The sequence below is a fragment of the Rhipicephalus sanguineus genome, chromosome 10 (assembly GCF_013339695.2).
Source record: "Rhipicephalus sanguineus isolate Rsan-2018 chromosome 10, BIME_Rsan_1.4, whole genome shotgun sequence".
NCBI classification, from domain to species: domain Eukaryota; kingdom Metazoa; phylum Arthropoda; class Arachnida; order Ixodida; family Ixodidae; genus Rhipicephalus; species Rhipicephalus sanguineus.
This window is the reverse complement of record NC_051185.1, coordinates 31,939,877-32,011,965: the sequence shown is the minus strand read 5'-3', so window position 1 is coordinate 32,011,965 and position 72,089 is coordinate 31,939,877. Positions and strand designations below refer to the sequence as shown.

The window sequence follows — 72,089 nt, the reverse complement described above, 5'->3', positions numbered from 1 at the left end:
GTAATCGACTACGACAAAGCGAGGCTTATGCTTACCCTAATGGCATCGAAGACAGCCGCTTCGTCATCTGTAAGGGTTACCGTGGGCTGTGGCAACAGATAATGAAACACCCACAACACATACAGTTTCGACTTGGTTGAAGCAGATTTCAAGCATACGTGATGACATTAAAGTACCCTATAAGATAGCCGCATTCTGGGAATGTACTTAGATAAGGAGTCTCAAATATTTAGATGTAGATGTCACGCTCGCTAAAGGAAGGAAGGAAGGAAGGAAGAAAGAAGGCAGGGAGGTTAACCAGGCACATGGCCGGTTGGCTACCCTACGCTTGGAGAATGGGAAAGGGAAGTATAAAGATGAGAGAGAGAGAAGGGGGAAGGAAAGATGGAAAATATCAGTAAATGCCTGACGCGTATGTAGCGGTAGCACTCTACAACAGTCAAAGGCGTTCACTTAGGCCCGTAGTCCTCCAAAAGCACAAAGATGCTTCAACTGCGCCGTGAGCCGACGAGCGATGGAGACGGTGCTCCAGCAGCAAAACGTAAGGCTCTAGATATCAAGTTTTTAATTAGGGTTAATATAGTATAGCTGTTGAGTTTACTTAGTTTCCAGTTTCTAATTTTTAATGTGTTGGAAAGAAGTTTGTTTCGTAACGCGATTGCTGCCGTATTCGTTATATTAAATTTTACCCTGATTTCTAGAACAAGTGCCAGACATCAACAACAGATAGTCATCGGCTAGAAGTGTTATTTGAAACAAGTTTCAGTTCTATCATTGATCAGGGAGATTTGCAAAGACCAAGGCAAGCAATATTTTTTTACATATGTTGCTGCCAAGCACCAAACAACTTACGACGCTTTAAAAGACCATACCTTTTTCTCTAGAAGAGCGCGAACCATCTGAGAATGTTAAGCAATGTGAACTGGGTCTAGGGAACATTCACATCACAAAGACAATACACGAGCTTAGTAGTGGTTCTGTCTAAGAAATGAGCACCTTTGCATGGTCCGCCGCATCTCTGAAGCATTGCTTAATCTGCAAAAGAATGAAGATAAAAAGTATTATTCATAAGACCACACTGGCATCAGTACTTGCATGCGAGGGGCATGCGCAGGCAGCTTACAAAAAAAAAAAAAACATCCGCTTGGCATACTATGATTTATTTGTCTCGAGACGAGAACACATTTACCCAAGAGAAGTAATTTAAACTTCCTGGGCTTCATCGTGGACACTGTGAGGCTATAAATCTGGAAACGCGCATAGCGAAAGCTAAAGCGTACAGCAGCCCATTTTTTAAACATGAACGCGTGAGCGTCGACCGCTGAGTCGATGAGCGCCGGATGACGGCGTGCAATGGCGAAGTGAACGAGAATACCGGTACGCCCAGTTAACAGTCCAGTGCAGCTTTCGTCTGCCAGACTGTTACGCGAAACGGACATAACGCCACCTGCTTTTTTGTGCTGTTTTTCGCTTGCAGTGCCAGATATATTTTTTGCTTCTGGAATGGGATGCTTGAACCACAGAAAAAAGTAAGTACTAAATACGCACGTAGTATAATCATCGGGTCTACATCACATCCCATCCGTCTCACGCGCGACCACTTGGCCTTTTGTTTAAAGTGTGGTGGCAGCGTTCAGAAACAGAAAAAGGTTGGCGATAACGGTGCTCGAAATAAGCGAAGATGGTGTCCGGTTCCCGGAACAGCCTAGCAGAAGACAGCTGCGCAGGACTGCTTATCGCGAGCAGGCGCGTATTCTCGTTCATTTCGCCGCTGTGGTCTTTTATGCGGTACTTATCTACTCGGTGGTCAACGCTCGCGCGTTCAGAATAAAAAAGTAGGAGGCTGTGGAACGATTACATTGCTATCAGCGTTAGATCACGTAGGAGCAACTTGGACGTTGATGTCGTGAAGGTAAGGACCACGCAACGAGAGATGGAACACACAAATTTATGTAATTATAAGTGACTAAAAGAGGGAGGTGCTAATTGAAAATAAAGCACATGTATAGAATGCATATCTCAGAATAATTGGAAGCAATGGAGGCGGGCCGAATCCGTATACATTATGCAGGTAACCGGTGGTTTCCTGAAGTTGTGGCAGAGGTGCCGACTAATGGGAAGCCACGCCAAAGGCGGTACAAATTTGGATGGTAACAATAAAATCAAGGAAGCATTCAGGCTTTAGGCTGTTTTCAGCCAACCCATGAGAGGGCTATTTATAGATCTCTAGTAGTGGGTGTTTTCCTTCGGTGTGCATAAATTATCTGGGGGATAAAGATATTAATGACTATACTCCCACTCATGGTGATACATTGGAAATAATGCATGATGAATGCTTTTTTTATTAACCTCTATAATATGTTTGCACTCATGTTTGCATAGAAGTAAGGTTACACTGTACGAGGGCTTTCCTTGAATGGTTTTTTAGTTCAGTTACAGATTACGAAGGTCAACAAGGCTTCGATAAAAGCAATGTTTCAGCATTTAATGCCAAATTCATGAAATACGTGGCGAACAAAGCCTTACAATATCCTGATAAAACATTTATAGCGTCAACCATTCTAAGTCATCGATTAAACCAATTTTTAACAAATATTCAGTCACGGTTGAATGCCCAATAATCAAGTTGTCATTGAGGAAACGAAACTTTTTAAACTTACAGCGGCATCCCTTTCGGCAGCGTCGGCGATTCCAGACTTCGTGGCGGCGCATTCAGTTCCTTCAGAGGCTATTTGCACAAACATCTGAAATGGCCAAATTGAAAAACGAGCGTTAGTTTGCAAGCTTTTTTTCTTTTATGCCACATTCATCGAGAAAAAAAAAAGTTGTCGTAGCTACTAGCCATCCGTTACTAACTGCCTGCCTGTCACATATGATACTGTGTTTTTCGAAGCACTTTGTAAGAGCTACGAACGGTGCTCGCGCACCAGTTCGAAATCCTTTTGCCTTTGAAAACACCCGTCTGTGTTTAGAAATAAATAAGGACGACTTAGATAACTGAGTACGCTACTACGGAAGAGCCGTAAGTTGCCCCTATATGTAGAGGAAGCTTGTTGAACGCTTGTAACTAAAAAGCGCTTGTTTAAAAAAATACCTAAGCCAGTTCAATCTCAAGTGAAAGCTGTATGAACTACACAGCATTCATTCGCCGGTGTTCCTCCTGTGTTTATATTGTGTTTGTCTGCTCTTTTCTGCTCTTTTGTGTTTTTTTTGTGTGATTATGGGATGGGATATTTTGTACCATTTCCTGTTCTTTTCTCGTGCTTATCTGATTTGTCTTGTGATTATTTTCTGTTCTATAGTCTCCTTTTTACTGTTTTTTCTTTGTTTGGTGCTCCGAGCACGGTGCGTCTAACTCCCGGCGCTGACGATTCCCCTCCGCTTCTCGCTTCCGTAGATCTGTGTCGAACTCCCGATGTTGGCGTTCCCATGTCGCCTTGCTGGCTTGGACAGACGAATTAGGCGATGCTGGCGTTCCCACGCAGGCGCGCCCACGCGTTCCAAACATGCAGCCTGCTCGACTTATATGTATGAATCGTGGCGCCTACGCGAGACGGCGTGACGCCTACGCGAGAAATGGGATGACTACAGGGCGAACCGTTAAACTGCTCCTAAGTTAAAAACGCGAGTCCATTTACTCTACTCAAGAACAGCAGTGAGCTGTCCATAATACTGACTACGCCAAGAGGTGCACGTAGTAAGGACTTGGGCGCGATTGTGGTTAGAGAATGATCTAAAAGGTTTATAGCACTGTCAGTGCTGGGCAGTATCGAAGATACATGTATCTTCGATACTATCTCAGATACTCTATGGGTATCTTGTATCTGTATCGCGATACGTCTCGCAAAACTAGTGTCTGTATCTGTATTTCCGATACATTGAAGAATCTATCGTGTATCTTAAGATACAAGATACTGCAATCGCACCAACACCGTGCGAAGCAACAAACGTTGGCTGATCTCCGCTTCTCAAGCTGATACTGCTGCCACTAAGTCGCCAAAATAAAACTAAAGGCAGTGACATTATTTTATCTTTCCGCAAGAGTTTTCCAGCGAGCATAGGCGATAAGCTCTGAGCGTCCCTATATATTGGTTGAGCAGAGTTACGAGGCGACGCTCACGTCGTCTCGACAGACAAGCGCGCGAACGTCTGCGCCCAGCCGAATTTTTGTTTAATCGTTTATTTTTTTTTAAGTTTTGTCAATTCTACGACACTTAGCACTTAGCCACTCTCTTGTGCCGCGTACTACGATGCGTGCGGCGTCTTTCGCACCCATGTTGATGCCGCTGTAAAGTTATTATTGAAGTTCCGCTTGTGTGGTGCTTCGTTACGAAGTCTAGAGAATGGAAGAATGGCGGTTTGCTTTGCCTCTCGTGGCTTTCACACATCGGCGATTTGAAGGATCTTGTGAATGTAAGTTTTCATTACACGCAGTGAGATTGAGTTATATGCAAATAAGATTCTAACAGCTATAGCACCAACGGTACCGATGCTGGATTTAACAAAACAAGCAATCACCTAACAGACGATATCTGGTCGTATTTCTGCCTTTCTTTTATTCAAAGAGTTTTTAAAATCATAATTTGATTGTCAGCAGAAGTTCTTTCATAGCTGTCCTTGTTTTCCACCCCATATCTTACCTATGTCTCTACATTGTTTTCTTTTCTGCCGGTCTGCTTACTGCAATATGCCTTTAACGGGCTGCCAATGTAAGCTCTCTGCTTTATTCCTAGTTTTAACTGTCTGCGTCATTTCTGCTGCTGTTATTCTTCAAGTGGATTGTAAGTTTACATACCTGTATTCCACTTGAATTTACTGTTATGTAAAGGTGATGTTGAGAACAAATATATAATAATCCGGACGTGCCTGGTGTATGCAATAACCTAAATTCTGCTTACTACTAAGTAAAATCGCGAAATTGAGTTTGAATTATAATAACGTAAATTATTAGGCGCCATCTCAAATACTTTCGCAAAGATATTCGAGAAACACTGTTGGACCAAATGCTACGTTTTTCTCATGAGCATCCCAAAGAGTCGTTTTACGCCATTTTCCATAGGCACTGAATTTAGTTGTTACCCGCCGCGGTGGTCTAGTGCTTAAGGCGCTTGACTGCTGGCCCGAAGGTCTCGGTAGCCGGATTTCGATGGAGAGAAAATGGTAGAAGCCCGTGTGCCTATATGTAGGTTTTAGAACCCCAGGTGGACAAAATCTCCGGAGCCCTCCATACAGCGTCTTTCATAATCATATTCTGGTTTTTCGACGCAAAACGTAACAATTATTATTAGCTCTTGGGGGCGCTTCCTGTATCGTGTTTCCATACTTATTCGCTGTGTTTGATACGGACCCGGTTTTCTATTTTACTTAGATATGTTTTCGTTGTTTAGGCTTCCCCGAATTCTCTTACTGTTGCTATTCACCAGTTAATCGGATCTTTAAGTGGCAATAATGCGAATAGCGTTGGTGTCTAGCAGCGCTTTGCGCAACTCTACAATACGTCTGAATCGTTTCTGGGCTGCACATGTTCTTGGTGATGTACACCTTTCCGGTGATCCGTTACTGCGAGAACCGTAATATGTTTACCGTCAAGGTAGAACTCCACATCGGTAATTGCGCCATCGTGCGGAGGCTTCTTATTGAAGTTCATATGGTTAGCTGACAACCCGCTTGCTGGTCAGCAAGAGCAGCAGCGACTAGCTCCGATCAATTACAAAAGCTACAAGCAAGAACAGCTATCAGCGAAACGTATAAACAGCTGTCAGGTTAACCAGCTAAAATAACGCGAATAAGTTGTTTCGGTGTGAAATAGATTTAGCTTGAACAAGAAGTACACAAATTTTGAGATACTAATAGTTTTCATTCAAATGAAACACAATTGGTCGCAGTTATTAAAATTTTCAAGCGAACATTTATGTGTATAGGCGTTTAATGCTGCATTATATAGATATATATTAACAAGTTTGAGAATGTATCGAAGTATCTTAAGATACAATTAGAATGTATCGTATCGCATAGAATCAGTGTTGCAGTATCTTGTATCTGTATCTAAAATACTTCTTGCCTAAGTATCTTGTATCGTATCGCGATACAATTTCAAAGTATATTTGCCCAGCCCTGAGCACTGTGCACTACCATGGGAGCGCTTCATACTGTCCCAGCTAGTGAATAAAGATAGTATTCCCTAAGAATGTATTGTTAGCTTTGAAAAACTTACAGGATCCCTTGCGCATTCACCTACGGTGACTAGACGGTGAAAGCCATGTTCTTTTCCTTCTCATTCGATGTATTAGGGAGTCTACATGACCGGCCCGTCATGTAGGCTCCCTGGATGTCTTGGCCCTGCCCCGCCACCTCCCGAAAGCTTTGTGCACCAAGCGTGGTTTCGCACTGGATCGGAGGCACCTCACCCGGTTTTCCACTGCCTCCGTGATCGGCCCACCTTTGACCAAGCTACGTTGTCATGTGATGATAACAGTGTAGGCTTATGCCATAGGAGCGAAGGAACGAGACGGCTGAACCAGAATCGATGCCAGCAGGAAACACGAGCCGCGGCTTCACGTGTCACTGCCAAGCGCCGTCTTTATTGCCTTCTCTTGAGAGCACGCGTCCTCCGGTTTGGTTCGCCACCCAAAGGAGGGCGCTACAACGGCATCATGGCGCGTTGCGTCACATCAGAATTTGTGACGTCATGATGACGTCGTAAGGTGATGTCATCACGTGATGATGATGTCTTGCATCACTCGTCCCCGATTCCGCAGGACGCGAGACGCCGGCGGTGAAATTTCACGTTTGATGAGGCATCTAAGGCTTTCGCCTTAAAAATGTTCGACGATTTAGACTTCCTTGAACTGCGCGAGAAGACGGAGACACAAGTAAGAAAACATTCAGTACAACTCGAGCGCAGTTTTCTTTTTTTCGATCTTTTCAATCTCGCGTGTGCCGACAAAATTACTATCATTGCTGTATAAGAGTGTAGCGCAAGATAGCGGCCAAACGCACATCGTAATCACGTGGCACCAATCTCGCTGGGCTTTGTGCATGTGAAAAAGCAATGAAAAACCAAACCATCTTTCGCTAAAGGGGATAATGAGGTGATGCGAAGCAGCGTTTCGGCATGTAGAGCCCGCGTTTCAGAGGGAAAGTGGAGAGGGGGAAAGGGGAGAGGGGGTGAGAGGGGAAAGGGGGAGTAGAGAAGTGGAGAGGGTGGGGGAAAGGGGAGCGGAATTGGAAAGTGGAGCGGGGGAGAGGGGAGTGGATAGGGCTTGCGCATGCGCAGTAAGGGTGGTCGCGCCGCACACCACAACCGGATTGAACTCCGCTATAAGGTGCTTTTCACATCTAAAAACAAGCAATAAAAAATTACGCCATCTCCCGCTAAATGGGACCATGAGGCGATGCGAAGCCGGAGCACTTGCACGATCGAAAGTGGAGAGAGGTAAATGGGAGAGGGGAGTTGAGAGGGGAAAGGGGGAGTAGGGAAGTGGAGAGGGTGGGGGAAAGGGGAGGGGAATTGGAAAGTGGAGCGGGGGAGAGGGGAGTGGATAGGGCTCGCGCATGCGCAGTAAGGGTGGTCACGCCGCACACCACCACCGGATTGAACTCCGCTATAAGGTGCTTTTCACATCTAAAAACAAGCAATAAAAATTACGCCATCTCCCGCTAAATGGGACCATGAGGCGATGCGAAGCCGGAGCACTTGCACGATCGCGTTCCGTTGGATTTCGTTGGACATGCCACCGACCTCGTGTCGTGGAACGCGAAGAGGAACGCTACGCACGTCCTGTCTTCCCTCTAACCTTGCCGTTAATTCTCACAGGGCGAGCGGGGAACGCGGTCGTCAGGCGCGCGAGGGGGGAGCGTAAGAGAGGAGAGAGAGGGGGAGGGGACGCGCGTGCACTGGCATTCATCGCGGTGTTGCGCAGGAGAGGGGCGATGTGAGAGAGGCGATGCGAAGCAGTGTTTCGGCATGTCGAGCCCTCGTTTCAGAGGGGGAGTGGAGAGGGTGAGGGGATGGGGAGAGGGGAAGTAGAGAGGCGTAGGGGAGAGGGGAGAGGGGTAGGAGGTGTGTGGAGAGGAGGTATGTGGAGAGGGTTTGCGCATGCGCAGTAAGGGTGGTCACGCCGCACACCACCACCGGTTTCAGCTCCGCTAAAAGATGCTTCGCGTCTAAAAGGCGGTTGGTACTGAATGTTTTCTTGTGTCTTCATCTTCTCGCGCAGTTTAAGAAAGTTTATCGCAATGAGCCAACTAGCCTGCCAGGACGTATTACTGACGATTTAGAGTACTGTGTACCCTACGAGAGAAAGCACGACTCACAACTACCCATAGCACGATTCATAGCACGATTCACAACTAGCCATACGAAGCAGCAGCCATTACCAACTTACCCCGATTGCTTCTGTAAAGCTCCAGCGCTAGTTAAAGATTATGTGAATGTGAGATGTATTAACCCGTACAATTACTAAACCTTTCGCTTCAAGTTATAACCTTTTTACTAGCTTTTCTTTCAAATGGTGAATAGCTCCCACTATCAGAGTAAGGCGTGAATATGTGAGCAACTCTGCATACGCAAAATGACAGTAAGAAAAGCCAATAATTCAGCGTCACGGCGCTGCTTATATTTTGCAGCGCCGTTATATTTTGCAGTCATCGGAACGCGCAGTACTGATGAATGACGCTAATCGTTTAAGTTGAAAGGCTTACATGCCTCATCAAAGGTAAACACTGACCATCAGTGGCATCGGCGTCCCGCATCGGCAGCCACACGAGTGATGCAAAAAATAATAATCACGTGATGAAGTCCCCATATGACGTCACCATGACGTCGCAGATCGCCAAAATTTGTGGCGTCACATGACGAAGAAATCACATGAAATTGTCACTTGGTCAAAGGTAGGCCGATCATGGAGGCCGTGCAAAACCAAGTGAACTGCAGGAAGCTTTCGGAGGTGGTGGGGGGGAACTGATAAGAAAATGGAGGTGGCCTTCACCTTCGAGTCGTATTAGGCGATTGCATAAGGGATCCTGTGAGTTTTATTCACGTCTTCTAAGGTACACGGATTTAGCTTAGCTGCGCCTACATGTTATGTAAGGACATGGGTCGGCAAAAAAATTGGAGCTCACTCGGACTCACTCAAACAATATATTTTGCTCTGAGGGCTCACTCGAACTCAAAATCACCAAAAGTTTCCTCAACCGGACTCACTCGGTCTCAGACTCATTAAACGTTTTCTCAAGCGAACTCACTCGGACTCAAACTCACCAACATATTCCTCAACCGGACTCACTGAGAGTCAGACTCACAGCTCGACCTGCGCCTGACTGAGCCTGAGTGAGTCGACTCATGAGTCCGTTAGCGTAAAATTACCTTTTTTTATCATGGTGTCAATGCTCTTTAACGCCAATATCTCCCATAATCGGTGCTCTACGATACGCCTTTTGACCTCGTACATTCAAATACAAGTTATCAGTGGTTTCCATCCAGTAAGAACATTTTTATTAAATATTCGACTCACACGAGATATTTTATTAAGAACTTCCCCGTGAAAGAGTTTGCGGAAGGAGATCACTGCACCTCCTCCTCCCAACTCACGCATCTGCTCAATAAGTACGGAGGTGGCGCATGAACGCTAGTGCGTTGAGAGATGTGTGAATAGACTTGAGTATAAGCGTAAGTCGATATAAGGCTGATAGTAATGTTGAAGATGAGTGGGTAGGGCCATAGGTCAGCAATAAAAGGTGCAGCTCACTCACTCACTCAAGAAATATATTTTGTGCGTAGGGCTCACTCGGACTCAGGTTCACGAATATTTTCCTCGACCTGGCTCACTCGGACTCGTACTCCCCAAAATTTTCTTCAGCCGGACTCACTCGGACTAAAACTCACCAAAATATTGCTCAACCGCACTCACCCAGACTCAGACTCACGGCCCGATCTGAGCCTGAGTGAGTCTGAGTGAGTTTGCCGACATATGTATAAGGTATATACTTTTATGCAGGAAACAACGCCATAAGAGGAGTCGGAACGACGAACGCAGAGCAGTGTTCCTTGCCCCATCTGATAGCGCTGTTTCCTGCACGTAATCATGCGTGCGAAGCACGTAATCATGCGTGCACGTAATCATGTGTAATTGCGTGTGAAGAATGCACGACACTCGGTTTACAAACCTGTTGCATGAGCGCTCTAAGTACAAGTTTTCCTTCAACACGGTCAAAATGTGTCTGGCGCGTTCGCACGCATTATGGACACGAGACGTACGCGAAATCCTTCTGGCGCTGTAAGAGGTGTATACAAGCAGCAAAGAACGTGAATGACATCTCGCGCGCAAATGGCGAAATTAGTGATGTCACCTTTTTCAGTACTGCTAGCCCGTCCTCAAGATAATCCAGTCCGCAGCTCTGAACAATCCTTGCCTCCACAAGGATCCTATTTGCAGCCCGTTCCTTGATGTTCTGTTCCATGAGCTTCCACACATCCTCCGCTGCACAACAGAGGGTAAGAAGCGATTACGTCATCAGCAGAAATGCTGTTTAAGAGGTGTCACAAGTTTTAATGAAAGAGGAGACATCTTGATGTTTTATTTACGACCATGAATAATAATAATAATAATAATAATAATAATAATAATAATAATAATAATAATAATAATAATAATAATAATAATAATAATAATAATAATAATGCTTATAACTTCTTTATTTCCATCAGCGATGGAGGAGACTGCGGGTAAAAGTTGCTTGAAACACAAGCAACTTGACAGAGGCCCGCAGCCACCTCTACAATGCAGGCAGCGATAGTATACATTCAAAAAAAGAAAAAAAAATCATACAGAACACACATTCAAAATGCAAATATATCCAAACAATTTATACAATTTCATACAAAAAACAGCCACATCATTAAGAAAAAATGAAGGAAGCAATACTTTACTCTTATTTATTATGCGAGAATGGGTTGATGAAGTGTTCGCGCAGTGTTCGTGCAGAAGTTATCTGCAATTCAATGTGTAATTTATGAAATGAATCTAAAAGGATTGGTAGCGTGTATGATATTCTCTGCATAGAATAATTTGCCCACGCAGTGACCACCATCCACTGTTCTATGTAACGAGTGCCATATGAATGAGTGTTTTTAGCAAGATTAGATAAGTCATAAGCGAGTATGTTCAGAAGAACCAGGAATTTGCCAATGGCAGCTCGAACAAACGCCTTCACAGAGAGAGAGATAACAACATATTACGTGCCATAACCGCCATGTGATTATGAGAGAGGCCCTATAGTCGAGACCTCCGGTTAATTTGAACAATCTGGTGCTCTTTAACGTGCACTGACGTCGCTCAGTACACGGGCCTCTAGCATTTCGACTCCATCAAAATGCGACCGCCGGGGCCGGGGCCGAACCCGTAACTGAACCCGTCAGCAGCCGAGCACTGTAAACACTGTACCGCTGAGACGGACTCAGAGCGAGAAATTGGCAAGAGAAAGGCAGGGAGCTTAACGAGCTTCCATCCAATTTGCTACCCTACACGAAGGGAGAAGTAACAAGAGGAAAAGAAAAGAGCAAGGAAGAATAGAAAAGAGAGGACCGCTAATACGCGTGCACTTTCCTCGCACATACCCACAAGCCCCCAAACTTCGATCTGTTGGAGAATACGATTCGACTGCGGTTGTCTTATATAAAGTAGTCTGTAAGCCGTGATGTCAATAAATTCTTGCAAGTCCTGGCTCCAAGGTACAAGGTCCAATTACATTTTACTGTAAGTGCTATGACGTTATTCTTATTGCGTGTAGTATTCGAAATCCCTGCGAGCACGGCTAGCATGAAGGAAAAGTTGTAAAGATATTGTTAGCGATAAAACTGAACGATACCTGTTATGTCCTTTCCAAGTCATAAATGTCACGTTGTTACATTTCAGTGAATATGTTCGTGTGTTGCTTTTAGGCAGCGCCATCGTCATGACCTTGTAGTGCAGTTTCAGACACTCTCCTTCTCTTTCATTCTTTCGCACCCCGTTCCCCTTCCACACTACAGTGTAGCCTACGGGCGATATACCCTCGTTAACCTTTGTATTTCCTCTACCTTTTTCTCTTTCTCTGGTTTCATTGCTCCTACTCTTGCTTCAGAGACCCCTGACGAAGGCTACACCAGGGCGGAAACATTGGACATAGTGACATTGTTTCGCGTACGTTCGTATACCTTCGTATGAGTACTGTAAATGTGCCTGGTCGCGCTTCCTCGGTGGCTCATCGGTTACGGTGCTCGGCTGTTGAAGGCAATGACGAGTGTTTGATCCTGGTCACGGCCGTCGCATTTCGATGGTGATGAAATGCTAGAAGCCCGAGTACTGCTCGTTGTCAGTGCACACTCTAAGGAAAAAAAAAAAGAGTACGCTTTACTCGTTTCGGTGACTCCTGATTGCCACGCACTTCACTGTCTTTAAAAAGAAGCGTTCACTCTCTTATGGGTTCCAGACACTGCAATGAGAGTGTAATAATCTCCGAAGGGCGTTTACGGGTCTCTTTAAACAGAGATTTATCTAGGGCTCATTTCTTTTGTTAGACGGAATGCTATGAAAACAGCAGCGTCATATACGCGGGAAGTCGGGACGCACAAAAAAGAGCCAAGGGACTCTTTCTTTTTAGAGTGTACGTTAAACAACCCCGGAACAGATCCTTGACCAAGGCCGAACCATGGCCGAAACGTCAGGGATAAATTCATCGTACTATGCATCATATGGCTACGTATGGCCTGTATCGTATGGGTACGTGTATATCATACATCAGTACCGAAACTTACCCTCATCAGCAACCGTGACGCTGATAAATCCGAGAAGAAGACACGAAGCGAAACAGCCCTGCATTGTAACTGTCGATATTGCACTGTCTTGAAAAAAAAAAAATAATTGTCTGCTTGAGGCGAATGCAGGACGCGTGCGTATGCTAAGTGAGGGTTGGCTGATATTGTACGACTTTATATATCCCTGCGGAGACAGCCAGACTTTCGGAAGGAGGATGCTACTGCCCTTGCACTGTGAAGAGGCAAATTGTCCAACTTGTTCCGCCAGTTCTAAATATCGAAGCAGCAACACCTTGTGAAATGGAACTGCACGAAACGGAAAAAACAAACGATGCAGAAACGCGGCGGACGCCATCTTTGAAACGTCAAGTACAGCAGCAGCGAGGCTGATTCTCAGTGGCAACTGAAGGCATGCAGTGACTTTCCTCGAATACGTCCATCCCGAAGGACGTGCTCCTGCTTAACTAGTTCCGGGCTGTAAACGAAAGGTGCTAGTATATAGGTGGCACGTATACGACGAAGCTGCAATTAACTAGCAGGCCCCAAGGTAATGGCGGTAGCACTTCCTTTAACAGCAATAGAACCGTAGGGATGCGACGCCTACAAGACCTGTCGCGATTGACAAGCACAATGAAGAATGTTTGAGCACAGATTCTGTGTGGATTCGTGGCAAAAGTGTTTTTCGCCTCATGTGGCGTCACACCTCTGATATCTTTTTTGTCTGTTTTTTTTTCATAGTCTAGTCTCTATTCCCTCGCCTGCGTGCTTGTTTCCTAGGTTCTTTTCTTTTTGCCTGCTTGACTGTTGTGATAAAGTTAGGGTTCATTCCAACTTGGGACTAGCACCGGTCGCGCGACCTAGTTATTCTCAAAGCGACTGGTCGCAAACGGTCGAAAATTGTCACTTTGTTCGCATAGCGAATGCTTCGGCTCAATCGCTCGCTGCTCGATTTTTCCGTCCGACGACTGCAGTCGCAAACCTCTGAACCAATAGAATGGGCAGGAACAGGACGTCAGCTTATTTTATCGGCGAATGGCACTGCGAACAGACGTAAATTCTGTGTGACGACAGGTACAGGCCGCACGCAGGCGTGAACATCGGTCGCGTAGAGTCGCGTCTTGTTCGCCAGTCGCAAATGGTCGAGCGAGCAGCGCTGGTGGCAGCTGTGAATGAGCCTTTATAAACGTTGCTAACTTTCACCAGCAGGTTTTACAGCGAAAGCCGTTACGAGATCACAGCAAGGGCCGTTTTTGGCGCCGCAGTTGTCCGCTGCCGCCGCCGGTGTCCGTAACCACTATCGCACAAAATTAGAAAAAAAAAGAACTAAATAAGAAAAAATATCCGGGATGGAACGAGGTTCGAAATTGAGCCCTCTGCGTGGGAGCCCAGTATTCTGCCTCATAGCCATGCCGGTGCTTGAAACTGCTTTCCAAAAAGACCCTATACAGGCTTCATGTTGGGAAGGAACCACATTAACATATGTAATGTAATGTGGCAGAAGAGTGAAATAACAACCACACATCACACAACGCAAATTATCTAACTAGGCGTCACACAATGCGAATTGCGCAACCGGTTGTTGAATGCTTCCAACCCATTACATAGGGCTCTGTCAAAATTCTTCATCGTCATCAGCCACAGCGTCAACAAAGTGCACATAATGCCTCACAAGTGTTTAGCGGGTAGCACGGTTCTCCGCAGAATGACAAAAAATTGCATAGCGGCTGCTTCCGTACTTCACAAAAATTATGATTATTTATAGCGTAGTGCATTCCTCGCAAGCGCACTTCTATTGCTTGCCAAGGAAGCGCATAAGGCTCCCATGATCCATTTGCTCAGGGTCTCAGTAAAGCTAATTCCCTCTTTCTCTCTTTCTCACGTTAACGTATGTCATCAAGCGTGGTTGGAGAGTTAAATAACGACCGGCGTCACAAATTGCGAATTACGTAACTAGTGGTTCGTTTAAAGCTTCCAACCCATTACAAATGGCTCAGCCATAATTCTTTATCGTCATCAACCGTCGCATCAACAAAGTGCACATAATGCCTCACAGATGGTACGTCGCTTCTCCGCAGAATGACGAATAATGTCGTGGTGGATGCTTCCCAACTTCATAAAAATTATTTGTGGCGTAGTGGGTACGATGCTAGTGTACTTGTATTAGTAACCACAAGAACGTTTATAACAGGCTCTACAAATGCCGCTCTTCCAGCTTTCGCTGCGACTGTGCTGCGCTTTCCGCGCAGGCCTGGCGTTCTTTTTTTTTGATAGGTTTCATTTGATGTGTAAATAGACGCGATGACACAAAAGAAAAAAATAACTATACGGAATACAATGTCAAAGACGGTGCGGTAGACAAGAACGAAAAATAAAAAAATAACGACGTCAAGAAATAGCGTTATTTATTTCCTCTGAATATCCTCGCTGCTTTCAGTTCATGGTGTTATTCTAGAAGGAAAATAACCCATATAAGTACACGTACACCGCAACCAGTATTACTTCATAAACTTTTATTGCTCTGTTTGCGCATGAATGCCTAAACGGAACTCAACCAACTTGCCTGGGCGTAGCACTTATTCTTGCTCTTATACGCAGAGGGTTTGACATTAACCCTTTTCCAGTCCTTCATGGCAAAGTTGAGGCCACTATGAAGGCACAAAGATAGGTTATTTTCTTTTTCGTCGTGTAAGCAGCGTATACATGGCTGCGTCTCGGCCGCGCGAGAGCGAAGCCATCAAGAGCGCTTGGCCTCGCTACGTTACGTTAGTTTTGAAGGACGTCCCTAACGTGGTATAAGTAGTGTATGAAAGAAACATGCTTGCGTGACCACGACACAAACTGCGTGCGATGGCGCAGGCAACCGGCAGTGGCGTTGTTTGTGAAAGTGTTTGAGCCTAGAGCGAAGGTCATTCGCGTCAAGGACTTTATTTGTTTTTCAAAATTTTTTGCGCCATCTTTACACCTGCTATATGAGACATGGAGAGAGAGAAAGTGACAGATGTGTGTTTATAATGGGCGTAGTCTGTGTGCGTATGTTTAGCTGTGCGTACCGCACAAAAACACGACCAAATAAATAGCAAAGATTGAACTGGGTGAGGGATGGGAGGGTTCACAACAGTTTGAATATTGTTTGAAAATAGAGAAAGAGAGAGAGCGATAAATAGAGGTACGACGGAATAAGCAACTGAGGTTTTCCTCGAATGCCACATTGCACAAATTTTTAAATAAACATGTTGCGGTTAAAGAAGTTCAATGCTTTCGTGAAATCCAGGAAGACACAAAGGACCAACCTCTGAGTTTCAAACTCTTCAACACTCCCAGAAAAATAAAAGAGTTCATGTGACTCCTTTTGGGGAGTTCTGACTTTCCACTATACGACTCCCCTTAAAGAGACACGTTAACTCTCTTGTGGTTCACACGACTCTCCGAAGGGAGTATAATGACCTCCAAAGAGAGTTTACGTGCCTCTTTAAAGAGAGTCATATACGCGTCAAGTCAGACCTCTCCGAAAGGAGTCAAAGGAGGATGAAGTATTGTTTCTTTTTGCGTGAGCAGCGCCATTTCAGTAGACATATTTTCTGAAGCCGTACTTGAATCAAGTCAGAGAATGCTATAACGAGGAGTATACGAAATTAAACTCGTTGCAGTGCTCGTTCTTGTTCGAGACTTTTTCAAAAGACTGGTCGAATGAAAATTAGACGGTAATTTGCAAGATAATTTTTATTACCTCTCTTGTAGATTGCTGTAAGTTTAGCACATTGCATCTTACGAGGAAATAACAGTTCTATGTTTGTACTGCCCTCCTTTCTTCTTTAATGTCTCAACTGAGGAGAAACACTAAAGAAGGAAGGAAGCAACAGGCAAAATAGGTAGGTAAGGTAGGAATGTTAACCAGTCTAGAATCTAGAATAACTGGTAATACCCTGCCTACCCATACGCCAATACCCTGCCTACCAATACCCTGCCTACCCATGCCCTGCCAGAGGCATACGCGAGTTTGAAAATTAGTCAGAGAGAGAGAGAGAAAGAAGGAGGGAGAGGGGGAGCACACACACACACACTTATTCACACTCCTCACAGTCACAATATCGCTATTCATCTACAACTGCCGGTAGAAGTACGTTGTCTCAAAAAATTGCTAAACCATTATAGACTAATAATTTGTCATTTGAGAACACTGTTATCGTTAACGAATCTTTTAGACAAAAACAAACTCGTTGGGGAGAAGTAAATGTGCGAATGATGTCCTCAACTCAGGAGAGAAAGTGGTCATCTCATATCCACTAACACGAGTACAAGCACAAAAGCGTGCTCATCGAAGCGGCATTCGCGTAGAGGAAATAGTTCACCACGTCCACGCCAGGTCGCGGGAGCGTGACCGGCTGTCATACATCTTTTTCCTGATGAAGCTCCCTTTTGAATAATTCGCAGTGTTGTTCTACACGTGTTTATACGAACCAAACATCATGCCACTTTGGTGGGGCCAAGCCCGAAGGCCGCTCTCGCCAAGCGTCTCGCGTCCCGCCTTTTGTCTTATCGTCTAATCCAATGCGCATCGCAAATGACGCGCGATGGACAACTGTTCTTTTGTCTTGTACCTCTGGTGACTCTTCAGTACGATTCCAGTGAAGTGGAACATGCGGAGACCCGCTTAAAAACAGCCGTGCTTGGCCCCGCCTAACGCTTTAGGTTTCATCCTTGCTACATACGAGGGTCGACTATGGATTTCAGGCTTCTCGCCGCGTCCATTCTGCTCTTTGCGGCCAGCATAGGATACGCACAAGGTAACTAATATCCGTAGCGTTCACTGCAGTCTCAACAGAGAGGGCGTATTTTGGGCGTCTTTCTGTCGCACACCACCAATAATCGTCATCTCGCGTGTCTTTTCTTGCGCTGTAGTTTTCGGTCACGATAACTTTCGATCACGAACGGCGTGCACGATATCGGCGTCACGTAGGATTATTGATAGGAAATTAGCGAGTGCACTCTTTTTGGGGAAGGAAAAAACGCAAGCATGCCAGATTATTAATATTGCGTGCAGAAAAAACGCCCCAAATTCGCCCGTTTTCTTTGAATGTACTTATATTTTTGTACAGCTGCAATAACCGTAGTTTATATGTTGGGTCTACCTTTTCTTGCGTTATGGCTGCGCTGCCAGTACTTGCAGGTCACGAAATGTGTGCTCGCTAGAGACGGGACATAGTATTCTTCATGGGAAAATGGAGAGCGTCTATTTAAAAAAAAATTAGATAAAAAAGAAAAACGCAAGCAAACCAAACGACGATTATTGTCGTATGACAGTAAGACACTCAGTAGGGTGTAATTGATTTGGGAGTGTTTCCCTAATGACCAATGACCTATGCATATGAAACTGCGTACTATGTAAATTCACAATCTTCCCACGATATCCCAGCCAGTATTGAATTAGAAATGAATTGAACATAAACATTTTAAGCTTACGTTGTGGAATTCAACAACGCTGTGGACACGACTGAAATTAACTCAGGCCAACAAGATTATCATTCTGCATTTTATAGACATTATACTCCTCATCAGAGAGTAGTTAAATAAAGATATAGTGCACTGTTCTTCATGTTTCACTTTTTTTTTTGATAAAGTGGACTGGCTCATGGCGAAAGAAAGTTCTTTAATACACTAATAATCTGCAAGAACTTCGAGAAAACTACTAATGTGCATTCGATAACAAGGATTAGCTCATCAGAGATCACGCCGATTATAAGAGTGCCGCATTTACGAAATGACTGTTTTCAGCATTAGGGGTCTTGCTGTACGATTACGTAAAGATGTGTTGTTATGTATATCTAGCACATGCTTAATTTACCGTCGTGAGTAATGCTAAAGGAAATACTGAATTTCATTTGCAGGAACTGCTAATTGTCAAGAACGAATTCTGCGTGCAACACTAAGGATTAAGCCATAGCTGGCCTTTTCTGCCTTTATGTGGCTTGTAATGTTGCGCGGGGTGCATCGGTTTCGTGAATACAGGCTCTCAAAAAGTTAGAGGACGCTTGAGCTTCGCATCAAGAGTAGAATGCGACAGAAAAATCAGACCTTGTTCGCATCGCCTTCTCAATCGGTAGACTTGCTTCGCTTCTCGATGAAGGCCTAAACCATGCCGCAAGAAAATGGACGTCTTCTCCCCTGTAAACTTGCCCTTTCGAAATACCCTAGAATGCCTACTGCAAGTACTGTTGCGAAGTGCCCACTGCGAGATAATTCTCCTTTTTGCGGCGCGACCACCTCAGAAAGTATTTTTTCTTGGAATAATCATTTAACGCGCATATTTTAGATATCCCACGTAACCGTCTGCAAATACGCAGACAAAATATGCTCAATTGGCCTGTATCTGAGCCTAAACGGGATGCTCTTGTATGCCGCCTCTTGAAGCAGGCCACTAAATGTGTAATTATATGAAATACAAACCGATCAGCGGTGCCGCATTGGTTATGTAATTTGGAAGTGGCAACGTCGTCATGGTTCTGTTTGGTTACCCGGCACTGCCATATTTGGAAATCTTTTCACATGCTGCCTGTGGCTTACTGTATATGCGTCTGCAATTCGAAAGGAAGGATATGTCTTACATATTTGCCCTCTACGGGGTTCTTGCAGCACAAGGGGGCCTCTTGGAGATTGTGCAATCGCTTATCGACGAGAAGATCACCGACGCCCAGACAAAGCAGCTAGTCATCTCTAAGTTGCCAGACATTCAGGTCTGCATCATGAGTATGGCCTCCATGACACCTCAAGTTGCCATGCAGGTTAGCATTTCTTATATCTATGTAGAAAATCTGACCTCACTGTTTAGTAAGGCATCCTTTTGGGTGTGGATATGATAAGATATAGCTTTTAGACCACGAAATTACAGTTAAAGAGAGACGTCGGGTCATGTTAGGTTAGGTTAGGTTAGCTGGGTATATAAAGGTTGTGTTGCGTGGTATATGAGTAAAAAACCGTATTAAATAAACCTTATGAAAACCTTATTACCTAATTAAAAAACAAGAGGCGTTGAGGGACACACAGGCGCACACTTCGTCTTTGTGACCACGCCTGTGTCTTCCCATTCGCGTCCCATATCTCTCAGTTTACTTGTCATTGTGTGCACTAACACCCACATCTTACCATTTATGCATCACGGTCCCATGACAGCGCTTTCCTGCAGATTAGTTGTCCTCCGAAGTGATTTGAAATATCGTTACCGATTTTTTTTATTTAATTGCTCTATAGGAGAGGTTAGGGCGTCTATAAGGGCACCGGCTACTCGCAAAGGAAATATACTATACTAAAAACTAAATAAAAAGGGTATAAGAACTGTGAACACAGTGCAATTCAACATCATATGAATCACAAGTGTTCGTGAAATGTGATGTTGTTATAATATCGACCTTGTACATATTTTACCGATGTGTATACGGCGGCGACAATTATCTGCGTTCCACAGAGAATACTTTAGTTTTCATAGAGCTACCTACTTTGCTTTACAAGAAATTATGAGTTAGCTGACACTTCGTGCTTTTCTTGCCAGCGTGCAGACGTTCCTTAAGGAAACAACCAAACATTCTAGTAATAAAGCATCCTGTATAAAGCAATCGAATCTCGTTGATACGTTTTTCACGGCAACGAGGATATAAAACGAACTATACAAAACTTGTATTAACCAAACAGATTAAGAATGGGAAAAAGAAATGCATACTCCGTCAATGACTCACTTTTCTTGGGCAACATTGAAGTAGCTGGTCAAGTTGCACTGTACTTTCTTCAATTCAACGTCTAAGAGTAAATTCTTCTGAAACGTAAGAAAATGAAGCTGGTATACCGAAGAATAAACGTAGGATTTCTGATATAAAGGTCAAAGTCCTCGTGAACGGTAGTATTATCCAATTTTGGGCAAAAACGTGGCCGTATTAACCGCACGAAAATGCATTACTTCCAAGGGACGTTGGCCGGGAATAAAAAGAAAAAAAAACGTATTAGGTCGGAAAAACGTATTATGCGGGAATCACATGAACGAACTTTGATAGTTGGTACAACGGAGCTAATAGTTAGCGAGAGCTTCATTCTGACTATTTCTTCAGGCAAGGGCCAAATAAAAGGAAAATGTGCCTTTCCAACGGCAGCAGAAAAGCCGATGTCATCGCGGTTAAAAATTGATGTTTTTATAACTGTTTTGATGCCCTACAGGTAATTGACCAGATGATACCGGCCCTAAACAATTGCGGAGTGCAGCTGTCGTCCGCTCCTGATGATCAGAAAGCGAGCGTGGTAAGTGCTAAGGCATGACCCTTTCAGATTCATGCCTTATTTATAATTACTACTTGTGGCTCACGCAAATAAACTCATTCTAACAAAATTCTTTCTTTCCAAAAACATGGACCAACGCGTCTCGCGATGTTTCTCTTCCGCATAACGATTCGCACATCGAATAGCAAGTACTTTACGTTTGCTTCGTCTTATCGAAGTTAATTACGCTTGCAAATATTCTGCGCTGTGATTATGCTGTTGCACTGTTCACAAAGCAGTTTTGTCTATAGATAATCGCAACGTTTCTTTCAGGAATGGTTACAAGTCGTGCATTCGACACCAACGGGTGACTAATAGGATGCTGCGTTATTGAATTTGCAGGACATCTGAAGCTCCTTGCTATATAATATAAAAAATCTGCTCACATTATTGGAAGCAGTGAGCATAAGCACACGTATATAAGAGGTAATGCTGACTTGAAAACTACCTATAACCTGTAAAATTTCAACTAGGCGTGGTGTAGTGTACTGATGCTGTACTCTCGTGATAACAAATGATTCTGAGTATGAATGCGCAATGGTTTGTTATGAACTAAAAGGTATTTCGAAGCAAACTTAAAGGGGCCCTGCAACACCTTTCTTTGTTATATTGGAATAGTCCCATTATTGACGTATGACTCTTCACGAGCCATATGCCGCAAAAATTTTTCGAATCCGTCAAGTCTAAGTGGTGTTACCAAATTATAGAGACCACGTTCCGCAGCTTTCTCTCTCAACTCAACGCAGCGAGCGCGCGGAAAGCTGCGCGCGGCGTGAGGGGAGGGAGGGAGGGCGGAGGTGCGAGGAGGCGACGCCAGCGCCGGCGGCATTTTTTTCATTTTTTTCTCTCTGGCGTCTCGGCGCAACCACGTGGTCTGTGCCGCCACTTCCGGTCGGCTTGCGTCAATCTCGTCGAGCGGAGTCGATCGCGCTGTGTATCGCGCGTGCTTGAAAACTGCGCGTCGTTTTGGTAATGTTGGGTGTGCACCTCGAACGCCGTAGTGTTTTCATCGCTCTGCCAACCATGGAAGCAAACGTGCGCGCTCGTTTGGAACGAATGACAGCTGAGATCGGTTTCGGCCCATACTCCGATACACCGCCTCGTAAGACGGCACTGGCAGACGACCCCGAAGCGCCGCCATTACCGGACGCCAGCATTGTTATCGGAGACACGCTGCGCCCGTGCCTCGGTCGGTCGTGAGAACGTGCCGACGATGCAGTTCTCAGCTGACGAGGCAACACTCGAACGGCTGCCACTCTCAACGGCAACCGGCGATGGTCAAAAGCACAGAAATGTTCACGTTTTCGGCACTGCGCATGGCGAAGAAAACGGAACCACGCAACTACGAGCAGACGAGCTGTCGGTGAGACCGGAAGTGCTAATATTAATGTTTGTTCGGTGTTTTTAACGCGATAACATAATATAAACATACATATTATCTACTTATTGAACTCAAAATTAACAACGAAAGTAATAATGAGGGTGTTATCGTGATTATAACATCAGCCAATGGTGGAACTGCCGACAATCGCGTCATATTTTGCGGACTAATACATCATTTGTCGAGAGAAGAGGGAGCGATTTTCAGCTGACTTTGAGAATTTATTGTAAATTCCAGGCCGTGCGCATCGCTATAATATTTGGCTCGCGTGTTCTCGGGAGCCTCGACTACCGATCAGCAGCGCTTTTTGAGCATGCTCGAAAAGTGTTGCAGGGCCCCTTTAAGAAAGATCATTCGTACCACCTCCTTTTTTTTATTTCAGTACGCCAGTTGCTCGCAAGAGGCGGTCGCCAAAGTGAAGGTGAGTTCGTCAATACTGCGCTTCCGATAGCATCAAATTCATATTCGAGATGAAACGCAAGTTAGGTTAAAGATTTACCGCTGAAGCCCCCCCCCCCCTCTCCTCCCATGTGGCGATACAGTATTCTGCAGTTCGTTAGGAGATAGCAGGTCTTGATCGGACACCCAACAATGCGTGTAATCGTTTTCTCTTAGGCTAGAATGTGCTTTTCTGTTCTTGCTTCTTTCAAGCCCACCAGAGCACCATTATTAATTATAGTCATGTCTTTTCTTTAATCTTGAATATCTGAGCACTTACAAACACAGACAACTTGCATGAAGCGGGCACTAAATCTGAGTCATGAGAATTGTTATGTGGGCTAGCTGTTTCATGAAAATTGTGACAGAAGAGCGCGCATAACGGGACAGTGAACACACGGGGCACAGCACTGTGTACTCTGTGTGTTCACTGTCCCGTTTTCTACGCTGTTCTGCCAGAACATTGAGTCATGATTTTACTGAATGTATCAAGCATCAATCCCACAAAAATAGCTTGAAGATATAGTTTCGATGCTATCATCAAAGCTTAGCGTTCGATGAACGCTCTTAAAGGATCAGAGCGCGTAACACGTTGAAATTACCGGAATGTTTGTAGCTTTAAAATGCTGCGTCATAGTTAAATTCATATAATGTTGCTAAGGGCACGGATTTCAACCTATATGCATGAAGGTCACCTTCCAATTATGGTAAAAAAATAGGCAGTCGTGCACGGTACCATGGATGAGCATTTAAGTGCACCAAGTAGTCAAAATTAATTCGAAGTCTCTAAATTCGGTCTTCGCGTAAAACCCGATTTTAACTGAATTAATTCGAAGAACGGATCGAATTTGTACTTGCTGAAGATTGCGTGTGAAGTGGTCTAGTTACGCGGAAGTCGCGGGTTCGATCCTGGTCGCGACTGTCGCATTTAAATGGAGGCGAAATGCTAGAAATCCGTGTACTATGCAATATCAGGGCACATTAATGGACACATGTTGGTTGAAATTTCCCGAGCCCTTGACTACGGTCTGTCTCATAATGATATCGCAGCTTTGGGAGGTAAAACTATAGAAATTATTATGAAGTGGCCCCAGTACACAGCTGCACCATATATGTTTTGGTGCGACCGTCCCATAAAGCACGTTCTCTGCATCGAAGTGTAGTAGTGGATTATAATTATAGTTTCTTAGCGGGAAATGTATCCTAGAGCTATTATTGTCCAGACGCCTGACTTTCATAACAACACTGATGTACGCAACTTCGAGTTACTCTTTTACAGACTGCCACCGGTATGGGTGCCGACGATGCGAAAATTTTTGACGACGGAATGGTACGTTGATTTACAAGTTTCTCCCTCCAAACTGGCATTGAAAGTTGCACGCGCCTATTCTTTTGCAAGCTGCATATGCTCATAGTTTCAGGCAGCGCGAAAGACGGAAGCACAAGACAAAAAAGACCACAGGAAGAGGCGCTGAAAGTGTTATCTTGTGCTTCCATCTTTTGCACTGTTCAAAACTATGACCCTCAGCCAACTTTCTAAGTCTTACATCTCTGCTGCAGACGCTTACGGTGACCGCGGTCAATGTGCTTGAATTTCTGCGTGTTTTGTACAATCATGTGTGCTCCCAACGTCTATGACGTGCGCTAAGCGCTCAAGATTGATGGAAGTTTTCAAAGGCTGAAGACTTATCTGATAGGTTGTTATCTAGTAGAAAGTTATTCGATAACTAGTTGTATAACGCCAAGTTTTTCTTATCCCGACTCATCTGACAACCAGCCACCCACCAAGAAAAAGCGGTCAAGGTTGATGAGTATTTTCAATGCCCACGCACTTATAATTATATGACCATTACAGATGCCAATTGCACCACATTATTTCGTGAAAGCAGCAACAGTTTATGAAACTTCTCAGTGGCTACATGCGCAAAGCAGGTACTACTCCGCAATGATTAGAAGTGGCAACTTTGTAGTGTCGTGTCCCACTACAAGATGGAAATGCTCCCTGACCGTTACGCGGTGTTCGTCAATATAAGAATACAAACGTTCGCTCATATTAGATAGAGTTATCGAAGTGCGTTGCTTTTATAAAACCAAGAGAGGCACGTAGCTGCAGTAATGTTGTGTTGTAGCTTCTGATTCAAAAATAATAGATAGGAAGAAGCGTTTATTGTTTCAAGATCCAGTGCAGTTTCGGATACAGATGTCCAGTTTATGGTTATTGTTGTAAGGGGCAACAGTGTCTAGAAAACGACGCCAACAACTTGCTTGTCTGTAGCAGTAGTGAAAGATGGGTCTTCAACCTCGGCAAGTGGCCACCTAAGTCCGAATAGCCGTGGGCCTATGCTGTGGCTTGGGTCTGGCTTTAACCAGCTTCCGCTTTTCCTTCAAGCTCTCTTAAAAAATCAACACATTTCCCAGCCATAACTATCACTCCACTTTGAATACTTCTCTCTTGCAGCCATAACATTTTTCCTCATATTTTTTATCCCTTTCAGGCATGTCTGCAAAAGGCTCTCGGTTTCTAGGATTCCATGCAACAACGCTTTTCGTTGCCGTTACAGCATACCGAGCCGTAGATTAACAACGAGAGTTTAGAAGGTGATAAGGCACGGCCGCTGAATAAAATACGCTTCTTGCAGTACACATTGTAGAGAACGCGTTTTGGGAATTAAAGTATTGGAATTTATCATCCGGGATGCTATAGAAAATTTTATCTGGAGTTCCTAACCTTGAATTTTCTTGGTGTGTCGTTATTGACGTATGTTAACCACTCATGAAGGATATATTTACGTTGGAATTTGAATGAAAAGAAAAAAAAAGATTACAACCCACAGAATGATAGCTGAACAATGTGTCTAAAATTACACGGATTTAATAATGATAATTTTCAACGCCGTTGCGCTATTAGTGACAAATGAAGAGAGCGGAAGAAGGGGACTCTTTTTCCAGGGGCTTTTCTTATGTTAGACACAATCGGTTATGAGTCCAATGGACAATTAAGAAAAGGAAATCATAGGGGAGAGTGGTCTTTAAGTATGGTGTGATAAGTGTGACATAAATTGAAAGCAGTTACCGTCGAGGGGTAAGGGGGTACTAAGAACTGTACTTTAACTAGGCGTCATAATACAGATGTGCAGTGAATCGTGCATCGCAATATGGTCTTGAAATACAGTGTAATGGGTTTTTCAGAACTGTAGTTTCACTGGATTAAATACGGTGTAATGGGTTTTAGATGCGACGCAGCTTTTCCTCGGGGCTGTGTCCGTCCTTCCCGCACGCATCCGCTCCCCACTGCGCATGGGCCAACTCTCCTCCATCTCCTCCTCGCGTGAGCGCGAGGAGGTGGGAGGAGGAGGGGTGAAGGAGGTGGCATGAGCGCTGCCTCCGCTTCGTTTCTCCTCTCCCGTTTCTCTCTCTCCGCCACAGCTGTGCGCTCGTATATAATACGGTGCGCGCTCGCTCCCGTTGCACTCTAATTCGCAACGGCGCTATGGACGCTCGCGAAGCTGAACGTAAACGGCAACGCCGGCAAGCGAATGTCGAAGCTGCGAGGCAACGCGAAGCCGAAGCGCAAGGAAACATCGAGCTGGGGGGGGGGGGGGGGGGTCGGTAACATAAGCGGTACACACTACACAAATGAAACATACAAATGGAACAGCAATGGAAACACAAGTGAACACCCAGCGCTGCTTCGCATCCCCACATGGTTCCCTTAAGTAGGAGCAAGGAGGTTAAAAAAAATTGCTGGAGTGGCGACTATTGCGCAAGAGTGAAGCCGTGCCCACCAAAAGATGGCGGCTGCGCCCGCCATCTTAGTACGGGCAGGATCAATCATCGGCGTTTGGTGAAAGAAGGCGAGCGCTTTCCTCGCACGCCAGACTAGTTCAACTTGGCAACTTTTACGGGTAATATATTGCTCCAAGTGTGTCTTTGCGTTACTAGTTTTTGTTGTAAGCCTCAAAGCCATGGCAAATTTTATTGGAGATCAATTGCCAATACTCCATTCGACGGGTTACTTTTCTCGGCAACAACGATCTTTTATTTTATAATTAAAGTAGTATTTACACTAACAGATTAAAGCGAATTGATCTTTAAGTAGGCACCACCAGAAAAGAGCATGTTTTCGAGCTCTTTGGTGGGCAAAAGCTGGCTTCACTTTTGCTGAGCAAGGCGTTAGGAGAGCTTCCACTCCAGAATTTTTTTTAAACCTTCTTGAGTGGGAGATGGTGTAATTGTTTTCAGAAATGCAGTTTCACTGGGCGCCCTGAAAGAGTTAACAGCGGCCTTGAAGTCCGCTATTTCAGCATGCACTGACAATGTTCTGCGTGCTGCGCGCAGACCTGGCATTTTCTTATTAAAGGAACTGTGCTTCAGGCGTACCGAAATTTATTGCAATCAAGGTATTTTATGATTATTGTCGTAAGGGGCAACAGTGTCTAGAAAACTACGCCAACAACTTGCACGTCTGCAGTGGTAGTGAAAGATGGGCATTCCGTAAGGATGGAATGTGGAAACGTGTGAGCCTCCCGGCACCAAACCTGCTTTGCAATTATGCACGCTATGCAATGTGCATGTTATTTGTATGTGTGTGTAAATGTGCCATACATCTATTGTACGTGTTGGCTCCACGTCATTTCATGTGTTTATTATTGTCCATGTTACTGTATTCTGTTTTGTCTTTCTCGCGAACGTATTTCTAGCAAGCAAACGTTGTGTTAAATTGTTATTGATGTTAACCGCCTGTGATACAATATCTTTTTATAAACACAGGCAAGCTTTAATAATGTGACAAGTAATCATTGGGAAAACATTCTCACATAGTACCGTACGGACTACTGTGAACCATTTACCCTTTGAGCTAAACTCGGGCCGCCCGGTGCTCTAATAATCATGGTGCTCTACTTCTGACGCGAGGGAGGCGGCATCGAATCCCGGCCGCAATTTCGATGGAGGCGAAGATGCTTGAGGCCCTTATACCTAGATTTAGGTGCAGGTTAAATAACCCAGGAGGTCTAATTTCCGGAGCCCTCCACTACGGCGTCCCTCATGATCATATCGTGGTTTTCAGAATGTTGAGGCCCAATAATAATAATAATTATTATTGTTATTTGTTCTAAACACATCAAATTGGTGTCTACGACGGATATAGGAATTTTTTAACCGTGGCCTAATCCCACTCTCTCCCGTTTGCCAGCCTTCGCGCCAGCTTTGCGTTCATGAGGGAAAATACTCCTTAGGTGGTGCCTCATGACGGAAGTCAGATGAGGTAATATTTTTGTTCAGTTGTGTTCAGACCTATAGGGCGGCGTCTTGTATCCATCACGTTCATTATGTTGGCTGCCACGCTGGCTCTCTAAGAAACGTGGTGTTTTGAGATGGCGAGTCTCCGTTTGTGGGGCTTATGCGGACTACCAACGGAGAAGCGTCATTGCGACGCTGCGCATGTACTGGCTTTCAGATGTGCCACACGAGCGTTGTGAGCCGGTGGCGGCATTGCTTCAAGCCACAAAGGAAGGAGTACGAAGGAACAAATCTGACAGACGCATGATATTCGAGAGGGACGGCACGTCTACCGCGTCTTCACTGGAATTAACACACCGAAACGCACGTGTGACCAAGCAGTCGTACCTAGTGTGCCTCGATGTGTGCGCCCGACGAAACGCGCACCAAGGCGCCCTAAGTCGCACCCTTTATGTGGCGTCGCATCACGACCAATCGCGGAACTAAAGTGTAATGACGGGGTTCCCAATGAAGAGCGAGCGTTTGCACTGGCATTTAAAAAAAAGTAGAGGAGGCGTTCGTGGTGGTGTCAGTTTAGCTCGTCCCTACATGCTCCGACACAATGTGGCGGCGATGTCGCCGCCCTGTATGAAGGAACGCTGGCATCGAGGCACCTTTGTCACGCTAGGGGTGCCACAATGCCAGCGTTCTTTCGGCAGGGTGGTGACGCTCATTGACCGTGCCACCGCCATATTGGGTAAAACAGTGGAGCTATCGCATTCTGTGATGTCATAATGTGTCAAACAGTGGACGCTGTCCCCATCCTGTTCGAAGGAACGCTGGCGTCGAGGTGCCCTAGCACGATCAGAGCCGTATATCCGTCTGGTCACGATTAGGGTGCCTTGATGCGCCTTCTCCGCACGCTAGTCACGATTAGGATGCCTTGATGGGTGCGGCGCATGCATGGAGGTCAAGGAGGTTAAAAATGGAGGTACGCTAGTCAGGATTGTCTCTCAGCAGCGCCACTGCGCAGTTCGCAAACTTCTCTGATTATTTCACCGTGGGCTCCGCGATTAGCTCCGGCAGCACTCCGCTGTCGAATCTGATCGCGGAGGCGACGCTTCCAACGTGCTAGAGATAATGCAAGGGTAAAGTACAGTTTACACGACGCGAGTCACGCCAAGAACACGTGTCAAGTCACAAACCACGGAAAAGTAGTCGTGTAATTGGTTGTCTTATTATAGGAATTATGCCTTTCACGGACAAAAAACTTTCCAATAAAATCAACTGGTGTTATTTGTTTGCTCGCTGCGGAAGTTTGTAGGAAATAAGGCCAGCTACCAGCGCATCCTTAGAGGTGAAGCACGTACATTCTACAACTTTTGATCGCGAGATTGAGCGCCCGGAAATAGTATCAGCTTTTTCGATCGCAGCAACGTAGTACCACGGCCGTTACATAAAAAAAACAGGTGCGGCCTGCTGCGTGGCGCCGAAACGGCGTCCGGGGCCTAGTTCTCCTTGCGCCCGCTCTGGCGCCACCACACCGGTCCAGCTGTTCACGGAGAAGCGCTTCGACAGCCGCGTTTGTACGCGCGACACTTACTCCAATCAGGCCGTAGATTACGCGTTTTATAGCTGCACATTACAGGTTGAATATTGAAGTCGTTATTAGAAATGCCGATTACCCCACATATGTGAACAGTTTGCCCTAGGACTACCAATATTTGTAGAGCGGGCCTCAGTACTCTTCATGAAGGTTGCCCGCTTTACTCACCTGAAAGTAAAAGTTCTCGTTATTACGAAATATGCTGAGTATATTTACGCGTTTCTTCAAGACGAAGTAGTGAGTGATGCAGGCACTCAGGAGGGTGGCCGCCTTTTCTCCCGAAATTTGACTTTTCCTCTGTCTCTCTATAACAAGCGCGGCAGGTTAGTAAAGGTGCATGACATGAAATCAGTAGCACGTAAAGAAACGGCGGCAAAATAAGATACACAGAACTGACAAGCGCTTGTTGTGTGTACGCTTCTTCCTTTTGTCTCCCGTTTTTTTTCTTGCGCAAGATCTAATGTGGTTTGGCAGGCCTGATCGACAGGAAAGCTACGTTCTGTGCTCGGTTCTGAGGCCGACTGTGGAACGAACGCTTCGATCTCGTCTTTCACAGGGTGCGAGGAACTTTTGATCTTAGGGATTTCTCCTGAGCTTTCACAATCACCTGCCCCAACTATTGCGTCATCAGCCGCATTCATTCGCCGGCGTTTTCTGGGCTGCGCGTTCTTTTTTTTTGCATGTAGTGCGGATAACCGGGAAACACAGTCAGGACCGCAGTCGGAAGCAAAATCCTAATCTTCGTGTTCTTTTTATAGTCATCCTCAGTGAAATGTAATGAACATATCAGCGACCTGTCGCTTGGCTCCCACTTACTTGCGTTTTCTGATGGCCTTTGGCGAGAAATATTCTTCAGCCACGCTTCGCGACGCTGCAGATCGCTAGGGAATTCGTGGTACTTCATAGTAGCGTCTCTTCTCGCGTTTGAATTGCACAGCGGCACACAACAGCTTCGCGGCATCTCACCGCTGGAAAAACCGTCCGCCACAGACGCGCACACCAAATAAACGCACTCAGGCGCGAGAAACATGAGGAACGCTACTCACACACACGATCACACAAAAAAGCACACGAACAACGCATAAATTCCGAGCCGGCCACATTGTAGCACTACGGCCGCTGCATAATGGTAGCAAGGACTGGCCTCTGCTTTGCGGACCGCGCTAGTGGCGTCCTCACCAAAAACTGCGGCCGCAACTGTGAACTCGACCGGGACGCGCTTGCCCATTGACGGCGACGCGACGCAGCAGGCCGCACCTGTTTTTTTAATGTAGCGGCCGTGGTAGTACGATACATCGTCGACCATTTTTTTCAAGCGAAGCTTGAATTGTCTGACCTGTGTAGCTAGCTGGTGGTGTTCCGAAAGACCCTCCTCATCAACAGCTGGCGCGCACGTACCACGCATAATTAATAAATTGAAACAAATATTTCCGGGGCTGGTGTTTGAGCCGGGTCCCCCCGCACCGAAAGTGAGTTTCTTGAACACTACGCCGCGCGCCCATGCTTGCCCAATGGGAACTCTACTGAAGCACGCGAATGCGTTCTACCGACTATGCAACAAAAAAAACAATTGGGAAGCAATACACGCAGAACCCAAGTCACTCTTGGGCTCTGGCGCTCGCGTTGTCCCAAGACCGAAAATCGAAAACTAGCATGGGTCGCTAGCGAGACGACGCAAACGCAGTGCGGGCAACGACGCAGCATAACCTGCATCTCACATAATTTCAATTTCGCCACGTGTAGCGTCCTGTGCGTATGACCCAACACAACATCCGTTTGATCCAACTCTCAAACGCTGCTGCTCCTCCGAACGCAAGAGCCACATACCCAACGCAGCTACTGCCGGGGCGATGGCCTATAGCGCGCCATTCGCGCCACGTCGCGGGTGATAATGGAGACGCTGACGTGCCTCCTATCTCAGCTTACCGCCAGCGGTATAGTGTGCGAGAATAGCTAGCGGTAAATGGTGTATATAAAAAGTCACACTTTCACCTGAAGGGCGAAGCAATGAATTCGATAGCAAGGAATTGGAATATCAAAGGAATAACGGCAAACAGCTGGAAACTTGCTGCGCGCTGCTCAAGCACAAAGGACGCAGAAAAAGGAAACAAGAAACACACAATGCCAGTGCAAACTAAAAACTGTCTAAAATAACAGAGAGCTGAGCTAAATGGTAAGCATTCATGTTAAAGAGACAGGGCGTGGAAACACGGACACAAGAGTGTCTTGAATTCTCTCTTGTGTTCGTGCTTGCACGCCCTGTCTGTTTAACTCTGAGAACCGTCACAGCTCGACACGTGCAGCGAGCTGCTCAGACACAAAGAATAACGCACGAAAACAACGCACAGGTAATACATAGGATGAGCACGAAATGTGACAGTTGTTACTTCAACTAGCCCCTACTTTGGCTCTTCTAGCTAGCAGCTCACCCCTTTCGCAAATGCGGCCGCTGCAGCGAACAAAGCGACCTTCGACGCAAACTTTGCGCTGAAAGCACAAGAAGTACCAAACTCCCCTTCAAGAGATAATCGCGCGAGCACGGTCGACCACGCCCTGTATGTCAAAGTGGAAGTCGGAGGCGCACATCCTAATTCCGGCGAAGCGCTAGAGAGTTTTAGGATTGGGGACCCAAGAAATTTGCGAGCCGCCAGGACGCATGCGCAGAACGCATGTCACTCTCGGACTCTTGCGCTCGCGTTGTCCCAAGACCCTGCAGTGCCTTCCTTTGGATGGCGAACAAAACCGGAGAGCGCGCGACCTCAAGAGAAGAAAAATAATTGGAGACTTTGTAAATTCCAAAGTGTGTTCGGTAAAAGCCTGTGACCATTCTACTGACTATGCCATGGTATCGGGGAAATCTACATTCTTGGGGCGCTTCTCCGAACCGCTTTCCGTGGAATCATCACCGGGCCGCTTGGGAGCCATCCGACTAACTCGACTGCTGCAGCGAGACGTCTGACGAAGGAGCGTTGCCGCTCGCGCCGCTGCGCCATCACGTGATTGCTGAGAGATTGCGAGGTGGCACGGACGGACGCCGCCGCGGCGTTGCGCAATAGTTGCACAACACGCGTTCGGAGCAGCAACGCGCGACTGTTGCTATACGTACGCCGCTGTGCCACACGTGACTGCTGAGAGAATGTGATGCGGAGAGGCCACAGCTGGAACAGTTCCAGGCAGTTCCAGGGCACGGACGGACCGACGGACGCTGCGAGTATGAGATTAAAGGCTTTCGCCTTAATAAAGACGGTGCTTGGTAGTGGCACGTGAAGCCAAGGCTTGCGTTCCCTGCGGGCGTCGATTTTGGTCACTAAAATAAAACTTCATATGGGTCTAGTTGGTACATATTCCTGTGGCGAAAATTACAGCGCGAACGCACTTCTTTGTCGTTCTTAATTCTTTACTTATTTGGTCCTCCACCCACAGAATATGATTTCCTGTCTCTGCGTATCTAATACGCTGTCATCGTTATTGCACGCTCTTGTTTAGAGCTATTGTTGTGTGCGCATGTGCGGTGAGGTTGCCTTGGGCTTATATATGCATTGGCGTATGAAAGAATAAATCAGTTATTCGGTGCTCGTGTCGTACGTTTCTGTACTTCGTGGGTGTCTTGTGCGTTTGCGCTGTAATTTTGGCCTCAGGATTCCGGTCACGATGTAACATATATACTGCGATTCTGGTTCAGCCGTCTCGTTTCTTCCCTCCTATACTACATAAGTCTACAAGAGCCAAAGCGTTCCTACTAGCTCGCTCCACCACGTGTCACGGGACGCTCTTCTTTTTCCCTGGCCGACAGGCCACAAGTAGCGCGGCGCTACAACCCCAGAATGGAAAACTGGCATTGGTCGCCAGCGATACGACGCAAATTCAGCGTGGGCAACAATGCAGCATGGGCCCCGTCTCGCATAATTTTAGTTTCCCCACGTGACGCGTCCCGTGCATTTCACCCAACGCCGCCTCCGTTTGTGTTCTGCCGATAGCATCCTGGAGGACGAATGACGCATTCTGTTGAAATAGTTGAGAAGGTTTGATGGCATTATTTCTAAGGCAGCGCCCTGCAGAGCGATAGGTCGCAGGTTCGAATGCCCGGTTGAGTGCTTTAGAATTTTTTTCTTCTGAATTATTTTTATTTGTGGCTTCTATTTAGATATACATACATATACATATACGGGACATGACGGCGACGACAAAAATCCGCCGAGAGTGTCCATGTAATTGCTATCGCAATGAAGTAATAAAAACTCCATGCCGATTCCGCTCGAAAACGGCGTTTCGAATACAGCCGCTACCTATATTTTGGAAACACAGCCAGTGGGCTGTAATGTCATAATTCAGTACTTAATATGCTATGAGGAAATTCAGAAGGCCCCTTACGCATGTTTCTAAGATGAGTGGAAGGCGAAAACCAACTTTTTTTTTTGTAGCGTTAGCTACACTGGCCTAGCCGAGCCAGTTTTGCGTGGCTCCTCAAGAGCCGTGCTGCGCATGCGCGAGGATCAGTGATGTCACACAGCTGGCGCATCGGAGCCGGCATTTCCCACGCACTCCGCCGCTGTCGCGCGCGACTCGCTGCCGCCGGTCTGCGCTTTCCAGATGAGTGACGTCGTAGCCGAGGTAGACGTACTGGCGCCGGCGCGCGCGCAGCTATTCGCCTTCGCTGTGCAGTCGCCGTCTGACACTGCGCTAGTGCCGCTTGATAGCGCCTCTCACTGGCGTTTGCCAGTGTGGTTTAGCCATGGAGAAGGAGAGCGCAAATGCTGCTCAACGGCGCAGAAGAGCGGAGAAGCTTAACTCATCGGATCCCGAAGTAGTTGCCTGGAAATAAAAATATACATGTGCCACATAATATGTATACCATGTGTCTGTCATTGGAGCAGCAGTAAGCATGATAATCAAGCTAATCCTAGACAATCAGGAAAGCTAAGAACAATCAGCTGAACCTTTGCTAACGCTACGTTATCCTGGAATAGCCGAGCTAAGCCACTACAACATTTTTTTTTCTTCACAGTCGATTGTATTGATACTTAAGCATGATACTAAGCATAGCCGCAACGGAGTGGCTGCTACACCAAGTAGGCACAGCTTTCCGCTCTCTCATAGTGGAATGCATAGTGGAATGCATACATTGACTTATCAAGACCCAACAACGTCTGATCCTTAAAGGGTGGCTTGGATGTGGACAGCGCACCAAAAGACCCCGCTGCCATGTCTAGGACAGGAGGCATTATAGATCATTTCATCGTAAGAGGCATCCAGGATTTCCGCCAGATGTACCATACCTCGCACTTTACTACACTTAGCCCCCTCGTAACCGCGATCACGAACGCATCCGATAACAAGTCCGGTCCAGCTGATGGTGCTTAGTGATCACGGTAATGATGATCTTGTTCAAGGACTGTCAAGAACCCCTCATACACATACACACAGGTTCGTGAAATGTGCGTGCGTTCTCTGTCATAACGTACAAGTATAACAACTGTAACACGACTGCAACAACTGCAGCTGTTGCGCCTGCGCATGCCACTCGGCTGCGTACCCATATATCTAGGGAAACATTAATATATGAAGCTTAGCTGCGAGTACCGCCTGTCCTGTGCATCTGTGTTCATTCTTTGTCCTGTTCGGAATCCCACTATCCAGTATTGAAGAATATAAGCACTACATATCAGCTTACCGCGTCTGGTGTTGGTAACACCCATGTTGCTGTTGGCATCGTTACGTACCTGTAAACAAGTGGTTATATAATACATATGCGACTTTTCAACCTATGCGAATACATATGCGACTTTTCAATGTGAAAGTACCTATACCACTTCCACATTTCTCTAGCGTCATTCTGTAACGTTTCGCTCAATGTGAAAAATTACGCGACAGTCCCCATCCTGCGCATGCTTCGCATAACATTGATTGCCACGGTACGTGGGATCTGCCGAATTTCTTTTCCTTCAAAAACCAGCGGCAGTGGCTGCAGGGCTTCTTGGGACGCTGAGCAAACGCTGTGGCGTCATCTTCGATGTGCCGCATCGTCTACAACAGCGCTGGTGTTCGTGTTCCTTCTTCTCTGTGTATTCGTCGTTTGCGCTGAAAACCACTCATCATGTTACAACAACAAAACTGTATAACCGCGGAATCCGCGATTAGCTCCGGCATCGACGTGCAGCCAGAGCTAATCACGGAGGCCACGGTTGAAAATACGAGAGACGCTTGTTCACATTGCGCTCGGCTGTTTCTGGCTATGACAGATATTGTAATCCAGCTGCAGAACTTTTAGTGTCAGCATACCTCCGGCACATTAGTGAGTGGCGAGAACCTTCTGTCGGAGTGCGGCGCGGCTCCGCCAAAGGAACCGAAGATGACGTAGTTCCGGTTAGTTCGTTTCCATGCCCACACTTTCACAAAGGTCGCATGGGCGGAGCACGACAAACGCATTTCGCGTATTCTAAGGCTCCTGCGGCAGCAACTGCGGAAAAAGTTACGACATCGTCGGCAATAATGTCGGTCCTTGTTAAACACGAAGTTTCATCGAATTCTCAAACCACTTCAGCTTCCCTTTAACCAACGTTTTGTAGAGTTACGCGACTTGGGATCCAAAAGAGTTAGCTGCTAGCCTTACTTCGTGTAACATGCTAATTTGTTTCTATGCCATTTTCTCTAAATAAGTAGCTGGACACGCCTATGAGTGCAGCGATGTATTTTTTTGATAAAAATAAGCGCTACGCTCATAGGTGTGCGAAGGCTTTTCCATTTGGGAGGCGGGGGCGGGGGGGGGCTGCAACTTTCAACGCCTCCCCCCCCCCTCCTCCCAGTGGTCGAGTCCGGAAGAAAACAAGGCTCGCAATGGGTACAAAAATTGGACTGCATCCCATGACCTGCTTCTCACAACGGCCTGCCTCTGGACCCCGGCTTTTCGGGGGTAACTGCGGGAAAAAAAAATACAATTGCTTTGTCCGCTCCACCGGTTGTGTATTTCTTCTTATATTTTAAATATCTCTTTCTTTCTGCTTCCTTTTTAATCTCCTGCTTCCCCACCCATTTGCAGGGTAGCGTACCGGATACTACACTCTTAAAAAAAAGGGTGTCTGTACTGACTACCTTTGGGTGGTAATCGCCTCGCTACACATATGATGACCTTTTGGGGTGTCAAACGACTCCCTTCGTTCTTCGGACCAACGACTCCCTTCTTCACAATTTGGGGTGTCAAACGACTCCCTTCGTTCTTCAGACCAACGACTCCCTTCTTCACAAGCAGAGAGTCTACGTTACTCCCAACGCAGGAGTCTACATGACTACCTTTTATTTCCCGCTAGTACCTCTAGGTAGTCAGGGTGACCCCTTTGCCATGGTAACGCTGACCCCCACTGGAGCGTTCCTTTGACTCCGTTGTCCTTAAGGACAGTGGTGTACATGACTCCCCTGGCAAGAGTCAGTGTGACCACTTCGTGGTACTCAATGAGACACTCTGCAACAAATAATGCGTTTATTTTTCTTCTTGGTCGATATTGATGAAACTTGCTGAGTTTAGGTTTACTTATGTGGCGATTTCAAATATGCAATTATCTGGAAGAAAACGCAGTTTTTACACATAAAAATTTCATGTGTCTTGATGAGCAAGCCTTTCCAAACTTGGAGTTGCAAAGTAAATCGACATATCGCTATAGTTAGGGGATAAAAACTGTATCCAATAGTTTTAAAAGAGTTTACTGCGCTGTTCTGGCAAAGGAGTTTACTGCGCTGTTCTGGCATAATGTTCATGAACCCACTAGCCCACATACGAACTCGCGTTTTAAATTCATTTGAGTTAAAAGTTACGTAATATTGAACTCTCGTGAGCGAATCACCAGCTAGACATACACTTACTGGTCAATGTTCAGCATACTATGACTATTGTTAAGTGGGTTTAGGACATGCATTCTGGTTATGTTGCATACAGTTCCCATTTCATATTATTGTGATATGCTTACTTTGTAACTCGTGCAGGCCTAACATGGCACATGAAATGTTTGATATACTTAACACGACATATAATAGTAGAAAAATATTTGCATTTTCAAAATCAGCGTACAAATACACATAAACTAAACAAGTTTTATAGAGATTGATCAAGAATTTCAAAAGAACTTCAAATCAGAGCGAACACCATTAGGGTTTTTATCTGACAATCGACGAAAGTTGGTGCCGCTACCTCTTGTTACTCAACAAGGCACTTCCACCGGGTTTACTCAAACAGGAACACTGTGGTGGATGCATGACAGCCGCAACAAGTTTTTGTAGCAACTTTACAGTGCTGCATTCGATTCCTCTGGGGGAAATAAAATGCTACTCGAAGTTTATATAGATGAGTCTAAGAACAATTTCCGCTCGCGTAAAACAACAAAAAATGTTGATTCTAGAAGAAAGTAAGCCATGCAACACGGAAACAGAAGAGATGCGGACAGCTCAAACGCTAGCGTTTGGTTTGTCTGTGTCTTCTCTTTCACGTCCGCATGCCTTCATCCTATAAACAAACTGAAATTTCTGCGATTCGTAAAATTATTCTTTGAATCGGTTTTAAACACTTCATGCCATTTCATACATGTTCACATTGTAATGACAAGCTACTGTTTTATCAGTAAGCACCTAAACTATAGGCACAACATCCTGCGAATAATGCGTAGTCCTTAGCCACGTCACCACAATTGTTAAGCATTTTATATATATATATATATATATATATATATCTGTGTGTGTGTGTGTGTTCGACATTTTTGAGCGCGCAAAAGAACAGGGACGAAAAACGACGCGGACACAGCGCTGACTTCCAACATATGCTTTATTTTCTACAGTGGTACATATATATATATATATATAGACAACAAAAAGCAACGCACGCAGGTGCATTGTACAGGAAGGCTTCATGTAAAACCACAAATAAGTATGCATGATAAGCAATCAAACAACCTGATACCGGATTTTTTTTTCTTTAAGAGATCAAGCGGTCATTCCTGACTACCACTATCGTCTAGTCACCCTGTGGGCCTTGCTTAGAAAGTCTAGTTCTTTTTGGATAGGTCAATTGAAGGTGCACTAATGCACATGTCTCCCAAACTTGCAATCTTCGCCGCTTCAATTATCTCAATTATCAAACAGAGCTGACAGGCACAAATGTAAAGAAGGTGTTTAGATATGTAGACGACTACGTTGTCTTTCTAGAATCAAGTCCAGGCGAATTTGGCAATGATTCTTCAAACGTACTTGATCTGTTCACGCGTTTCCTGCAACCGCTCGCAGTCACGCATGAAATGCCGCAAAACAACGCCTTGCGTTTTCTTGACTTACGAATGTTCTTCGAGCGAGACCAGGTCTGCTGGTCGTACGAGCCTAGGGCCAATAAGCCGCTTCTGCCGTTTTCTTCGGGCCACTCCAAGCTAGTTAAAAGGGGTATTGCAAAATTAACCCTAATGAATGCGCTTCGCCGCTCATGTCCTCACAAGTGTTCGTGTAGTTTCCAGGCGCAAGCTGACCGCCTGAAAAAGGCGGGGTTTCCTCAGTATGTCGTCACATCTGTGGCGGAGGGTCTTCTCAAGACTGTCAAACATGCTCGCGAGGGTGAGGAGCAGGCTTCACCAGAAACGGAGCCTGTCAAGCAGAAATGCGCCGTCATACCGTACCTTCACGATGTCTCACATAGGCTGAAAAAGATAGGAAACAACGCCAACGTAAGAGTCGTCCTTTCAGCACCAAACAAGCTTTATAATCTGTGCAAGGCCTCCTACAGTGGTTCTGAAAAACCCAGGTGCCAAAAAAAGCACAAAGAAAGCTTTGTTAAATGTGAGAACAACATCGTTTATGAGTTACTGCTGTCCTGTGGCAAGAAATACATAGGGCAGACGGGACGGTGTGCCAATGACAGGCTGCGTGAGCACGCAAATAACGTGCGAACTGGAGGTGTGGGACATTTGGCTTTCCACTGCAGGAAGTGTGGGTGCGATCCCATGTATTCGAAGTGCACTGCGACAGGAAGGAGCCAGGCACAAACAACACGTGAGGTAATTGAAGCGGCGAAGATTGCAAGTTTGGGAGACATGTGCATTAGTGCACCTTCAATTGACCTATCCAAAAAGAACTAGACTTTCTAAGCAAGGCCCACAGGGTGACTAGATGATAGTGGTAGTCAGGAATGACCGCTTGATCTCTTAAAGAAGAAAAAAATCCGGTATCAGGTTGTTTGATTGCTTATCATGCATACTTATTTGTGGTTTTACATGAAACCTTCCTGTACAATGCGCCTGCGTGCGTTGCTTTTTGTTGTCTATATATATATGTACCACTGTAGAAAATAAAGCATATGTTGGAAGTCAGCGCTGTGTCTGCGTCGTTTTTCGTCCCTGTTCTTTTGCGCGCTCAAAAAGTCAAACATGAATTACCAACTTGCCGATGCCTACGCTCTCTCAATATATATATATATATTATGTGTGTGTGTGTGTGTGTGTGTGTGTGTGTGTGTGTGTGTGTGTGTGTGTGTGTGTCATTCCATGCCAAGTGTCCCAGACGTGGCGCTCGCACATCACAGATTTTGCTGATAAAATTTGTGCCTTTTTCCTGTGCCACATGAAGTATTGTGGCAAAACACTTTTGGTCGAAAAAAATTTTGACAATCATGGCACCCCCTCGAAATTCGCTTCTATTTATTAAACTGTACCTAATAGAAAAATGTGTATAAAATCTATTTTTGTGTGTTGAGCTACGAAACCGCGCTTGCGCTATCACAGAGGTTCTGTTTAGTTGTCCCATTCATTATTTCCGATTTTTTTTGTGTGTTTCACTACCAGCTACGTAGCTTCAAAAACTACAAAAATCTTCAATGTTCGTGAATTTTTCTTGAGCTATTTGCAACTCACCCTAACCAATATTAATCATAGCCTGATTTCCAGGAAAGTGTATTTTAGTACAGAAATGTTTAGGGGTAAAATAGACTTCAAATCTTTCCGAAAAAATTGTGATATTTGAGAAAATGTACGATTTGTCACATGTTTGACCATATTTTTCATACTGATGCGGTCAAAGTAAAAATCCTCGTCATGTGGCGTTTGATAGAAGACTTCATCGTTAAGTAACGAAGAAAGTCTAATCAAATCATTTTTTTTGTTTTAAGGAAGAAAATAATTTTTGAATTTGGCCCTCCGATCGCGCAGTGCATTTCATTTTGCTGCCACTTCGCCGCAAAGCACGTGGTCGCCCTTACAGCTGACACTCGTCACAGGCAGCGGCCAGATGCGAGATGTATGTCAGCGGCTCGTGAGTGGTCGAAAGTCTTGTCGCGCTGTCAGGGCGACGAGTAATGAATTTGCGTTACAATGAGCATTTGCTAGGCGGGCCCAATGGGAAATATGGACGCCCGAGAGCAGCATGTGGAGTCGTTGGCACAATGTCCTAGAGGGACGTCTGCACAACTAGCATACACATACTGAAAGAAATAATGCACACTGTACACACTTCTTTCTCAGGGTATACATGTTGTACAGACGGCCTCTAGCACAATGTGCCAACGACGCCATAGGCTGCTCTCGGGCGTCCATACTTCCCATTGGGGCCGCCAAGCAAGCTCACATTGTAACGCGAATTCATTACTCGTCGCCCTGACATCAACGTGACAAGACTTTCGACCGCTCACGAGCCACTGACATACATCTCGCATCTGGCCGTTGCCTGTGACAAGTGTCAGCTGCAAGGGCTACCACGTGCTTTGCGGCGAAGTGGCAACAAAATGAAATGCACTGCGCGTTCGGAGGGCCAAATTCAAAAATTATTTTCTTCCTTAAAAGAAAAAAATGATTTGATAAGACTTTTTTCATTACTTAACGATGAAGTCTTTTATCAAACGCCGCATGACGAGGATTTTTACTTTGATCGCATCAGTATGAAAAATATGGTCAAACATGCAACAAATCGTACATTTTCTCTAATTTCACAATTTTTTTTCGGAAAGATCTGAAGTCTATTTTACCCCTAAACATTTCTGTACTAAAATACACTTTCCTGGAAATCAGGCTATTATTAATATTGGTTAGGGTGAGTTCCAGATAGCTCAAGAAAAATTCACGAACTTTGAAGATTTTTGTAGTTTTTGAAGCTACGTAGCTGGTAGTGAAACACAAAAATTCGGAAATAATGAATGGGACAACTAAACAGAACCTCTGCGATAGCGCAAGCGCAGTTTAGAAGCTCAACAGACAAAAGTAGATTTTATACACATTTTTCTATTAGGTACAGTTTAATAAATAGAAGCGAAATTCGAGGGGGTGCCAGGACCGTCAAAAATTTTTTCGAGCAAGAATGTTTTGCCACAATACTCCATGTGGCACAGGAAAAAGGCACAAATTTTATCAGCAAAAGCTGCGATGTGCGAGCGCCACGTCTGGGACACTTGGCATGGAATGACCCTTAAATATAAGAGCTACAGAAAGATCACGAAGGTCCTGATACTGTAGGAAGGCATTTGACACACGACGTACGTTTTAGCACTATGCTAATGCTAAAACGTACGTCGTGTGTCAAGTACCTTATATATATAAGGTATGATATATATAAATATATATATTTAGCGGTGGTATGGAGAGTTCTGTACAGAACTGAAATACAGAAACACCGTCCAGAAATACAGCGAGACACATTACTGTCAGAATGAGTGAGATATGAAAAGCAATAGTTTCGCTAACATCGTTCATTACTGTCAAATGCGGCAATATACTAGACCTGGCATAAACATTAGCATAGCCAGCAGTCAGTTTTTATGAATAGGAATCAATGGCCAGCCATCAAGCACTTCTTTGCGACATCCATTACATATTTTATGTGGCATACAGCGCAAAACATGCAACATGTGTAGTTCTCATGTAGTACAGGATTCTCATGTAGTCATCTGAGATACAGGACCCCAATAGGTGACACAGCTTGCGTGCATGAGCTTGGCAGTGTCGTGTTCCCAGACCATGTCAGGGTCAGGTGGCATTCTGGCGAAAAGGACAGCAGGTTGCACTGATTCGAGACCACTCACGGCCAGACCTTAAGCGTGACTATTCCGAATTCTTGGACACGTCTTGACTACCTCGAGACACGAAGTTTCCAAGGAGGCTTCCTGGTCAAACGCAGCTGTAGAGCTTCAATGTGCAGTCTTGAAGCAACCTGAAATAGTCAAGTGCACAAAAATAAACACATGATGACAGACAGATCGATCACCTTTTAATCTGACAAGGGCAGCGCTCACACACCAGATTCCATGAAGTGTCATGGCAATGAACAAAACCAGGGATACTCATTAACTTTGCTGTACTTTGAGGGTCTGTTACTCCCTTAGCCAGCTGCAACTGTTTCCGCTGCATGACCTCCGTACAATTAGAAGGATGTTTTTTAGAGAACGCATATTTCTTATCAAAATTGTATAATAGTCATGCTCAAGATGTTTTCGCGCACACACTCTATGTCAAGAAGGAAATAGTTTGCTGCGACTAAAATGGCAATGAAGAGATTAATTAACAAAAACTCATTAATTAACTTTTAATTCCTGACCTGGAGGTAGTTGTTTATATTAGAAAGTTGTATCGCGTGCCAATTTATGGCATACACATTTTTTTTAATCGCGAAAGTTACACGTAATTCGTGATATTCATCCTTGAATTTCAAGGACGAAATCGAAACTGATAGCGCCTGACGTGCAGGAAACGTCGCTTTCTCTGTTACGTAAGCTCGGAGCTACACGTGAAAAGAAGGTGATGATAGTTTAATGAAGGTGGGCCGAAGCAGAATGTGATCAGGAAAATATGCAAGCATTCAGAAATACACAAGTAAACAGCTTATTATTTGGGTGCGATGTGTGGTACTTATCTGTAAACATAGAAAGAAAAGGTTGATATTACTGCCGTTTCGGATGCACGCATCTCGAAAGAAACAAATGAGCACCAAACGCCACATGCAAAGGTAAGGCGATCCGCTGAAGCAAGTTAGATGACTTGCCAGTTTTCACGAAAAGGTACGACCACGACGCGCCTTCATTCAAATTTCGTCACTCCCTTGTCGCGGGCAGCTCCGGTCTGACGTAACAGAAAAACCGCGTTTTCTGTGTGCCGGACACGATCAGTTTTGATTTAGCCCTTAAAATTTCACAATAAATATCTCGAGTTACGTAAAACTTTCATGATTTCTGAAAAATGGGTATACCATAAAGCGGCACGCACTACAAATTTCTAATATAAACAACTGCCCTCAAGTCAATAAATAAAAATTAGTTAACGGGTTTTTGTTAACTAGTCCCGTCAACGCATTTTTTGTTGCGGCAGAATATTTCCGCCTCGAACTAGAGTACTACTGGAGCGTGACTGTCATAGAGTTTTTTTATAAAAGATATGTACTGTCTGAAAAAAAATCACCCTGTATAGCATGGCAGCAGTATTTTAATAATAATAATAATTGTCGGGGTTTGACGTCCCAAAACCACGATAAGATTATGAGAGACGCCATAGTGGAGGGCTTCGGAAGTTTCGACCACCTGGAGTTCTTTAACGTGCACCTAAATCTAAGCACACGGGTCTAAACCATTTTCGCCTCCATCGAAAATGCGGCCGCGGCGGCCAGGATTCGATCCCGCAACCTGCGGGTCAGCAGTAGAGCACCATAACCACTAGACTAGCAGTATTTTAACGAAGACCTGTAGGTCGCAGGATCGAGTCCCGGCCTTGGCGGCTGCATTTTCGTTGGAGGCGAAAATGTTTGAGGCCCGTGTACTTAGATTTAGCTGCACGTTAAAGAACCCCAGGTAGTCGAAATTTCCAGAGCCCTCTACTACGGCGTCTCTCAATCATATTGTGGTTTTGGGATGTTAAACGCCAAATGTTATTATTAGTTTAACGAAGAAAACGGTAAAATGTGTATACAGCTACACGAAATATGGCGAATGTACGACAAGACTAGGCTTGCCTTCACTGCCTTCTTTCTGTCGCATCATTGTGAGCGTGCCCTTCTAGTGCCTGGCTTCAGAACAGCTGCACGAAGGTGCAGCTATTCTAAAGGCCTAATGTGCCATTTTTTCTTCAGATCTATATCAACAGGCAAAGGTCTCGTTTTTCCGTTTGTCTGGAAGGACAACCCACCAGCCAGCGTTGACCACTATAGAGGGTTGGGAGCAAACTCGGGCAAACTGTGCAGCACAAACATCACCTCAAACCTCAATCGAGGTGATGAGAAGCGGTCAAACAAAAAGGAACAGTGCTGAAGTGACTTATATACATATTAAAAACAACAGCTGATTATGGCACGAAATTGGGACAATTAAGGTGCATTGTAAAAGAATGTCAAATGAGGTACCCTGCTGTAAAAAGTGCTAAATATTCATTGCAGACTATGGCGAATAGAATTCAAATAGGATACAGCGAGTGTTTCGAGGTATAATGACGAAGCAATAATTGCTAGAGATTTATGAGCGAAAAGCACAATGCGATTAAGCGGTGCTACATAGTGGGAGATCACGGATTAACCCTTTCAGTCACGGTGTGTACAATTGTACACATCAACTTCAGAGTCGCATCACGCACCGCGTGTTTCTTCAAATGGCCTGAAACTTATTGTGCACATTCGTGCAGGCTTCCTGAGTGGACAACTAGCGGTTATTTAACTTCATTATGCTGCTTATTGCTGCAGATGATCGCTTTGCTAGAGACACTACCATGTTCGACGATCGTTCGACGTGCGACGTTCCAGGGCCGACGTCAAGAGTATTTTTTTCTTCGCTCGAAAAGCATACAACCAAAACACAAACTGTGCAGGCATTTTGGGCCTAATCGTTGATTTCTTTTGTGCAAATATTGAAGCTGACAGATTGCCGAATAATTAGATATTTAATTACACGCTAATTAACATTAATTGCTGAAACTCACACAAAACAACACATGCCTTCATTTTATTTCTTGTAATGTAATACTGAGTGCCTTGAAATCATGCCACGCAAGGTTGATGCATTTGCAGACAATGCATCATAATTCGTGACTGAAAGGGTTAATTTCAACTACCTGGAGTTCTTCAACGTGCACAAATCAGAGGGCATGGGAGTTTCTGTATCTCGCCCCCTTCTAAATGCAGCTGCCGGGGTCAGGAATAGAACCCGCGTCCTTGGGCTTCGCAGCGTAACGCTTCCAAGTCCATTTTAAGAAATTTTTGTCCACTGCCCACAACATCACTGTAGACTGTATCTTTGTGTTGAAAATAATAACGAACTGAACCACGGCTGGTATAACAAAGGCATCCAATATCCACGAAACACAGCGTTTGAGCAGTATGTTTACTGCCATTATTACTAGCCGGTGTTGTGTTTACTATTAGGTACTAGCACCACACCACATTAGACAAAGCAAGTATCACAGGAGGATGAGGTTATGCTCGTATGCAGTTTGTGGAAAAAAAAAACTACAACTTTGAAGTGAACTCACATTTACCTTTGTTGCATGATATTTTTTAGCATCATAAGATCAAGTCACCACTGTTTCAATTAAATGAAACCGTGCTACAAAAGCTATTGCATCAAAGTTTTATAGCAGTTACGCACGCACGCACGCGCACACACACACACACGCACACACACACACACACACACACACACAAACAAACAAACAAACAAACAAGCAAACACGGCGAGAAGTTCGAATATGCAGCGAATAAATACGTATTAAACGTGTTTCAACGTCTGGGTAGCAAAGGAAAGAAACACTAAATTCTAGAGTTTCACGAGCCAAAATCATGATCTGGATATCAGGCATGTTCGGGCCGGGTGCATTAGATTGATTTTGATCAGCTGATCTTACTTACCCTTCAAATATATATCGGTACAACGTTGCTCTACGTGTCACCACACTCGACTTGCAACCGAGATTTCAACTCGCAATTTTATGTTTTTCTGGCATGTATGGAATAAGGAAACACGATATTGGCGCGCACCACTCCGTTTTACCCGCTACTGGATAGTCCAGTGCGGTTTTCGTCGTTGCCAAGCCATTGAAACACGATAGCAAAATCCGTGCAACTGGAACATCAGAAAGACAAGTGGCAAAGCTACGTGTGAAGCGAATAAAAGAGTTGTAGGCAGAACTCACCTGAAATCTATAACGACCGTAGGAGCGTCGTCCACAGGCTTCGTCTGTCGGTGCCACTGGGATCCGTCATGCGCTGCCATCTTGCTCAGGCAAGTTCACGACGAAACGAAGCTTACTGCAGGGACTTCTCCGTCCGGAGGCTGCTTTTCCCAAACACTGAGTGACACTGCTTCAGCCAGTCACGGCAAGCGTGAGCCGACGACACGATACTACGCCACGAATGCATAGCACGGAAGGAAAGTCACGCAAAACGATCAGCCAGACACGGCAAGAGCGAGCCGACGATACGATACTACGCCACGAATGCATAGCACGAAGAAAGTCACGCAAAACAATCACTTGCAATCACGCCTGACGACACAGATTATTCTGGCGGACTAAAGAACGACCACAACGAGACGGATCACGAACAATGCCGTCTCACCAGTCTCACGACGCCAGGCCAAAATGGCTGTCTCGTATTGATGGCTTCGGCTTTGGATTAAAGTAGCCTCCACGAACGCCTAAATGGTTTCGGTTTTGTTTTGGTGCTATAGAACACACATCCATGCATAGTTAAAGCTCTATTGAATAATATCAGGGTGGAGGAGGCGAAGCGTCCCCTGTGTGTATCTGTAAGGGTTGTACGGTGGGAGGGGGCGCAGGTGAACGTGCATCCCCTGCTCTAGGGGCTAGGGAGAGTGCGGTGAGGCCGTGTGTGCGTGCCTAGCTGTGCTCAAGGTTTGCTGAGCGATTTGGTGGCCCGCGCGGATTATCGTGAAGATATAGTTTAGCTGTGGCGGGCAGAAATGATGACCACGCGAGCTATAATTCTGGTAGTATTGTCGCTCTTTAGGAGACGCGGTAAAACGTCGCCTTGATAACCGGTCTGCGCGGTTATCATGCCAGCTTTGCGGCACATGTTTTTACGGCCGTCGAGTTAGATGTGTTCCCGATCGCCAGTGCGTTCAACACCATGCACGTCCATTTCACTAATAAATGTATGTTTTCTGCCATACATGCTGTCGTAGGAATCTACAAACCTCGCTTGCAAACGTGCGAAGATTCGCAAATTTGTCAGCGCTGCCATTGTTAAACGTTGTCATAACTCTGAATGTTTCGCTTGGGGGCAAGATTTTTTAAGAACCCTGTTTACTTGTAGACGTTTTCGAAGCGCCGTTTCAGCAATATCGTAACTGAAGCCATAACACAATACGTGCGTAATTCCACATTTTACGAATCCATGTTATATATTCTCAACCAAAATTTTTCGGTATACCACAAGCCAAAGCAGCGAACTGTATCTTGGTCGCAGCCAGTGAAGCTTTCTTTTAAAAAAAACCCACCATGTATATGCAGAACCATCACTGACTCCCTTGGAGCAAGGGAGTCATCTATTTCATTCAGGAGCGTCGACCAGAGCATTGTGACTCCCCTTAGAAAAAAAGGTGGTCATCGGCTGCCACAAAGAGAGTCAAGCAGACGTGACTCCCTTTTGACTCTCTTTTTTTTAAGAGTGTAGCGTCTGGTTAACCTTCCTGTCTTCCTCTTCCTTCTCTCTCTCTCTCTCAGTTCTGCTCAACATAGAATAGTGTAAACGCCTGGTTAGTTGACGCGACACATTGTTGCTCCTGCGCTTAAACACAAAAGCAACAATTACAAAACTACCTGACAGTTACAAAGTGACAGCGTCCGTTCAATTGCAGAGGAAAGTCGCGCGCTACGTTTTGTTGCGAGGGTGCAGGAAATGCCAACCGCAACACAAATCAATTCAATTTCTAACCGCACGCAACGGACAGGATGAGGAAGTGTAGGCGGTCGCGGGAGCGTGTCCTCCATCTTTGACGCATATTCAAGACCAAGGGCGGCGAAAAGATATTAAATGATTCGCGGCGTGCTACCGATGCAACTCGTTGCAGATGCTCGCAGTGGCGACCATTTTTCAGGAGCCGATCGACTCAAGGCCAGAGCCGTCTGACAATGACGATTTCCCAAACTGCGTGACTCTCGCAGGGAATAGCTCGCATACGGACAAAACTAAGCTAAAGAAAAAGAAATGAAGACTCGCCCGACAAGAATGACTTGCCAAAGAGCGTGACGATCGTAATGATGCGATCGAACTCGGAAAGAAAAATTGCGTGCGATTGTATTCTTTTTTGGCTTATTTTGCATGCTCTAGCGACCGTGTGAGACCAGTTTATATTCCCAGTGGTCTATAGCTGCGGTTAAGTTAGAGCGCATCAGAGGTGGACTCTCTTGAATCGAGAATTCGTCCTGCAGCACGGATATTATGCGCCCTAGGAGCTTCGCTATCGCCTTTCTGCTTCTCGCCGCAGTTGTGAGCCAAAGCCGAGGTAAAGTGCTGACGCTGTCACGAAACGCCTTTCCCGTGAAACCTCCGATTCATATGCATACGAGAGATAACTCAATGCCCCGCCATACGCCATGTGATCATTTCGCAATCGTACAAAGTTCAGAAACGTAGGACTTAGAGAAGTCGTAGCGTGGAATGGCAAACATTTCTGAAGGAAAGTGTAGTAAAAATATCGTTTGTGCGTAGCGCTCGGTGTAGTTCTGAATCCTGCGCTAAATGCAGCTCCACTAGTGTCAAACCTGAGGAAGTGCATAGCATGGGCACCCAGCGATTCCCCTTCGTAGTTTCCACTGCTCCGTTTACCAAACCTTCGATGACGTCAATGTTTGAGGTAAGCATGCAGCTATTCCCCGACACGAGTAGAACCTTGTTAGTGAGATTCGCAACCTCGGCGTGCCACATGCGCGCTACCTTTTGCTGCGCTTTATCAATTTCTTGCTTGTTTTCGGCAGTTGAGATACGAGACGTCCGTAGCGAGTTTCGTCAGGTTGTTTCCCTTTAGATGTGACGCAGGAGGAGCTCCAGTGGGAGGAGCAATCGTGCGCGTGGCGAGGCGGTGGAGCCCTCTCTTGCGCGGTGCGGGAGTAATATAATAATAATAATATCTGGGGTTTAACGTCCCAAAACCACCATATGATTATGAGAGACGCCGTAGTGGAGGGCTCCGGAAATTTCGACCACCTGGGGTTCTTTAACGTGCACCTAAATCTAAGTACACGGGCCTCAAGCATTTTCGCCTCCATCGAAAATGCAGCCGCCGCGGGTGCGGGAGTGAGCCGCATGTTTCCGAAGCGTATTTAGCGATTATACGTTAATTATTTCGAATTACTTCTGGGTTATTTCTGTTAGTTATGTTAATTCACACCTCCTTTTTCTATATTAAGCCGGTTTCGAGCATTGATAGCCTTGTTTTAGACCTGTATTGACCACTTGGTTGTGAGCGTGACCACGGCACAAGAGATCTATGAATGGACGACAAGCCATGCCCCTAAAGTGACGCGCACTTAAAAACTGGTGGCGATCCTCATCTTTGACTTAGGTGTCTAGTAGTGGTACTAACTCTTCGGCGTTGGTGCGCATTGGTGAATTCCTTGGGTGAAATTTGTGTTTCATCGAGCTGCTGAAGCGGATCTCAGAGGCCGCTTAGAACGAAGGGCGTGGTTGAGATCTGCTCCGCCAGGTGTCGCAACGATCACAGCTGCTCTAGGGTGCCTTGATGCGCGCGTTCCCCGCACGCACACCGAGTCACCCTAAGCTGCTCACAAGAAAACCGTCTGTTCTTTCAATGAACTAATTCAGTTAATCTTCATTAATTAACTTGATTCTTCATTGGTCCTTATCAAAGTGAACTTATGCTCCGACGTCATATGTATCCAATGGAACTAACCTAACTTGAACCAGAAAGATTTATCTCGAACAGTTTTTATTTTTAATGATTTACTTAGAATTTAGAAACTTTTTTTATTATTTTGCAAAAGCCGGAAGTCGGTGTTCCAACGGAAGTTGCTGTTCAAGAAACAAGGCATTCGCTCTCGGCTCGTGCCACTAAAATGCCCGTTGGAAACTGATAGAACGCGATAGGAACTTGTTGAATGCAAATCTAATTAGAACGCGACATGCCATTCATAGAATTGAGCGTTAAATCGTGCCACATTTTTCCTGCTCAGTGGTACTGCATGCGCAATTTCCCATCGGTGTTCTCAAACTGTTATATTTTGTGACGAGACGTGTTGCTTTGTTCACTAGTGATCTTTTATTTATTTTTTAAGGGACGCTTTATGTCCGAATAGAAAAGCCCTTATTGCGTTCATCGAATAGAGAAGCTTTTCTCGTGTCCATCGACAAATAATTGTGCACAGAGATAGTAATTTTGTGGGAAATGGAGTAACGTCAGACGAAATGTAAGGGCGCGCAGTGATGGACGTATGTCGAGAACCGTCCTTCCGGTAAATTTAAGACATTAGAGTGCAATTATTTTGCTTGTCTGATTATGAAATAAAACGGAATATACAAATTAACGTACTTAGTATACCAATGTGCTGAAATGTTTTAAAGCTTTCGGGCGAAAGTAATGGCGTGCTGGACTGCTGGTACACTATACATTATCTATACGATGTAGCGTGACTTACGTATTTGAATTATAATACATTATGGTATGTTTCCACGTCGCTGGCTAGGGTTCATCAGAGTACCAGTCACAGCAACGTCGTGGGTTGCTGGCATTGGTTCTCTAAGGAATCTACGTCAGCAGTTGGGCGACGGACACGTTGTATTTGCCACCACTTCATTTATAGTTCGCCGTGTTGCCTGCATCCCTCATATAGAGACTTGAGCATTTTGTGAGGGTCCCACAACTGACCGAGTTAATCGGGACATACGGTATGAAAAGACAGGCATACACAACGCGGATGCGACTAGGCCGTTGTGTTTTCTTTCACGTTCTATTGGCGTCTATGCCTCGCACGTTTTCCTTTTATTGAACATAAAATATCGTTTTTATCACGGGTAAATGTGCTAGCTTCCGTGACAACGTAGTGAGGGCATGTAACACGCCCTAAAAGTATGACAGTGTATTCTTATTGTTTCCTTAGTATTTTTTTTATTTTTATTTTTCAAATGTTCTCAAGGTGGTGCGGATAATATGAAGGAAATGCTGAAGAGGGTAGTTGAAGAGAAGATAACCGATCCTTACAGCAAGCAGCTGTTTCTGAGCAAGTTTTCAGAGATGCAGGACTGCCTTCTGGACATGGCATCAATGACCTCTGCATTAGCCATACAGGTGAGCCGCAGTTGATGCTGGACTCTGGGGACAAGATCGTCAGAGATTACTGATATCGAACTGCATGAAACTGTTAAAGTTTAGACTCGAACAACAAAAGCTACAGATATAACTCCTAATAAAGAGTATAATGCATGAACTGATAACGTTTCGGAGAGATTTGAGAAATTGGGCTTCTGTGTAGGGCTTGTAGTTGGCGCTTCATTCTTTTTTCTCTTTTCTGTCCCCCTCCTCATGAAATGTATTTCGCCCCACAATAAAGCATCCCAAGCCAATCTAAGCACCAACTTACCCAAGAAGAAGTCCTTTTCGCTGGTGTGGGAATTAGCACGTTAGGTGTTTAAATAGATTAATTTATGTGTGCCTCTTCATGAACGCCGTCATCACGCATTTCTATTGGTGATTATAAACGTTGTGAAGTAACTGACCCGGCGCAACGTCCCGCTCTTGGTTATGCGTCTAAGACATCGAACTTTTCTGAAGATTTTATACCACCAAACCGAACTAAGTCATTCGTTCAAAGCATGCGCCCTGAAGAACTTTATTTGGGTCCAGGGAAGACGCGGGGTCTCCCCTGCGTCTTCCCTGGACCCAAATAAAGTTTGCATCATCATCATCATCATCATCGTGCGCCCTAAATTAAATTTTAAGAAAGATATCCGGGAAACAGTTGCTAGCAATTATTTATTTTTGCTCGTGACCCATGACGTGTAGGTTGTCAACAAGATGGTACCGGACCTAAACGACTGTGGTGCAAAGCTGTCGTCCGAGCCAGACGACAAGAAAGCAGACGTGGTAAGAGTGCCTATTACACTTGGATGGTATCTATCTATCTATCTATCTATCTATCTATCTATCTATCTATCTATCTATCTATCTATCTATCTATCTATCTATCTATCTATCTATCTATCTATCTATCTATCTCTCTATCTATCTATCTATCTATCTATCTATCTATCTATCTATCTATCTATCTATCTATCTATCTATCTATCTATCTATCTATCTATCTATCTATCTATCAACGTGTGGGGAGCACTGCCCTTGCCATGTTTCTCGCTAAATTTTTAAGCCCTTCTGCTATTTCAATTTTCTCTTGTCTGTCTGATCCGCGCTTTCGTACTTTAAGATAGGCACATTTGCATAAGGTTAAAAGGTTATTGACAGCAAAGTCAATGCTTTTAAGTTGCTATTTGCAAACCGGCTTTCAGAACTGCGAGTGAAAGAGATTTATAACCGTCGTTTTGAAACGATATCGAATGTCTTTTTCCTTAATTTTACTTTTGCGTTGAGAAGCAAATGTTTTTCATACCGACTAGAGTTTTTGACATTATTTCTTTATTATTTCTCTATTTTCTCGCAGTACATGAGTTGCACTCGAGACGCCGTGGCTACAGTCAAGGTCAGTGGCACCATCGGCCTTTCGTGGTATATTTAGAACGCGTCATTGCCATGCCGACAGCGTTCTACTGATTTCAAAGAGCAAGAGTGATTCTAATGAAAGATGGCGGTAACGTCGGCCTGAGCGCTTTCTCTCTAGCTTCCTACTCCGCGCTGGCGATAGGGCTCGAGGGAGCGACTAAAATGGGGTAGCAAGATGAATGTTATGAACGTAATTAGGATGATAACGTTTGCATAGTCTATTCAAGCACTGTAGTGTTGATGCGGTATATAGAGCATACGTCTAAAACACGGTGCGGGCTGTTCTAGTTTTCATTTCGATAGCAAGCATATGGACACTCGCGGAATGTTTTTGCCGTCGCCGTAATTGGTGTCGCTCAAGCAGCAAGTGCGAATTTTGATCATAAGGGTGCGGTGGCTAACTCGGCAGATATCAATAGACTGTGTTCTCACCAGTTACTTTGCGTTGAGACGACCGACAGCACAAAAACTGCTTCGCTCCCTGGAGCGCGGCCGCGTTCGCTTAAACCAGTGTTTTCTACGATTACGCGAGATTGAATCCAAGAGGGTTAGCTGCTAGCCTTACTTCGTATAACATTTCAATTTGTTGCTATCGCATTCATTGCTTCGCGCTTGCGGTGAAAGTGTTACATTTTTTTTTAAATAGGAGAAAGGAACCTCGGCCAGGCGCTCGGTTTGTACTTATCTCGAAAGCTGGCCTTTCGTTTCTTTCTTTCGCTGTTGTCTCCCATCCCCCTCAATGAACACCCCTGCTCTTTTATGGGAGACAGTTACCAATCACATCTGCTCCTTTTCTTATCAAGAATCACTATCTATCTTACAGAACCTTAATGAAAACGAGCAGATAATGAAGCCAAAGAAGGTAGAATGGACGTTAACTGCACTGTTTTAAGTGCATTGTAGTAATATGATATATGAAGAATGCAAAGTGGACGAAAAGAAAACTTCAGAAGGTTGCGGGTTCGGTCCCTGCCGGCGGCAAGTTTTCTTTTCGTCCACTTTGCATTCTTCACCTCTATATCACAATTACTACAATACACCTAAAACTGTACAATTAACGTGCCCTAAACCTTCTGTGTCTTCGTTATCTGTTGGTTTTCATTAAGGTTTTGTCAAACAAGGAAACCACCCCTCAAAATGCTCTTCGTTCATTTACATATCTTTCTGGTTACATGAATTAGCGCCTTTCTTATTAACATTTAGTCATTACCTACATCTGTCCTGTGCTCCCTGCAACGCATGTGCACAATGGATTACGGGAGAACACTACAGACTGCTTACCATGCGACGTGCATGATTTGCGCACAAGATATTCAGCGTTGTGGCGCTTTCGTTCATACGGTGCGTGTACGGATGTTGTTGTCAAGCGAGGCTCTGTGCGGTACGCAAAGCGCTCAAACACACTAATACTACTGGGAACTTTGTCTAGACTATCAGCAATCAATTAGCCGGGCTCGTTCGGAGTCAGGCTCAGGGAGCTTATCTATTCAACAGGGCTCACTGGGACATAGATACACGGGAACTGTGCTCAGTCGGACTGACTCAGGCTCAGCCTCATCTGAAGTTCTTCTCAGCAGGGCCGTGGAGTCCGTAGAGTACATCTTGCTCGAGCACCCGGCATAGAAAGACGAGTGGAAACAATAGTGAGATAACCTATGGAAAAGCTCGAGCAAGGTCTCTTGACTTTAACACGGATACTGGGTCCCTGTAACTGCCCATCGATATACAAAAAAACACTGAACGTCTTGTTCGCATACATCAAATCTATTGGTTCTCTCAGCAAATTTTGATCTTTCAATCATGAAGTTGTGTGTTCTGTCTATAAGTGTTCCTTTTTTTTTCACGTTTTACATTAACTGTCGAGACTCTGTCCATTCATGGTCTAAGACAGCTATTACGGGGCCTGTATGTATTTCATTCTATTTTCTACACATCCCATTTCGAATCGGCATGGCAGACAGTGCTGCTTGCACTCAGTGTGACAGCGAAGAAGCGATAGACCACGTTCTTTGTCGCTGCCCTCGCTACAGCTCGCACGGAGTGTCGCTAGCTGCTGTGTTGACCCGCCTTGACGACAGGCCCCTGTCGGAACAGTCAGTGCTAGAATGCCGACCCGAACTGTCTTCACATTGAAAATCAATTAAGGCCGTACTGAACTTTTTGCGTGCCAGTGGCCTACTGAATAGGCTTTAGTACTCCCGCTCTACACCTTTCTTTTGTTGATATATTTTTTTATCGCGCGCCTGCTCTTCTTTTCGCTATCCTTTCTATATTTCTTTCCCCCTCCCCTAAGTGCAGGGTAGCAAACCGGATGCTACAATTCTGGTTGACCTCCCTGCCTTTTTCTCGTTTTATTATTTTTCTCTCTCTTTCTACACATCTTTCTGTCCCCATCCTCCTAGGGATCGTTTTCGCCTCTTCCCATTTTCCTGTAGAATAGCAAGTAGGCGAATATACGCTAACTAAACACTGCTCTTCAATGAAAAGCTTTCTCTGTCTCAGCAGAGCTCACTCATGCTCACTGGTTGGGCCATGTTAGAGTAGTCTTCGAGAGTAAATTTGTTAGTGAGGATCTTTTGGTACCTCAAGGATGAGTTTCAGAATGCATACGAGTTGAAAGATACCAGGCGCGCTGAAAGTTTCTTGGAACCCGGTACTTGGGAAAGCAGGGCCCCCATATATGTCGCTTGAATACGTCGCTTCCCCGTGTTTCAGGCTGCCACCGGGATGAACGAGGAAGACGCGAAGATCTTCGACGACGGAATGGTACGTCAATGTTGGGATGCAATATAAAACTCACAGGGTCCCTTATGCACATACCTAAGATGCCTGGAAGACGAAAGCTTCTTCTTTCTCTTCTCAGTCGATTGCATTGGTCCTGCCTCGCCATCCCCCGGAAGCTTTCTACGCCTAGAGTGGTTTTTCACTGCTTCTAGGTACCGCGTTTCGCATTGCCTCCGTGATCAGCCCACATTTTAGCAAGCTACGATGTCATCTGATGACGTCAGCATGTTAAGTCATAATGACGTCCCAAATTTTGTCGATCTGTGACGTAATTATGACGTCATATGGGTGACGTCTTCACGTGATGATGATTTTTTTGCGTCACTCGTGTTGATGCCGCCGACGCCGACGCGGGACGCTGCTCAGTTTTCGCGTTTGATGAGACATCTAAAGCTTTCACCTTAATAATTAAAAGGGCGTGCTGCGTGGGTACTGTGAGTCAGAGAAGACGACTAACTGAACGAGTTGCGTTCACGAATACGGTATCGTACACTGCTCTTCTTTTCTTTTTTTGTCTTCAGCCATGCAACCGCGGCTCACAAGTTGGAAATAGCAAACTGAACTTAAAGTTTAAACGCACTGTGTGATGTATAACAGTCAGAGAGTCCCTTATGCATGTGCCTTAGACGACCCTAAGGCGAAAGCGATCATATTGTTCATGTTTTGAATTAAACAGTTATTTTTTAAGAAAAAAAAAACAAAAGCGCGTCCACGTTTAACTTATAACCTTGCGGAACCTGAAGTTATCTCTTCTGGATGAAATATGACTATCTTTTCAATCAAGGTAAGTAATGTTTTGACAGACTTCGGCATAGCGATGAATTTTAGACGAGAAAAAATGCTGTAGTCCTTAGGCTACCGACTTCCTTTTTTTTTTTTTTTTTTTTGCAGGAGTGCTTGAAGAAATCGCTCGGATTCTGACCATATTATCGAATCGCCTTGATCCAATCGTATCGACTGAACTCATGGAGTGTTATATATAACAACAGAAAGAAACGGTGCCGCTAATACGAATATTACAATCTACGAAACTTGTTTTATTCGATGTAATTGGTTGCAGTGCTGTTTAGTTAAATAACACGTTCTGCTTTTACAGATCTGCAAATAAGCACTAACGACTTTCGTCGTATTACAATTTTTTATGATGTTTATGAGCTTTTGTGACTAGGTCCCACGAAGACGGAAGGAAACGAGCCAACAAGGACGTCTATCCGGTAGAGTGCTGATAGAAAATTGTAGTTGTGCTATGCTAAGGGCAAGCTTTCAAAATAAAGAAAAAAAAAGGTCGTTTGCTATAACTACATCGTGTTGCTCTTGAGCTGCTTAGTTTAGCAAGTTCGACCCCTGCCCAGCAAAAAGCCATCTAATCCTGTTTGATATTCTACAAGCTGATAAGAAAAAAAACGCCAGGCCTGCGCTAAAACCGCAGCACAGTCACAGCGAAAGCTGGAAGAGCGGCATTTCTAGAGCCCGTTAAGCTATCTTGGGGCTACAATACAAGTACACTAGAAAGGTACCCACTACGCCATAAATCACAATTTTTGTGAAGTTTGGAAGCACCTACTAAGCCATTATTCGTCATTCTGCGGAGAAGTGAGGCACCAGCTACACGTCTGTAAGGCATTATGTGCACTTTGTTCACGCGACGACTGATGACGATGAAGAATTATGGCTCAGCCCTTTGTAATGGGTTGGAATCTTTAAACGGCCCACCAGTTATGTAATTTGCATTGGGTGACGCCCGGTCGCTATTTCCCTCTCCCGTCATGCTGTATAACATACGTTGACGTGGGAAAGAGACGGGGTGGGGAGCGAAGAACTTTACTGAGACCCCGAGGAAATGGATCATACGCTTATGGGCTTCCTTGGCAACCAATACAAGTGCCCTTGCGAGGAACCCACTACGCTATAAATCATTGTAATTTTACTGAGACCCAGAGGAAGTGCATCATGCGCTTATGGGCTTCCTTGGCAACCAATCCAAGTGCACTTGCGAGGAACCCACTACGCTATAAATAATTGTAATTTTTGAGAAGTAGGCCAGCAGGCACTCTGCCATTTTTTGTCATTCTACGGAGAGCGTTGGTGCCTGCTAAACCCATGTAAGGCATTATGCGCACTTTGTTGATGCCGTGCCTGATGATGAAGAATTATGGCAGGGTCCTTTGTAATGGGTTGGAAGCATTCAACAACCTGCTCGTTGCGCAATTCGCATTGTGTGACGCCTGGTTACAGAATTCGCGTTGTGCTACGCTTGGTGCTTATTTTACTCTTCTACCACGCTATATTGCATATGCTAATGTGGTTCCTTCCCGACATGAAGCCTGTATAGGACCTTTTAGCAAAGCAGTTTCAAGCACCGGCATGGCTCAGAGGTTGAATACTGGGCTCCCACGCAGAGGACCCAGGTTCGAACCTCGTTCCATCCTGGAATTATTTTCTTATTTAGTTTTTTTTCTTATTTCGAGCGATACTGGTTACGGACACCGGCGGCGGCGGCGGCAGCGGCGGCGGCGGCGGCGGACAACTACGGCGCCAAAAACGGCCGGTGAAATGATCTCATAACAGCTTTCGCTGTAAAAGAAAAATTATTTTTCTAAACGTACATAACCGCGCTGACATGCACACAACCAACAACGACTTCCAACCAGCACGCTAGAAGCACTACACAGATTACAAAGAAATACTTATTTCTGTCAACTTAAAGGTAAGTCTTACGCTGCTCGGTTGCTGACCCGAAGGTCGCGGGATTGATCCTGCCCGCAGCGGTCGCATTTTAGATGCGGGCCAAAATGCTAGAGGCCCGTGAACGTAGGTTTAGGTAGACGTTAGAGAACCCCAGGTGGTCGAAATTTCTGGAGTCCTTCACTACGGCATGCCCCATAGTCATGTGGTTTTGCCACGTGAAACCCTAGCAGTTATTAGTATTATCATTAATGGTAAGTCGGACACGCGTTAACACGTTAATCAGGTGCAGAAAACGACAAATTAAATGTTTATTACAGGTTTACAATGCCTGTATATCTGTCAGCAAGAAAATGGACCATCTCCCCGAAGGGAACCCTGATGGCATGCGACGCAGTAGCGTTGCGCACGGGTGGCGTCACGGGTTGAACGGCGCTAACGCGGGTGCTGCGGTGAGCGCTGGAGGTTTCGTTTGAAGCAAAATTCGGTGTAGCGTTTACTGGTTTAAACGTTTGTTTGAAACGCAGACACGGGAGGCGAGCGGGCGTTGGAGCCGGCAGGTGCGGGCGCTCCGGCGGGTGAGGGAGAGAGTGACGTACGCGCGCACCTGCGAGGTTAGCGTGCGAGGGGAGCGTGACGTCAACGCGCAGCTGCGGCGTGACCTACTTGGCACCGCTCCAACACCTGCGCCGAGGGAAGCGCGTTGCCTCGCGTTTGTGCGGACGGAGGGACAGCGTTACATAGGCTAGTCAAAGAGCTGCTTCGCATCTAATAACTGTAGTATCGCTCACTGTAGAAATTGTCCCGGCTTTAGGTGCATCTGCGCATTCAGCAAACGATGAGGGTCAATCGCCCTGAGTGCGAGCCAGGGACACCTTCGGATGTAAGCCGGCCCCCGGCTCATACCACGGGGTCTGTACAACACAAGGCATGCGCGTGCACAGGGTACTCCGTTAGGGGGAGCGAAGTCGCACCGTAGACCCCGTAGACGTAGGTATGTAGGCTCCAACGAGGATTAAAATATTTTACAAAACCTTCTTGGCAGGCTCCCTGTAACACCTTAAGGTCCCTGGGTGTAAAAAAAAGGGTGATCGTCGGCTGACGGCGATCATCCGTTTCTGATACGGCAATCTGATCTTTTATCGAGGTTATAGGGGTAACTTGGAATTGTAGGTTGGCATATTTCATTGTTGGCTGCGCAGTCGCTACAGGCACCGTCGTTGGTGCCTGCAGCGAATGCACTGTTGCGCTGCTAACACGTGGCTGACGGTCCAATTCTCGGAAGAAAAAGACCCTCCGTCGCTCGGAGGGTGCATTCGCTCGGAGGGAGGGAGGGGGGAGGGGTTGTCGCGCGCGGAGCAACTTTGAACTTTGAATCTAAGGGCGCGGTCGCGATCGCTGGCGCACGCTATCTCGATAGCCATCACGGCGGGCGGCTCGTATACCCTTCTACTTATCTCGATAGCCATCACGGCGGGCGGCTCGTATACCCTTCTACTTGCTGCGCAGAACGCCGGCACAAGCGGCTTCATAAATGGGACCCAGAAATGAAGTTTCGTATGCCTCACAAGCTGAAGCGAAATATGACATGCATCATTCACCGCATTCGTCTTGGTGTGGCATTCACAAGACGCTATGCCCACTTGATCGGCTGCAGTGACACAGGTCCCGATTGTGGTCATTGTCGGATACCAGAGACACTTCAACATATAGTTTGCGCCTGTCCAGCGTACGCACGAGAACGACAAAAACTGATCTCATCGATTGGGCAGTATCATAGTAGGCCTTTAACCGATGAGGTTGTGTTAGGTCCTTGGCCTGACGTCAGCAGCACAAGTGTGGTCGTAAAAGCAGTCGTAGCCTTCTTACAAGCCACTGGACTGGATGCACGTCTTTAGATTTGCCCCAGCGTCACGAACTAAATTCTCATCTCCCTACCTTACCATCGTCATTCATCACTCTTTCGCTCCCCTGTCCCCCCTCCCCAGTGTAGAGTAGCAGGCCAGAGCAAACTATAGCTCAGGCCGACCTCTCTGCCTTTCTGTAAATAAATTCTCTCTCTCTCCTACTTGCTGCGAGCTCAAGGCGAAGTGACTATGCGGTGAGCACCTCTCCCTGGAGCGGCCGTATTCTCTTACACCAGCGTTTTGTAGTTACGCGAGATCGAATACAAGACAGTTAGCTGCCAGCCTTACTTCGTATAACCCTACAATTTGTTGCTATCGCATTCGTTGCTTCACCCTTACGGTGAAACTGTGATTTTTTTATTGCGATTGATAATATTTGAACAGGATGAACGTAAACGAACTGGAAACCTCTGTAAAAACACTGTTCCAAACGAGAAATAAGTCAGCATCAGTGAGAACAATTGCCATGGCTCACCCCTCCTAAACCTGCATGGTTGTCATGCATATAACACGCAAATCCCATGTACTACCATGGTGGAACGCATCGCATTCTACATTATAGAGACGCACAAGTCTTCTCGTGACCGAATTTAATGCAATTGCATATACTTGCACAGTTTGTAATATGATCACGCTAAACACGCAAATGCGACAAGTGAAGCACGGTCCTCGTATCCCGGACCATAACACAGCACGGAGCCTTCCAACATATCTAAGCTAAGAACATATTTACTTCATTTACGTCTTGAAATCTTTTGAGAGCCCCTGATAGACACTGCGCAACGAACAAAGCGCTCCGGAAATACCTTTATTCGTGTGAATTCATGTAAGGCAAATATTTTGACGAAATAAACGCGCGTTCCGGTAGGAACAACCTGCGGGAGTTGGGGAATTCACCGAAGGAAATCGAGTCTCGCTTCTGCAGCATTCCTCGTGAACAGCGAGAACGAATCACCGTTGTGCCCATCCCGGGAAACGTCCACCCCGATCTTAGGGAGGGTAGGAGAGGGGCTTCTGTTACGACGTGGGAGCGGCTCGCAACGTGCTAGAGCGTGTTCCGAGGGATCATAATAAAGTTTATCCATCCATCCATCGACCGATATGAATACCAAATTGCGAAGGACTTGCAGAGTGGCATCTGGAAAGGGCCCTACGACGTAATATGGTTCTATACGTAACTTAACGCAATTTGTCATCCTTCACATTTTTATCTAAGAAAAAATCTGATCTTTTATAGAGGTCACCCACTTATTTCACATTTCTACATTTCATTGTCGCCTTTCACCGTTGTGTATCATTGTTTCACACACGACCGTCGTCGTTGCCTGTAGCAACTGAAGTGTTCCTCTGCTAAGCACGTGGAAGAAGGTTGGAATCCCGGTATGGAGGAATGACAAAGTTGGGCGGGAGCATTGCGCAATGCGCAAGAAAAAAAAGAAAGAAAGAAAGAAAGAAAGAAATCGGGTAGATCCCACGCACTGCGGGAATCAGTGTAATCCGAAGCAGCCAGCAAACAGCTGGATACATCACCTTGTTTGTCTTTGAGGCAAATGAAGTCATTGATGTCATGAAATGTAGTTCACTATCGCATGTTTGTCATGCATCCATGCACGTTCAATCTGGTATATACCATCCTACTGAAACGTATATTCTCGTACATACAATGCATGATCTGTGATTAATGTTCGTTACGAATTCATGTCATGCCATACCAATTTTGGTAAATATCCAGCCGGAAGCGCATCAAGACAATGCCATGTAAATGATGCCGTACATGACATGTCAGGAGTTTCATCTTACCACCTGCCATTTAAGTTCGTTTTACGGTCACGTCACGCAATACCAATTTTGGTGTATGTCAAGCTAGCGAACTAAATTGCTAAATATTGATTTTAGGGAAGAAATTCGACTTGCAAAGTTCGAGAGCGTCTTCAGAAACCCCAATTACATTATTTGCGATTGTTAAGCTGTTTATTGGACGGCACTCGGCGACAATGCACTATGGCGACAGTCAAGGCAAAAGCACGGGCTCCGAGCGCGAGTGGCGTTTAGAAGAGGACGACCCACTAGGTGCCGCTGGAGAGCGCAACCGTTAAGCAGTACCAATTGCTTCGCCACAATTACCCCGGGTACGAAAAGGGAGCCGTCCGGCGACCTAACAACTCGTTACTATGAGTGGGTCATAGTAGGCTTTGAGGCGCTCCACGTTGACTATGTCGCGCCCTCGACGGCGCATGTCCGAAGCTGGTTCGATGGGTTCGATCAGGTAGTTGACCGGGGATGTGCGCTCGACGACCCGGTAGGGGCCTTCGTATTTCGACAGTAGTTTTGAAGAGAGGCCGGTTGCAGTGGTAGGGACCGAGAGCCATACGAGCGCTCCGGGGAGGAACGTGGACTCAGAAGTGGTGGTGCCACCGCGAAGGCTCTTCTGCCGCTCTTGTTCGTGCGTTGTAAAGGCCTTTGCAAGCTCGCGACACTCTTCAGAAACCCTGGCTGTGTCAGAAATAGGCGCACAATCAGAGGGATCCGGCTTGTAGGGTAGTATCGTGTCAATGGTGTGCAACGGGTGCCTTCCGTACAACAGGAAGAAGGGTGAAAAACCAGTAGTGCTCTGAGGGGCGGTATTATAGGCGTAGGTGACGAAGGGCAGAATGGCATCCCAATTTGTGTGATCGGCGGCGACGTACATTGAGAGCATGTCGCCGAGCGTGCGGTTGAAGCGTTCGGTTAGGCCATTTGTCTGCGGGTGGTAAGCAGTAGTTTTGCGATGAACAGCATGGCACTCTTTGAGAATGGCTTCGACGACTTCCGACAAGAAGACACGGCCTCGATCGCTGAGAAGCTCTTGGGGTGGACCGTGACGCAGCATGAATCGGTGTAGCAGGAAGGAGGCAACATCACGCGCTGTAGCCGCTGGGAGAGCAGGGGTTTCGGCGTATCGCGTTAGATGGTCAACGGCGACGATGGCCCAACGGTTACCAGCCGAGGAAGTGGTCCATACAAATCGATGCCTACGCGCCCAAACGGACGGTTAGGGCAAGGTAATAGTTGTAGACCGACTGGTGACACGTGCGTTGAAGGTTTTCGGCGTTGGCAATCGAGGCAGGAGCGTACGAAATTCTGCACGTAGCGGTACATTCCTCGCCAGAAGTATCGTTGTCGAATGCGGTGGTAAGTTTTGGATACCCCAGAGTGCGCGCATTGCGGATCAGAGTGGAAGGACTCGCATATTTCAGCACGCAGACTTCGGGGTATCACAAGTAGCCACTGGCGGCCGTCGGCGTTGTAATTGCGTCGGTGCAGTAGGTCGTCACGAATGGCGAAATGGTGGGCTTGACGACGCAACGCGCGAGTGGTTGGTGTTGTCGACGGATCAGTGAGGAAGTCTATTAGCGAAGCGATCCATTTATCCTTGCGCTGCTCGGTAGCGATGGTGTGAACATCGATAGAAGAAACAGCAGTGTGAGACACTGAGCAGGAGGAATTGTCGTCAGGCAAGGGGGAGCGCGAGAGGGCGTCGGCGTCAGCATGGTGACGTCCGTTGCGGTACAGCACGCGGATGTCGTAGTCTTGCAGGCAAAGTGCCCAACGGGCGAGACGGCCCGAGGGATCCTTCAATGACGACAGCCAGCATAGTGCGTGGTGATCGGTGACGACATCAAATGGGCGACCATACAAATAAGGTCGGAATTTTGTAAGGGCCCAGATGATCGCCAGGCACTCTTTTTCCGTGACAGTGTAATTGGTCTCGGCTCTAGTAAGCGTACGACTTGCGTAGGCGACGACATATTCGGGGAACCCTGGTTTGCGTTGCGCAAGAACAGCACCGAGGCCTACACCGCTGGCGTCCGTGTGTACCTCTGTTGGGGCCGTAGGGTCGTAGTGGCGTAGTATGGAAGGAGACGTCAACAAACGACGGAGCTTTGCGAACGCGTCGTCGCATTCGGACGACCACGAATGTAGGGGCCCGTTACTTCCGAGGAGCTTCGTCAGCGGCGATATGATGGTGGCAAAGTTGCGTATGAAACGTCGAAAATAGGAGCACAGGCCTACGAAACTGCGCAGTTCTTTGACGGACGTAGGTTTGGGAAATTCGGCCACGGCCCGAAGCTTGGCCGGATCGGGAAGGATTCCGTCCTTGGACACGACGTAGCCTAGGATTGTCAGCTGCCGTGCGGCAAATCGGCACTTCTTCAGGTTCAATTGGAGGCCGGCGTTGGTCAAACGCGTCAAAACATGCCGCAGGCGTTGAAGATGCGTGGAGAAGTCCGGAGCGAAAACGACGACGTCGTCCAGGTAACACAAGCACGTGTGCCATTTCAAGTTGCGCAGAACGGTGTCCATCATGCGCTCGAAGGTCGCGGGCGCATTGCACAGACCAAACGGTATGACGTTGAACTCGTACAAGCCGTCGGGCGTGACAAAGGCTGTCTTCGGTCGAGCGTCATCAGCCATGGGTACTTGCCAGTACCCCGAGCGCAAATCGAGAGATGAAAAGTATTCCGCTCCTTGGAGGCTGTCAATCGCGTCGTCGATTCGCGGCAGTGGATAAACATCCTTCCGAGTGATCTTGTTGAGCCTTCGGTAGTCGACACAGAAGCGCACGGAACCGTCCTTCTTGGCAACGAGAACAACAGGAGACGCCCACGGGCTGTCCGAGGGTCGAATAACGTCGCGTCGAAGCATATCGTCCACTTGCTCATTAATTACCCGACGTTCTGTGGGAGACACGCGATATGGACGTTGCCGCAGTGGTGGTTGGGCGCCAGTGTCGATGCGATGCGTAACAGCGGACGTGCGGCCGAGAGAAGTTTGCCCGACATCGAAAGAAGAATGAAATTCTTCCAACAGGCACAGAAGCTGGGAACGCTGGACCAACGTAAGGTTGTCAGCAATGGAGGGACCAAATACATCCGCGGGTGAAGAATCAGACGTGGAAACGACACTGATGGTACGGGAACTCGTGCAGCGCGAGTCATCGGGTGCGTCCAGAACTTGTGCGTCTTCGAGGGGCTCCACTCTGCCGAGACATTCCCCTCGCACCAACGTAACAATGTGCGGGGATGGGTTGGTAACAAAAATAGCGGTGCTACCCTGAGTGACTTGCACGGTCGCGAAAGGTACCAGCAACCCTTTCCTAGTGCAAACGCGGTCAGATGGCGAAAGGAGTGCAATTGTGTCGCAGAGACCGTCGCAGTAAACTGGCACAGCCGTCGACGAGTTCGGAGGAACCTTGGTATCGTCTTTGACGAGGGTCTTGGTGAATGCCGATGGACTGTCTGCCGGCGTCAAATGTGAGAACGGTGAGAGTTCGAGGGCGGCTGGTGCGCAGTGAATTATGGCGTCGTGGCGGGAGAGAAAATCCCATCCCAGGATGACGTCGTGGGAGCATGCAGGAATTATGATGAACTCGACGTCGTACAGAACGTCCTGAATGACGACGCGAGAAGTGCATACTGCTGTAGGCCTAATACTCTGGGAGCTGGCGGTACGGAGGGACATCCCAGAAAGTGGCGTCTTCACTTTTCGAAGTAAGCGGCTAAGTTTTGCGTCCATAACGGATACGGCGGCTCCAGTGTCGACAAGGGCAGATGCGCGAACACCGTCCACAAACACGTCTATGACATTCGATGGACTTCGCTGAGGGCTTTTACAGTTCGATAGCGTCGCAGCCCTTGCCTCGTGGACTGCGACGACTAGTTTTCCTGCTCTCGTGCGACAGAACGTGGCCGCATTGGTGACAGTGAGCGACGGCGTGGAGACGGAGAGCGGCGAGTGGATGGAGCTGGGCGTGACGTCGGCGACATAGGCGGGTCATCGTAGAATGCACGGCTGGACTGGCTGGTGGTGGTTGACGCGACTCGAGGCGGCTGCACGCGATGGCAGTAACGGGCCACGTGACCGGCATAACCGCATGCAAAGCAGATGGGCCGATTGTCGGGTGTGCGCCATCGGTTCGCCGGGGCAGGTCCCGCCCACGTCGCAGGATGCGATTGACGGGGCGGCTGCTGAAATGACTGCCCGGTGGGCTGCAGTGGGTGCCTAGGGATGACGGCAGCATACGTAGCCGGCACGCCCGCTTCGAAGAACGGAGGTCTAGCGGCGGCTTCGGCGTAACTCAACGGTGCAGCCGCAGGGATTGCCTGGTGCGTCCTGGCGACAACCTGAGCATAACTCTGTGGCGCAGGAGCCGGAGGTTGCTGGCGGTACTCAGGCATCACCTCCGCGATTTCCTGCTCAATCGCTCGGCGGATGGGAGGAAGAAGGGTCGTCGACGACTGTTGAACGTGCGGCGGGTGGGCGAAGGCCAGGAGAGAGAACTGGCGTGCGATTTCCTCGCGCACGAATGCCTTCATTTCTGCCAGCAGCGTGGCCTGGTCAGGTATGGCCGCCAAGCCAGCAAGCTCTTCGTCGCGTGATGGAGAGCGACGGGTCATCGAACGTTGCCGGCGGAGCTCCTCGTAGCTCTGGCACAGTGTTATGACCTCGGCCACGGTGGAAGGGTTTTTAGCGAGCAACATGGTGAAGGCATCGTCGTCAATGCCCTTCATAATGTTCCGGATCTTGTCAGACTCGGACATGGTGCCGTTGGCTTTCTTACACAAGTCCAGGACGTCTTCGATATAACTGGTGAAAGATTCACCGGACTGCTGAGCTCGTTCGCGTAAGCGCTGTTCTGCTTGCAGCTTACGAACTGCAGGGCGGCCAAAAACGTTGATGACAGCGGTCTTGAAATCCGACCAAGTAGCAAAATCGGACGCGTGGTTGTTGTACCACAAGCTTGCTATTCCCGAGAGGTAGAAGACCAAGTTGCTCAACTTGCCTGCTTCGTCCCATTTGTTGGGTACGCTCACGCGCTCGTAAATTGCGAGCCAGTCCTCCACGTCGGTGCCATCGGCGCCAGTGAAGATAGGTGGATCGCGGATGCGTGGGACACCGGGACATGTGGTCGGTGTGGGAGGCGGCGTTTGCTGAGCGGCGTCTTGGGGCATGGTAGATGGCAGAGTACGGGAACGAAGCTCCAGGGGCATTGAATGGGAGCACAGCCCTCTCCACCAATTTGTTAGACTGTTTATTGGACGGCACTCGGCGACAATGCACTATGGCGACAGTCAAGGCAAAAGCACGGGCTCCGAGCGCGAGTGGCGTTTAGAAGAGGACGACCCACTAGGTGCCGCTGGAGAGCGCAACCGTTAAGCAGTACCAATTGCTTCGCCACACGATAAAGAAAGTCGCACGTATACAATTGTTTTCCAAGCTGCAAAGAAAGCCCGCGAAATACAAAAAGAGCCACGTGACTAGCGCATTCGCGCGCAGCGAAAATGCTGCCCTCAGCCGTGGTTTGAGCGAACGAAATCAGCTGCGGCCGCGACTCGCCGGCTTCGTTGCAGCGGTATGCCGATAAGTGGGCGGTGGTTTCTTGGCCTGCGTCAGCCAGTTGGCGCGCGTTACGGTGCAAGATGTAGCGACGTCTCCTACGCACCGCACCCCCCCCCCCTCTCGCGCACCTGCCGACCGCGTTTCCCGCTCGCCCTGTGAGAATTAACGGCCAGGCTAGAGGGAAGGCACGACGCGCGTAGTGTTCCTCTTCGCGTTCCACAACGCGAGGTCGATAGCATGTCCGAGGTCGGTAGCATGCCCAACGAACGCCAATGGAACGCGATCGTGCAAGTGCTCCGGCTTCGCATTGCCTCATGGTCCCGTTTAGCGGGAGATAGTGTAATTTTTTTCTTTATTGCGTCCTCACGAGCAGCGCCGCCCTACGCCCGCCACTTCGCGCGTTTTGTGCGCGGCACGGCGTTTCCCGCCATCGTTTTGCCTCGGCAGATTCAACAGGTGGCATGGGGGTCCCCACAACGACGGCACGGAAGGAAGCAGGCCTTTCAGTCGTGGTCATAGGAGCCGCACCTCCCGCAAAACGGCGCCGTGCAGTTTATCCTGAAGTGGCCACTTTCTCCACAACGTCGGCACACGCGCTGAAAACATTTGTAGTCGCAGGTCACTCGGTGACCTGCCACCCTCAGGTAGTTTCGCACAAGGGAGGAGGATTTCATCTCCATGCGGACGTACCGCGTCCCAGTGGCCACAGTCGGGCGCGACCCCATGAGACCTCTGGTAATGTGGAGCACCATCCCGTATGGAGACAAAGCCTGGGCGAGGGCCTCACTGGGGACGCGGCACGGCAGAAAGAGAAAGCTGACCTGTATTACTTGAGGGCCCAGGGGCACAATGGCGACGCGTTCTCCTCGGATGTCTAGGTACGACGCGTCCGCGATTTGAGCCAAATCGGCTTCACTGTTGACGGTAACTAGGTAGTTCCAGCCTCCGAAGTGTTGAACGCAGTATACTTCTTCGATTCCTACTATTGAAGACGTCGCGTCAACGACGTCTTCGGGTCTTGCCCCCTCAGGGACGACGACATTCGAAGGCTAACGCCTTCTTCGGCGCCTGCCAGCCCAAGGACGCCCTGAAACTCTACACAGATTTAGTTGGGCGTCCGCAGCATCTCTGTGGACGCAGCCTGCATGCCATTTCCTATGGCAGGCTGCGTCCGTAAAGCTGTTGCGGAAGCTCAACTAAATCTGTCCACTAGCTACAAAACTACGCCAAGATCTTAAGCAAGAGGCCGAGAAGTAAAGTTTACTGTTTAGAAAAAGTTTATTTACACTATGTACATATACTAGAACCCGATGACATTTCGTTAATGAGAGTTACATACACATCGGTACAGTGTTGTGCCACGTCAAACATCACTATCGTGTAATGAACGCATCAGTACTGTAATGTACATGACAGACGTGACATGGAGTACAAAGGAAAGTAAATGAGTTACAAACAGTTGATACAATGGTACAATGGGTACTGTGAAACACAATGGGTTACAGGGAAAAGCGGCAAACATAGATCGTGAGGGCGGGCAGACAAAAGCATAAACAACTGCTCGACGGGCGCTGTCTAGCACCACGTCGGTCGAAAACTAAATTGCACCCTGTCGTGTTCAACACCAACGAAGGGGCACGACCAAAGCCGCAGAAACTCGTGCTCCCCTAAGAAGAAGAGCTCCTCAGAGAGGAACGCGAGGATCTCGCGTCTCATTCGCCCCAGTATCGGCCACAACGCGCGCCGGCGGCAGTTTCCCGCCACGGCTTCGCATCGGTTTCGCCAAAGGCTGAACAGCCCTGCAACTATTAAAAGCGTTGCGAAGCGCCCGCGTGGAAATCAGCAAACTTTTAAGCGATGTTAACACCGCTAATACGTTCCGCATTCCATCACTACGGAATGCCTATCTTTCACTGCCTCTACTGGCGTGCTAGTTACTAACCTTGTTTTCTAGGCACTATTGCCGTGCAACAACGAACGCCACAAAATATTACCAGTGCAATAAGTATTGGTACGCCAATGCACAGCTCCTTTAATAAGAAGAGGTTAGGCCTGCGCGCTACACGCAGCACATTATCAGTGTATGCTGGAGGATCGGCCTTCAAGCCCGCTGTGAACTCCTTTAGGGCTCATAGTGAAAGTAGAGTTCCGAAGTGCCCACTACACGGTGATTCATTATCACTTTACGATGCAGGATGTACGCACTGCGTGTCTCTATTAGGGCGGGTATTGTCCCAACACTACCTCCTATATCAGCCGGGAGGCGAAATTTTCAGTAAAGCGTTAAAAAATATAGGAGCCCTTCGCCAATCGGGGAATAGGGGACAAGCGAAGTTTGGCGTGGGCGTTCCTGATATGCTGCTTTCCTTTCTTTCTTTCGTTCGTCCCCCCTGCTCCCGCAATATTTTTCAATTTTGCACGTGGATATGCGTATGCGTGCGCACATACCAACGCACACTTGAACACATACATAAAGGTCGTTGACACCTCTCCCTCTCTCCCCCCCATCCTCCGAAAAGATTTATCACTATGCCCCCGTGTTTCGTTAGTATAAAACACCTACCTTCATTCAGAACAAACCTTGCATAAGTTTGCGCTTGCCTAATTAATTCAAGAAAAAAAGAATTCAAGAGCTCGAGCGTACTGTCTGAATTCCCGGTCACGGTGGCCGAATTTCAATGGGGCCGTAATGCAGAGAACATCCGTGCGCTTAGACTTATTTACACGTTAATGAACTCCACGTGGTCGACATTAACTTGGAGCCCCCCACTACGGCATGCCTCGTAAACATATCTTGCTTTTGGCACGTATAGTCGCAGTGATTGCTACTGATTGAAGAAGGTTTTCCCACCTGTCGATGAAAACAGATACTACCCTTAGCCTCCAAAACCAGTTATTGTAGCACCCGATCTCAAAGGCCGTTGTGTTCTTCGCCTCGTTCTTTTTTTTTTTACGGCGAGATGGCAGGATAAGTCTGTTCATGCTAGAATCACTGTATATGCTAGCATATACAGTGACTCTAGTTCACACTAACTCTAGTTCACGCGGAGTCAGGCGACATGGCTGGATATTCATGTGAGCGAAGAGAGAATTTTGACAGCGAAATGAACGCGAATCGAATAGAATTTGTGAATATTACAGACATGAAAAAAAACTTACTTAAAAGAGCACTTGAAAGCGTTCATGTAAATCAGTGAAGCCATAAAATTTGTCATATATTTATATACTATTATATATCATATATCAATGTCATATATTAGTCCATTGAAACTGAGACACAAAAAACAACACAAAATATAGTGCAGTCACGTAACTAGTGCAGTAGACGGGAGGGAGGGGGTAGGGGGGTGAGTTAGGAGCTTCGACCTCCCCCCCCCCCCCCCACACCCTAAATTTTTCAATTTTGCATGCGTATACATATATACACGCAGACATACAAACGCACGCTCGAATATAGATAAGGTATGGTTCGACAACCCCCAGAAATGCGTCTACTTAGGACAGCTAGGTGCTGCAGATCTGAACTGCGAGACTGAAGAAATTAGAAGAATCAAAATAGGGCGGAGCGCACGTGGCAGGTATTGTGAGGTTATGAATGACATTTTACCAGTATCCATATAAAGAAAAGTGTATAACAGCTCAGGCCCGTAGCCAGGAATTTATTTGTCGAAGAAGGGGGGGGGGGGCACATGTTGAAAACCTTGGCTATTTGAGAAAAACACCTATTTTCATTATTTATTTTTAGTAAAAACACCTGCTTCACCAAAATTTCCGGGGAAGGGAGCCCCCCCCCCCTGGCTACGGGCCTGTAACAGTTGCATCTTACCGGTACTTGCCTACTAGGCATAAGCCTTCATTACGGAACAGGTTCAACTTAAATTGAGGACGACGCAGCGAGCAATGGAAAAGAAAATGATAGGTCTAAC

The 72,089-nt window shown here is 46.5% G+C and overlaps 2 protein-coding genes across 2 annotated transcripts; both read left to right on the top strand.

The window, feature by feature from the left end:
• The first annotated feature begins 17,409 nt into the window (after nt 1–17,409).
• On the top strand, nt 17,410–25,699 carry LOC119372613 (uncharacterized). The gene is made up of 6 exons (XM_037643089.2): nt 17,410–17,580; nt 19,427–19,575; nt 20,996–21,076; nt 22,858–22,896; nt 24,193–24,243; nt 25,409–25,699. Exons 1-6 carry the CDS (start codon nt 17,517–17,519, stop codon nt 25,436–25,438), a joined length of 414 nt encoding a protein of 137 aa, XP_037499017.1. The 5' UTR covers nt 17,410–17,516; the 3' UTR covers nt 25,439–25,699.
• A 23,353-nt stretch (nt 25,700–49,052) lies between these two features.
• On the top strand, nt 49,053–53,208 carry LOC119372612 (uncharacterized). The gene is made up of 4 exons (XM_049420042.1): nt 49,053–49,183; nt 51,831–51,982; nt 52,697–52,777; nt 53,197–53,208. The coding sequence occupies exons 1-4, from the start codon at nt 49,120–49,122 to the stop codon at nt 53,206–53,208; spliced, it is 309 nt and encodes a 102-aa protein (XP_049275999.1). The 5' UTR covers nt 49,053–49,119.
• Nucleotides 53,209–72,089: the final 18,881 nt, after the last annotated feature.

Bases quoted from the DNA above. Each gene is read 5' to 3' on its own strand.
- LOC119372612 (XM_049420042.1), top strand. From the start codon at position 49,120: ATGCGCCCTAGGAGCTTCGCTATCGCCTTTCTGCTTCTCGCCGCAGTT. The intron at 49,184-51,830 runs GTAAAGTGCTGA...AATGTTCTCAAG, and splicing joins AGTTGTGAGCCAAAGCCGAG to GTGGTGCGGATAATATGAAG. The intron at 51,983-52,696 runs GTGAGCCGCAGT...CATGACGTGTAG, and splicing joins CCTCTGCATTAGCCATACAG to GTTGTCAACAAGATGGTACC.
- LOC119372613 (XM_037643089.2), top strand. From the start codon at position 17,517: ATGGATTTCAGGCTTCTCGCCGCGTCCATTCTGCTCTTTGCGGCCAGC. The intron at 19,576-20,995 runs GTTAGCATTTCT...GATGCCCTACAG, and splicing joins CACCTCAAGTTGCCATGCAG to GTAATTGACCAGATGATACC. The intron at 22,897-24,192 runs GTGAGTTCGTCA...ACTCTTTTACAG, and splicing joins AGGCGGTCGCCAAAGTGAAG to ACTGCCACCGGTATGGGTGC.